Source organism: Setaria viridis, chromosome 7 (assembly GCF_005286985.2).
Source record: "Setaria viridis chromosome 7, Setaria_viridis_v4.0, whole genome shotgun sequence".
NCBI lineage: Eukaryota > Viridiplantae > Streptophyta > Magnoliopsida > Poales > Poaceae > Setaria > Setaria viridis.
In genome coordinates, this window is record NC_048269.2 from 19,408,517 (window position 1) to 19,477,578 (window position 69,062).

A 69,062-nucleotide genomic window follows, 5' to 3' on the forward strand; every position below is an offset into this window, starting at 1 on the left:
GCGAGATTCATAAGCTGTCAATTGATCAACCAGCTCAGAAAATCTCTATATATACTCTGCCACACTACTCAATTGCTTAATGTGAAATAGTTGTCTTATCAAAAGCTCATGATGTTCTTTGCCAAAATGATCTAAGATCATTTTGCAAAATTCAGACTAGGGCACACTCCTGACTCATTTCTCTATTGATTGCAACCAACGAGTAGCAACTTTGGTAAAGTACATGGATGAAATTTTAATCCAAGCATTAGGATCTACATGGCATAGCTCAAAATAATCCTCACTATCCGGGATTATCACCATCAAATTCAAGGAAGTTTAACTTAGAAATTCTATCAGGACCTGAACTACTAGCAAAACCATGACTAGTCTGGCAATCAAAATTCACATGCCTAATGTCAAATTGCGGTTGCGAACTAGATCTAGGTAACTGCTTTGGAAGTTCAGTAAACATACCCTTATCCGGGGAATGTGTGTGGGTTAAAACCATCCCAAACACATTCTCCCAGTTCCCCATCTCAGTGCGGTGCCCTCTAGGGCCGTCGGCTGGGTTGCCGACAGGAGAAGACGCCGCAGCCGACCCGGGTTTGGTGAAGATTCCCGCCGAAGATAAGGGCGATGAATCGAGAAGCACTCGATTCACAGCTTTGTGAAGCGCCCCCACTTCAATCCGTAGATCCTCCATGGATGCTCCAATCATCGAAGACCAACGCCGCATTCTCCATGACCTTGAAACGGTCACCGAGGCTTTTCTCCATCCTGTCGATGCGATCTGACACCGAGTCCTTAAGATCATCCACCGACAACTTCAAGCACTTGAGCTCATCGATGATCTGCTTTAGCTGAGGATCCATGGCACCCAATCCCTTGCGAAATCGAGTGAAGTGCTCGTGAGAAATTTGGTGCGGCTCCAAATCGATGTCTCTGATACCACTATGTTAGCAGCAGGTAGTTGGGAGGATAGAAGAATTGGGATTCGAGGTAGGAAGCACGGATATGGGATCGGAGAGAAAATGAATGCTTAGGTTCAGGATTCAGTTTACAAGATGATTCATGATCCCCATGTCCTCTCAACTCTCGTTACATATAGCTAGTGGCGGCGGCGCGGACTCACGCACATACCTATCCTCTTGGCTCTTTTCTTCTCACTTCTTGTTCTTAAACTAGCCTCGACTCTTTTTAATTTCTCCAAGGTGTCTATGTTGTCTTGATCGATAGGAACAAGCCCTCTCTCTTGCTCTCTTTCACCCTCGGTGGTTTCATGTGGTGTAGTCTTCTTCTTCTTTGGTTGTGGCATCGTGGGTTTTTTTGTGGCTGAGAATACGGTGGGCGCCCTGTTGGTCTCAAAGGAATTCGACACCGATAGATGTGTGAATGGAAAGAGATAGCACTTGTAAGTTCTCAAAAAACAATGAGTCTCTCTTTACAACGGGGTAGAGCTCCCCTTTTACAGCGACCCAAGAGCCACTTTACATTTTGAAAATGTCCTTTCTCAACCACTACATTCCTAGGATATGCCCTACATAAAGGTCATTGGGGTAACATGTACAAATTGAATTCTACCATGTAGTCACGTTTCTCACGCCTTCATGTAGTCACGCTTCTCACCTTCATGTTGTCATGCTTCTCATGTCTTTATGTTGTCACTCTTCTCACGCCTTCATCTTTTCGACCTCAGAACTTCACCTTCGCGCCAAAAAACCTCCAGCCTCGTGCCTTCACCCTTGGCTCAAGAAAAATGCCCAACCTCGTGGCATTCATGCTGCTCCAAGAGTTTGTAACCTCGTGACGTCTCCTTTCAGGTTCCGTTCTTGAGTAAAGAGTAAAATAGGTGAAAGCTCGGTGCTCCTGGTTCTGAGCACTCGAGGGTAAGCTCGATTAGAGTTCGGTCATCAGTTTAACAGTGCTAGCTTTGAGTCCCTAGGGCAACAGGGAGGAAGCGAGGATAAGGGTTTTATCGTTAGAACAACTTCCATAAGAAGTTGCGAGGTTAACTAAGTTTTTTTCCCTAGTCCGAATCTTACGAGGTTAGAGAGTTTTTAACTACGAACGGTCCTCGAGGTTGTTTAGTTTTTGGACGATCCCCAACATAATCTCTGCTCTAGTGTTAGCAATCCCAGATTTTTCCCAGCCCTTTACAGTTGAGACTGATGCATCTGACAAAGACATAGGAGATGTGTTACAACAGGCTGGACACCCTATAGCCTACATTAGCAGAGCACTGGGACTAAAGAATCAAGGTCTCTCTACTTATGAGAAGGAAAGCTTGGCCATTCTTATGGCAGTGGACCATTGGAGGTCATACCTGCAACCCTCTGAATTTATCATTTTGACTGATCAAAGAAGCCTAGTGCATCTGGATGATCAGAGGTTGAACACCTACTAGCAACAAAAGGCTTTGACTAAACTGATGGGATTGCAATGCAAGATTAAATACAAGAAGGGATCTACAACTAATGCAGCTGATGCCCTGTCTAGAGCTCCTCATACTGAAGCTGAAGCTTTTGCATTCTCAGTTGCTCAACCTGTCTGGTTAAGATAACTCCAGAACAGTTATGACCAAGACAGTGAGGCCAAGCAGTTAATGAGGAAACTAGCAGTTCATCCTGAACAGGGCAAGTACAAACTGTCACAAGGAATCATCAAATATAAGGACAAAATTTGGCTGGGTCATTGTGAATCTTTACAGCAACAAGTCATGCATGCACTTCATGCCAGTCCAATTGGAGGCCACTCTGGTTTTCTGGTAACTTATACAAGAATCAAGAAGTTATTCAGTTGGCCTCAAATGAAGAAACATGTGCAAGATTTTGTGGCATTGTTCTGTTTGTCAACAAGCAAAAACAGAGAGGGTACCGTATCCAAGGCTTCTACGACCACTTGCTGTCCCAGATCATGCCTGGCAGGTTCTACTCTTGACTTCATTGAAGGGTTGCCTGTCTCTTCTTCTTATAATTGCATCTTAGTGGTTGTGGACAAGTTCTCTAAGTATGCACAATTTATCAAGTTGAGACATCCCTTTACGGCTCTAAAAGTAGCAAAAGAGTATATGGAGAATGTCTACAAATTACATGGAATGCCTCATGCCATGGTGTCAGACCGAGATAGAGTTTCACCAGTCAACTATGGCAGGAGTTGTTCAAATTGTCTGGAACTGAACTCAGAATGAGTTCTGCTTATCACCCTCAAAGCGATGGACAAACAGAGCATATCAACCAGAGTGTGGAAGCATTCTTGCGCTACTTTATTCATTCTTATCCTATCTAATGGTCTCAGTGGCTCTCTCTGACTGAATTTTGGTACAACACCAACTTTCACACAGCTATGAACAAATCTCCTTTTGAAGTCCTTTATACTCATGAACCTAGGCATTTTGGGATAGTTGGAGTTGAGTCTTGTGCTATACCTGATTTGGAACTTTGGCTCAAGGAAAAGGGAAACTGTCACTGGACTGTTGCAACAACAATTATTCAGGGTACAGCAAAGAATGAAAGTACAGGCGGATAAGAAGAGACCTGAAAGATCATTTGTGTGGGTGACCAGGTGTGGTTGAAATTACAACCATATGTGCAAACTTCTGTGGCATCAAGAGCAAACCATAAATTATCCTTCAGATACTTTGGTCCTTATGAAGTGGTGAGCAGAGTTGGTTCAGTGGCTTATAAACTGAAACTGCCACCTATTAGCATAGTGCATCCTGTGTTTCACGTCTCCTTGCTCAAGAAGGTTAGAGGTACCGTGCCCCCTTTGGTTTCTTCTCTTCCACCAGCTACATCGTCTATGCAGGAACCCGAGATGGTGTTGGATCAACGCCTGAAGAACAGAAACAACAGGGCTGTCTCTGAGCTGTTGGTGAAATGGAAAGACTGGCCTGCAGAATTAGCTACCTGGGAAGATGAAGATCAGGTACGTCGCATGCTACCTTCTGGCACGGCTTGCGGACAAGCCATGACTCGAGGACGGGAGAATGTCAAGAACCAGCAGCAAGCTGGGCCACCAGGAGAAGAGGCCGAAGATCTGAAAGGGAAACGCATCAGAAGGCCCAACGTTCGTCTACATGGACCTGAGTGGGTGAGGCCTTAGAATCAGCCCATGTAACGGGCAGCAGCAGCGTTTGCTTGTAAGGATACTTAAAGCATTGCTTGTGGGGGAGGAAAACTCGTCTTGGATGCTGGGTTGTTCGCCCGCGATGGATGCTGGGTGATTTCATTCATGCGCTGGTTTGGTTTGTCTTGTCGGATGCTGCTTCAGCTCTCAGCTGCTTCCTCTGGCTGAGCTTGTTGTGGGAGGTACGGGCCTCAGGCTGTTGTTAGTTCCTGCCTGTGCTTTGGAATAAAAAACGCAGCCTGGTATTCTGCCTGCGCGCGTGTTGCGCTCATGCGGTCAGAGAACGGCCGGTGTGTGTGGCTTGCAATCGGATCTGAAACTATGTGCTTCCAGTCGCAGCTGGGTTTGTGTTTGCCTGCCCTCCTGCTGCATGTGTGTGTGTGATTGGGTGTGTTTGATTTGTTTGGCTTCATGATGAGTGCCTGCTGCGCCGTTTGATGATTTGTTTGCGTAGCTAATAATAAGCAGCAGCTGCGGCGCCTGCCGTGGCTGCCCTGAGTTTGTTTGCTATGTGGTGTTTGATGAACACAAGAGACAGCTGATTCGTGTGCCTGATGCCGGCTGCTGTGATTCGTGAACCATTTATTAAAGCTTCAATGTATGGTGTTTGTGGTGTGCGAATTGTTCTTGCGAGGATCAGCTGGGAGACGTTTGTATCCATGCATCTGCTTTCACTTGGGAAGAAGAAATTTGATGAGGTTCGTCTACATTAAGCAGCACATGTTTTCGGCATAGCCATCAACAAAAGAATTAGCTTCCGATGCGACATTGAAATGCCACCAATCTGACGACTTCTTAATTTTGCTCCAGTACGGGGACATTTTCTGTTCTCATGTCTGTAAACCGTGCAGAATCCGCCTGCATGCTCTGTTTCCTCTGAATCCACAATTCTTCTGAGCTGCAAGCCTGCAAAGTTTACTTGTTTTGATTCCGTTAATCTGCCTCTGCTTCCAAGGAAAAAAGGTTACAGAAACTCTTTCACATTTTCGTTCCATACTTGAACAAAGAACCTGATGTTCATCACTCCTGTTATGATCCTTCCAAAGCAGAAATACCAACATAACAACAGAGCGCTCGAGTCCAGACTCACAAGACTCCAGTAAAAAAAACAGATGCCCATCGCGCCTTTAATTATCACTAGTGAGCTTAATCTGTAGACCAGAGCATAACCCAAAACAAAAACAAAAATTACCAAAATAAAAAGGTCCCACCGGGATTCGAACCCAGGTCGCCAGATTCAAAGTCTGGAGTGCTAACCACTACACTATGGAACCGATTGATGTTTATTTTCTTTTTTATTTTTATTTATACAATTTATCATATTATAGCACTATAGAAACCTACTTGAATTTCTGGGACTATAACATGTTTCTACCTAAAAAAAAAACAGAGACATCGCATTCGAGGTGAAAAAACTTAATAACTTGACACCTAGAATCAGCAGATAGCATGTTAGTGCTCAGATCACAATATATTCCATCTCATAGCCCATCATCGCACCAACCAAATCTTCCAAGGTAATAAAAAGGTTAAGGAAATATGTGAGCCGATAGTAAAAGAATAGCCTCTGAGAATCACAAAATTGGTGACTGACTAATTGTCGCATTGTAAGTACATACTTATTACCTAGCCCAAAACATATGCAAAGATCAAAGAGTATGCACACGCACACAAACTTCCGGAGAACAGGAACAACACAGTATCTATTTTACAGTTTCTTGTTTCGGAGGGATTTCTGCTACTTTTTCACTCACTTGAGCATCCTTAGACTCTAGGCTGGCGGCCTCAGCTCTTTTCATTGCGATTTCTCTTTGCATTTTTATTTGCTCTTGCATAACTTTTGCCATCTCCTTCATTTGCTTTTCTTCTTTCTCCATCTGCATATCTGTTATGATCTTAGCATTCTTGTCGATTGGTTTGAAATATTCATCTATGGCAGTTTCCTGAAATTACAATGGAAAACAAGTTAGCAAGTCATTACAAATGGACATGCATAATACAGGAAGCATTCGTCTTATTGCCATGTGCGCAATCCCATGAAATGATGAAACTGCATCAGAAACCTGAACTTCGACTTTTAATATATATTCAAAATATTTCACATCAACCAAACATGTACGATTGCATTCTTTTCGCATGACGACAGCATGATGGTCAATCTTTGTCCAATTGTCTCTCACTTCTCTCGGCACAGGAATTCATTCAGGTTTTACATTTGTTCAGAAACTAAGTTGTTGCAAAATGCAGTATACATTTCCCAGGCAAGCATTAATTAAATTTTTAGATGGAAACTTACAGCTTCTTCAAGATGCTGATTGAGAGCTTGCATCTGCTGAACCACTTGACGAACCTCCGATAAGATAACTTTTTCTGGCTGTTTCTGCAGCTCTTCCTTCCTAGCTTGGGCCTGAATGAATAATAGTAAATCAAAGGGATCAAACTGACTAACTGTTTTGCGACGACTGATATTTGTAATTTTAAGACGGATATGTACTTGATGGGAAAGCTAGCTTTTTATGTATCTTCAACTCTCTTACCTCTCTCACATAACAGCTCTACCTGCTACCCCCTACCCATATCTAATTAGCATGCTCTATGCCACTTTCATTTCTTGAAAGTAAATAGTTTTGGGGCAGAACACTGGTTTGCATTACATGAAGGTGTTCCTATAGCTAACATTCTAAGCATAGTACCATATATACCAATATTTATCTGCAATGGTAAAACATCATTCATGTGAATACTGAATAGACTAAGAAACTCACAGCTTTTCCCACTCAATATTTATGCTGCTAATATGCCAACATAACTAACAGTAACAACATGAAAAATCCAAGAACTGTGATGCATTATGACTCACTACACAACAATCCAAGCGGACAGATGGTAAAAAAGACACATTCTGACAGCCGTTAAATGACTAAGTAATTCAAATATTTTCCATATCCAGGAGATACTAATAACTTTTTAAAAAATGTTCAAGGGTTGATGCAAAATGCAAAAAAAAAATTGCAATAATACTCATTGTTCAATGATCATCGTTGCACAAAATAAAAGGAAAACATAAGTCGAAACCACACTTTATAATAAGGAGCATTTTCAACTTCAGATCAGTGCAAATCTCAAGATACCCCAGTGCAACACCATGACCAAAGAGAAAACCTTCCTATAAAATCCATACAACAACAAATTGTTGGAAGTTACAGGGCAGGGTTGTACCACATCATTAAACCACATTAAAGATTATTTTGCATAACTCTGCATAAGTGTAACTAACTCGGTCTACTAACTAAAGATCAATACTCATGTAGGGAAGACATGGAAATGACAACATTTCGAAATGGGTATGATATAACAATCAGTTGCCGTCAACATTAAGAACTGCATAAAAGTTGAAATACATAGGGTACCTCTTCGGATCAATCATTTTGACCAAAAATACAGATTTTCTGTACCTACTAGTTTCACACGCGTGACCAACCCACACTGCCACGTAAAAGTAGGTTTCGCACTAAATGTTAAGCGCTAGACACAGTGCAAATCAGCTAAACATCGCAACTTAAATTGAACAGGGAATGGCAGTTCCACCACGGAAACTCTATTGGTTAACCTTATCCTATTTTCAGCAAGAGAGGACAAGAAGAAGATTTGGTACCATGCAGGATTAAAAGGCATAATTGGCTATACTTTTACCAGCAAATGTTGGTTCCACCACACAATTAAACAGGGCAGTAGGCACTGCTAGAATATCGAATGAAATCTCGTGGCGGAGGTACTTGCCATCTCGAGGCGCTTCTGCAGCTGCAGCCTGTAGGACCGGATCCTCCTCTCCTCGTAGCCGGACATCACCCGCACGATGAACCACGCCTTCCTCCCGAACTGCACCAGCTTGTCCATCCTTCAGTAAGCGGTAAGGTAGCACGCGCCCGCCGACGCCCAGCACCTTGGGGGAGATCGGCCTTGCGCGCTAGGAAGAAGAGCCTAGTGGATCCACGGCTCGATTAGACAAGCAGGTAACCACGCCGCAACTGAATCGGCGACTAACAGAACGGATAGAAAATGAAAAGAGTCGAATTTTGAAGAACAAACTCCTGGAACAATCCACCCAGGCTGGCGTGGGTCACTTACGAGGAAATGGGGGAGCCGATCCAAGTCCGAACGGATCCCCACCCCACGCCGGCGCGGTCCAAGAAAGAGGGGCGGGAGGAAGAGGAGGGCGGAATTGCCTTGACGAGGAAAAAGGGTTCAGCGGAATGACGACGCGCCGACGGTGAGGTCGCCGATGGTGGCGCGCGTGGCGGCGGTAGAACAGGAAGGGAGGAGGGAGAAGGGAGAACCCAGCCAACTAGCCAAGCCCGTTCTGCAGGTTTTCTTTTTACGGTTTTACCCCTAAACCCAGCGCAGAATTACGATGAAACGGAGGGCCTTTGATGTCCCTAAACAAAAGCGTCGGTCATACTACCAATTTTTTCATCAGATGGCCATGCCCCGGTTCAGCTGGTTTTTGCTCAAGTCGAGTGCAACGACAGGCTCCTGCCTCCTGCCTCCGTTCCTTAATGAAAGCAAATCGAGCGACCTTTTTTTTAATGTTCTACGGAGGAGGAGAGAATCCTCACCTGATTTATTGAAATGACCCATAACAGTCCGCATGATAGTATTTACATAAGGATTATATCGTAAGGTTTACATTGCCGTAGTAAACAGAGTACACCACGCATCACATATGCTAGTTTCTGATTGCTTCATCCTGCAACGCCACAGCACCGCGTCCGCCTTGCAGGCCATTAGTGTTTGCCGAAGTATCATGTGCTCGTCACGGAAGACAACTCCATTCCTTCTTTTTCAGAGCTGCCAACAACACAGCAGAACCATGGTCTCAAAGTGCATGCTAGGTATGTGAGCTAGGCACGGTAGCTCATCAAGCGTTGTGTTCGTGACGCCCTCGGGCAGTTCATACTACCAATTTTTTCATAAGATGGCCATGGCCCGGTTCAGCTGTTTTTTGCCCAAGTCGAGTGCAACGATAGGCTCCTGCCTCCTGCCTCCGTTCCTGAATGAAAGCAAATCGAGCGACCTTTTTTTTTAATATTCTACGGAGGGGGAGAGAATCCTCACCTGATTTATTGAAATGACCCATAACAGTCCGCATGATAGTATTTACATAAGGATTATATCGTAAGGTTTACATTACCGTAGTAAACAGAGTACACCACGCATCACATATGCTAGTTTCTGATTGCTTCATCCTGCAACACCACACCGCCGCGTTCGCCTTGCAGGCCATTTGTGTTTGCTGAAGTATCATGTGCTCGTCACGGAAGACAACTCCATTCCTTCTTTTTCAGAGCTGCCAACAACACAGCAGAACCATGGTCTCAAAGTGCATGCTAGGTATGTGAGCTGGGCACGGTAGCTCATCAAGCGTTGTGGTCGTGACGCCCTCGGGCAGTTCAAACTGAAGTGACCGCTAGAAAGCTTGGGCAAAGGAGCACCGGAAGATGATATGTGTGGCTGTCTCCTCCATGGCACCACACACCTTGTAGGTAGCTTCTATTACCACATTCTTCTTCAGGAGGTTGGCTCGGCACTGTACTCGGTTTTGGACAAGAAACCAGGCAAAAAATTGCACTCAAGACGGTGCTCTATTCTTTCGGACGAATTTGGATATGGAGGAGTCAGTGCCTTGGGCTGCCCGTAGTAGTTTGTACATGGCCCCGTGTGCAGCTTCCCTCCCTGTGCTACAAATGGGTAGAGCTGTGTGTCTTCATCGACTGAGAGGCTAACAGCTACCTGATCCGGCACACAACATCAAGCTCTTGACGGGCTATGGGTGTCATGCATGGCACCAGGTCTGGTTCCAAACCAAGGTCAAGGACTTCCCGGACTGTGTAAGTGGATCGCTTGCAGTGACTCAAGAGAGCAGGGAACTTGTCAGCCAGGTACTCTTCGCCGTGCCAGACATCAAACTAGAAGGATGTTGAGCGGCCATTCCCAATTTCCACCATGGTGATGGCTCGGTAGAGTGGCAGAAGCTCCCAAAGTGCATCCCAGTGTTGGACCACGAGTTCCCCTTCCAGACTGGCAATACCGACGCACCCATGTTGCCCACGATGAGCCTTGCGGATGATGCAGCCCATGTAAAAGCTTTGAGAGAAGATAGGAGTTCTGTACACTTAGGTTGGTGATGCCAACCCCACCCTGATCACGAGTCTCCTGAACCTTTTCCCAGGCCACGAGGCAGGAAGCTTTGTTTGCTCGTTGCTCCCCAGCCCATAGGAAGCCTCGCCGTCTCTGATAATTTTTGGAGATGAACCCAGGAGGCAGCGGGATGGCACACATAAGGTATATGAGCTGGCTATCCAGAACGGAGTTGACCAGGACCTTGTGACCCATCGGGTTCAAGAGGAAGGATTGCCATCCTGCCAAGTATCTGTCGGCTCGCTCAATGTAAGGGTCAAAAGTATTGATCCGTAGCTTCGTACAAGAGAGCGGCAAGCCTAGGTACGTTTGAGGCAAACCTTCCTGTCGGCAGCCAAGAGCCTGAACGTACTGGGAGACAGTCTGGTTGTTGGCGTTTTCATGTTTAATTGGGCAGTTTTAAACGCCCACATTCCGAAACTCTAGGTATGTTTGATTCTTTTGCTGAACTCAGGGAGGATCCACAAATGAATCAAAAGGGTGGCTAATTTCCAAGTGACTTAACTTAAGCCTAAGAATTGAGCAAAAGGGTGGGCGTGTTACGGTGAGGCTCATGCTGAGCCATGTTGGAGATGGGCTGAAATTGCATAGGGATTCAGGGTTGCTTGGACAGGACCCGGGCTGCAGCCCTCTGCACCCAGCCCATGTTCTAGATCCGCCCTTGGTTGAACTGGGATGTAACCCAAGTAGGCGAAATAGGACTATTACATGTCTGTCTTCAGCTCATTATAGGAAGGCTTATTAGCTAACGAGTTAGAACATGCTTATAACAATTAAAATTGCAAAGGCATGCTAAATATATTAGATCAACGCTGCGTCACCTCTTAGGCGACTTGGGAGGCGATCTAGTTGTGGTGCCAGGACACCTCCTCGAGTTCTTTTTGGTCTTGTTGTCACCGGTGCTCGACGTTGGAACCCGTTAGGATGTCGGAACCCGTTAGAGGGCTAGGAGGGCGGGGTTCATGTTAATGTGAGGAGCTGCCGCTCAAAACTGGAGACAGCGGATGGTGGCCGCGCGATGGGTAGCACTTGTAGGCGTGCGGAATTAGTGGTCTCACGATGAGGGCTGTTCCGACATGGACTGTTGTGGCGAACGCTCGCGTGAGTTCATCATCACCATCCTATGCAAGAGACCTTGTTGGCTGGATCGGTATAGCGGCATACGGGCTCAGGCCATGCTGGCAGCCAACTTGCACTGCTCATGGCGTTTGGCAGTGGTCCTCAACCATACAGTATGTGGCAGTGGTGCAAAATTTTTAGCTTCCATATGCAGCGAGACGACTACGAACTCGTGGGGTCTTCGGTACTGGTTCCTAAGCCCCTTTAGTACCAGTTGTGCAATCGGTATTGCTACTTTGATACTAAAGGGGGCCTTTAGTATCGGATCAAATAACCCGTACTAAAGGGGTATTAAAAATAAAAAATGAAATCCGGGCACCCTCCCGCCGCCGCCGCCCCTCCTTGCCCTTGGCCCCGTCGCTCCTCCTTGCCGCGCGCGGTGCAGAGAGAGAGAGGGGACAGAGAGGAAGATAGGGGAGAGAGATGGGAGCGACAGGTATGGCTCGGGGAGATGGATTATAAGATGGATGGGGCGATGGGGCGATGGGGAGCTCTTTAGTACCGGTTGGTAGCTCCAACCGGTACTAAAGATCTCCCATTAGTACCGGGTGGAGGCTCCACCCGGTAATAATGGATGATATTTAGTACCGAGTGAAGCTCCCAACTGGTACTAAAGGGGGTCAGGAGGGCTCTTTAGGAGCTATTCGTTAGATCTGGTACTAATGGTCAAAAATCAACAAGTACTGAAGGGTAGGACCAATACTCAGTTTTCCAGTAGTGGTTGCATCTTAGCGGCGGAGTGGTGGCAAGTAGATGCGTGGTGACAGCGACAGGTCATGTTGCGATGATGGCAGATGTGCGGCGACGGCTGCTTGTAGCCAGCCTAGGCCGGCCGGAATTTATCTGGTTCGACGGCTTGCATTATCGTGATCGACGTGCTAGGGGTGGATTTTGCGCGTCCCCTTGCCAGATCCAGGCCGTCCCGGGACGGCACCATCGTTTGGATCGCCATTAGGTATATGGAGGTTCCTTGGTGGGTTCCGACCAGTGCAATGCATGGTGTGCGACACTCACCATGTATTGACCGGCGTTACACAACATGTACATTTCTACGTGAAGGTAAGATCGATACACGCTGGGTGATGTTTGTTGGTGCCTGGGTGCAACGGTTTCCGAATTGCAGGGGCCTGGACGCATCCCTTGTCCTCCAGCGTGGCCACGATGAGGTACGGTCGTGAGGAGCACCTGGTGAAAGCCATGCATGCCCGTCCTCCAGCTGTGTATAGCACAGAGGGGAGCAACGGCAACGGCAATGGCGATCGATGCTGGACCGGACACATGCAATGATGCGGCGCAAAAGGCCGGCGCGCGGGGCCGGGGGTACATGCGAGTGCTCTCAGTGCTGCGCCATGCTAGCTTGGCCGGTCGGCCCGGTGCTTGGGGAATCTCCCCAGGAAAGTCAACACCGAGTAGGGTCAACTGGCTCGCCGACCCTACACGGTACACTTGGCAGGGCAGGGGGCCGGCCGCGAGCCATGGCAGATCGATGCGCCGGGGCAGGCAGCCTTAAACAACAAGAGACCGTCACCGACGCCGCGACCCGGGCCAGCTCGCCTCATCAGCACGCCTTCTGATCTTGCGCGTTCCCGTTTCGGTCAATAGACTCTAGGGAAGCGATCGCGCTGTGGCCTCTGTCCGGCGAGCAGCCATGGGGGATGGAGGGGGGAGCCCCATGCCGGGGCCGCGGGGCGCGGCGCCCATCCTATCTCCTGGCCGGCGCGGCGCGGTGCGGGTGCTCTGCCTACGCGATCCCGATCCGCGCGCGCGACCCGCGTGCTCTTTATTTTTCTCCCTGCTCGGAGGACGGCGGCGCTGCCGGTGCATGCACGCGCGGATGGACGGCGACGCAGACGCACGTGGATGCGTACGTCGACTTGTGGTCCACCGTCCACGGCCCGGCGAGAATCCACTGCTAGATCGTGTTAACGGATGGAGTCGGTAGTCATTCCTTCCAAATTGAGTGTCGCTTCAGTTTTTCAGATTCATAGATATTTGTATGCATTTAGACATATATTATATTTATATATATACAGACATATATGTATCTAGAAAAGTCAAAACAATAATTTAGAATAGATGGAATAGCACCTAACAGCAGCTAGGAGCTCTCTCAAACAAACCAAAATTATTATTCCTTGATTTCAGGCGTTACTTATAACTCATCATCATCATCATTTTTCACTGTACCTAGCATTTTTCTCTTCGTTACATCCAGAAGAACTAACCTTTTGAATCACTCGTATAGTTACTCCCTAAATAACCAACTGAATAATAAACATTACTTCTTCAATGAAAAATAATGTGGAACGTGGATATCCATATACGTGTGGTGGTACTAAATTTGTCCGCTTATATGACGTTAAAATTTTGAAATAAGATCACAAAGCCTGACAAGACCATGCGCTCATGCGACGCTACTACCACCACTAAGCCTCACGTGCCCATGTGATGGATGTGCCCCTCGTCGCGCGCATCCCTGGCCCTCTGCCGCCACCGCCAGTCTCGCAGATCCCCTTCGCCCCCCTGGGCTCGACGCTCCGCGGTCAACTGGTGGAAGCAATTCTTCCCCCCATCCCGTGTCACGCTCACGGGCTCTCTGGTTACGGGGTTACCGGTTTACTGAAGACATGTAGCAGTAGCAGTGACACTGTGGCAGCTGGTCCAGACTCCATACAGTTTTCAGGAGGTGATTGGAAACACCGTGCTAAACTTTAGCACCTGTAACATCGGATGTTTGCATACTAATTAGAAGTATTAAATATAATCTAATTATAAAACTAATTGCACAGATGGAGTCTAATTCGCGAGACGAATCTATTAAGCTAATTAGTCCATGATTTGACAATGTGGTGCTACAATAACCATTTGCTAATGATGGATTAATTAGCTTTAATAGATTCGTCTCGCGAATTAGACTCCATCTGTGCAATTAGTTTTGTAATTAGCTCTTGTTTACTCCTTCTAATTAGCATCCGAATATCCGATGTGACCCTGCTAAAGTTTAGCACCTCGTATCCAAACACCCCCTCAGACTACGACTATGCCTAATGAGGTGGCTAGGTGAGCTTCGAATTCAACACAGGGACGAGTACGACGACATGCAAGCTTCGAATTCAACACAGGGACGAGTACGACGACATGCAGCCTGAAGGGGGAAAAAGTATGAGCTCTGTGGATCTCAAGCGTATTCTGGATCAGTCAGATATGATCTTTTCCCTTCATAAATTTGGCCTCGGTACGAATAGCTGCATCTGCTTCTATTGACCGACCACTAAGGCCCTGTCTGGAACACGGGAAAAACGTAGGGAAAATGGAGGAATCGAGTTCCTATAGGTTTATTCACTGTAGCCGCGTCTGGATCAAAGGAATCAGCTAGCTCAAACCGTTCCAGAGGAAAGGCAAGCAAACCTGTACTTTTGGAGGAAAGGAACACTTGCGAGGCTGCTCACGCACTAATCAAGCTTGCATGGCATTCTTCTTCTACGCAGTGCTACTCTTCTCTTTCTTTTGAAACGAGCAGTGCTACTCTCCAGTCTCCAGAAATTGTAAGTTCATTAAATCAAAATAGATTTGGAAGAAACAAAGAGCAATCCATGGAAACCTGCTGTGTTTAGTGCCTACTTCCATATTTTTTTTATATTCTTCTAGTTCCTACTTCCAAACGCCAATTCCTACACAATTCCTGTGTTTTTCCATGAAAAAATTGTGCACTCTTGTAGTCCCAACAAATTAGATTAGTGCATACTTCCAATTTTTTATATTCTTCTAGTTCCTGCGTTCCAAACACCCGTTCCTACACAATTCCTGTGTTTTTCCTTTCCTCTATTTTCTCCCATGCATATTCCTATGTTTCTTCCCAAACAGGCCCTAAAAAAATTGGCAATTCACGCAAGGACCGTAGCACAAACTGCAAGAAACCAGAGGTTCAAAACGCAATCAAGAAGCTCCCAAAAAAATTTCGCAAGCAGTTAGGCACGCCAAATCATGGCGAAGGTTAAACTAATCACCTAATATAAAACGAGCTCAACCTCCCTCGGCTATGTTACCGAACTCATACTCATCCCAGCAACAAGCTTCAAATCCCTCCCCTCCGCTTTCCCTCTCTCCCTCTTCTTCCTCAACTCCTCATCCCAGCGAAACTTCAAACCCTCCCGAGAGATTCTTCTGCGCGCCAGTCCGATCGATCGGAGAGCCCTCGCGCGCAGTCCTCCCGCCCCGAGCTCGGAGCCATGGAGAGGTACGAGCTGCTCAAGGACATCGGCGCCGGCAACTTCGGCGTGGCGCGGCTGATGCGGAACAAGGAGACCAAGGAGCTCGTCGCCATGAAGTACATCCCCCGGGGACAGAAGGTGCGGCGCTCTGCGTTCCTGCGAGTTCTTGGGGGATTCGTAGTGTTTTCCTGACGGGTGCTCTGCTCTGTATGCGCGTCCCTTGCGGTTATTTGCAGATTGACGAGAATGTGGCGAGGGAGATCATCAACCACCGCTCGCTGCGGCACCCCAACATCATCCGGTTCAAGGAGGTGCTTGGAATGGACCCGACTGGAAAATGCGATGTTGTTCTTCCGTGTTACGAATTTGTGCGCGAATTCCTCTACTTTTATTGCAGGTGGTGCTCACGCCGACGCATCTGGCGATCGTGATGGAGTACGCCGCCGGCGGCGAGCTCTTCGACCGGATCTGCAACGCCGGCAGGTTCAGCGAAGACGAGGTCAGGATCATCAGCTACTCGCTCGAGTCAAGGCGCCCGCCTAGCTGTAAAATCATGTCAGTTTCTTCTCCGTTGGGGGTCCGGATTTCTTGCGCTGAATGGTGCCTGTGGTGTTCTTGCAGGCGAGGTACTTCTTCCAGCAATTAATTTGTGGCGTGAGCTACTGCCACTTCATGGTAGGAACCAAAAGAGTGCCATTTTTTTCAGCAAAAACATACACCATGCATTTATTTTGTGCTGACAAAACAAGTATCTGGTGCGAAAATTTCTCGTGGATTCCCAGCAAATTTGCCACCGAGACCTGAAGCTGGAGAACACGCTGCTGGATGGCAGCCCGGCGCCTCGCCTCAAGATCTGCGACTTCGGTTACTCCAAGGTGCTGGTGCTTTCCCTCCTGATTGGTTTCCTTCCAAAAACGGACGAGCTTTCCGTCAAAAGGCGCCCCTTTTTTTCACCTTTTGCTTCGTTGCTTGCTCACCTGAAAATGTTTATCCACCTAAAATTTCTTCGTTTTCTCTCGTGTGAAACACCGAAACTGCTTGAACAAGCAACAAGGAAATCATTGGCTCTCGCACTGACGCCTTTCTTCTCCGGTGTGATCCTTTATTTGGTTGCAGTCGTCGCTGCTGCACTCGAAGCCCAAGTCGACGGTGGGCACGCCGGCGTACATCGCCCCGGAGGTGCTCTCCCGCCGGGAGTACGACGGCAAGGTCAGTCAGTCTCCATCTTCGTCGTCAGATCCTCCCCTCCTCTCTCTCGCTCTCCCTGTGACGTAGCATCTGTGGGCCCCACTCGCAGTGACGATACTGTCTCGCTTGTCGCGAGCCCGCGCGCACGTGCCGCCCCCTTGAAGTCTACGTAACAACGGGGGCCTCGATGCCAACCCCCACAGTCCACCTGCACCCAGTCCATAGACGAGTCCAACCGTGTCAGCAACTGGACCCGCCTTGTCATCATTAAGGGTCTATGGACTAGGTCCACCGTCCACACATCGTGCCACCGCTGTAGGTCTAGTAGATCTCTGGAGTCTGGCTGATGATGGATTTGGGATTTGTCCGAGATAGAGATTTGCTTGCCCGTGGCCGGGCAGACAGCGTGCCCTGCCGCCATCGGTGGGCCCCATCGAGGCCCATTCGTGTCTGCCTCTGCCCCCTCCAGTGCATCGTGATTCGCGACCTAGCAGTGCGCGCGCCGTGTGATTCGGCTTCAGGGTACGCAGCACACACAGCAGGGCGTGCTGCTCTGGGGCTCTGGGCTCTGGCTGCCGAGCTTGGGCCACCGAACAGGCTGTGCGATGGGCCCGGAGACCATGCTGACTCACACACACAGTGTTTAGTGTCCACTGTCACTTGCTACTGCTTCTGCTCCTGTTGTTGATGCTTTACAGATTCCCAGCTAATGCGATCTGGTAGGAATTAGTAGTGAGCACTAGTACCCCAGTGGCTTGAGTTGAAAATGGAAAAATCATTATCATTCTGAAAAGCATAAAGAGATCACGCGAGGATATGAATGTTCCTTCCGGTGTGACCTCGATTTGGACATTCACATTCTCATTTTTCTCCGGCGATCACATACCATGCTTGATCTGCTCGCTCCACCAGTCAACCTGCTTTTCCCCTGCACGCCATGCTCAGCCGAAGGTGGGGATCGAGAGGTTAAGGTCCATTGGATTCAGACCGGTGTTTGAGGGTCAAGAATTTGTAGTCTGTACGCTCCTGTCACTCCCCCGCTTGCTTTATTAAATTGTGGCCTGAAAGAAAAGTTAGACCAGCTGGAGAAAGCGTGAGATTCTGTAGATACAGATATTGTGCTACTTCATTTCGGTGAGGTTGAAGGTGGCGAATGGCGAGGTTGAAGTGTGACCTTTTTGTATAGGCGCATGCAACATTCAAAAGGTCTTTTGTTTGTCCATCGTTAGGAATTTGAAAGGATCGGAGCAGGCTAAGGAAATTAGGTGAATCCATGCTAGTGACTAGATTGTTAGGATAACACACACCACTGAGGTGCTTCAAGTTGGGCAACTCGCGGTTTTTGCTTGACAAGTCCTCTTTTTAGGTTCAATTCAGACTTTATGTCCTTTTCCGAGCCATTTTGCCATCATGGTTTTAGTGCTACTGACCATCTGATTGATTTTATCATAAGAGGCCCTCAAGCCCAATCGTTTTCAAGCAGTCATGTTAGACTGAAGCTCTCTTTTGGCCTCTTGTGGTCCTTTGTCCTACTCTCCTTTTTATTTTTCTCATTGTCAGCTGTCGCAAACAGTGATTGCATTTTGTTCATTGCTATCCAAGAAACCATCAGTCTACTTGCACTTCTCCTTTCCAGCACTGCAAAATTGTTTGCATTTGCTTGTCAGAGATAAATAGCTCATGGATAGAATATCAAGCATTTTATTTAATTGTTGATTTCTAGAACCCCTTCAAGACTATGCTGACCAAAGTGGCATCGATCTGCCCAACCGTATGGCGCCCACTTCTATGTCATAAAGTTCTGTGCTTTTTGGCTGCTTGTGCATTAAAATATTGTAGTGACCGTCTTTAGTTTTCTCCACGTCTAACTGATTTTTGTTTTCGTGGATTTTACTTCCCTGCCTGCAGCAGTTCTTGGAACAGATGTTTGAGAATACATTTTGTTGGGAGTTCAGAATGATTCACAGTCGTTAGCTATTTCTTTCTGAAAAGAAACACAGCATAGATCCTAAAAGAGTTATGGTTTTAATAATTTGATGCAAAACGAGCATGTATACTCCTTAACTACCATATGACTCGTGTTTTCTTTTGCAAAACCCTGAACTACCCTGCAGCATGAAAATCTGTGGAAAGGCCGTGTGGTTACAAACTTACAATGCCTACTGATTCTCTGATGCCATCTTTCATCTACCCTCAGAATATAACCATCAGCCTAATAACAAAACCTCATCTGAACATTTTACATAGATGCTTCACAGCATTGCTTGTTTTTATCTTAGCTGAGTTGATATAGGTCAACTACGAGATCACATATATTCTAAAGTCTACTGCAAATGTAACATAGCTGAAGTTTTGATAGCTTTGAAGAGCTCTTGAATCTTCTACGCAATATCTAGAATTCCAAAATAGCACCAAATGGTGCTAAAGAACCATCATTTGAGTGTTCTTTTCATTAGAGGGCCTGTGCCATAATAGAATAGCTTCTGAAGATTATATTGACGACCATAACTGCATCTTAATATCCTACTGGCAAGAATTGTTTTTTAGTAAAAACTTTCTTGCTTTGTCAGTGCCTTTATATTTATTTACTTATTTTGTCTTGACATATTTGCAACATTTCATTGATGTTTCAGTCAGCCGACGTGTGGTCCTGTGGAGTGACCCTTTATGTGATGCTGGTCGGTGCTTATCCTTTTGAGGACCCTGACGACCCCAAGAATTTCAGAAAGACAATTGGGGTAACAACTTCAAGACTTCTCCTTTTGCTAATCTGAAACCCCAAGTTCTTGACTGTTAATGTTATTCTTGCTGCATTCTTTCTTTTCTTTCACAGAGGATCATGTCAACCCAATACAAAATTCCGGAGTACGTCCATGTATCCCAAGACTGCAAGGAACTGCTCTCAAGAATCTTCGTCGCAAACTCTGCAAAGGTAACCCATATATTTCAAACTCAGATCAGCCTAAGCAAGCGGTTCGTTGGCTTCATTCCATCTCCAAACTTCGTGCAGAGAATAACAATTAGGGAGATCAGGAACCACCCCTGGTTCCTGAAGAACCTGCCTAGGGAGCTCACAGAAGCTGCACAGGCAATGTACTACAAGAAGGACAACAGCGCCCCAACCTACTCCGTGCAGTCCGTGGAGGACATCATGAAGATCGTCGAGAAGGCGCGAACGCCTCCTCCATCCTCCACCCCTGTGGCTGGCTTCGGTTGGGCACAGGAGGACGAGGAGGAGGACAGCAAGAAACCAGAGGAGAATGCTGAGGAAGAAGAGGACGGTGAGGATGAGTATGAAAAGCAGGTGAAGCAAGTCCATGCCAGCGGTGAGTTCCACATCAGCTGAGAGTTTCGCTGTGAGAGAGACCGCAAATAGGAGAAACTGTGGTAGTAGCTGATGATGAACCTTATACCAGGGTCCTGAGTTTGTGGTCTTAGGTTTCAAGTTCTTTCATTTTTCTCTTGATGCTGCAACAGTGTAAATTATTGAAGTAGTTCCAACACTGTATTTCTAAGGACTCATTAAGTTAGCAGGCACAACATAATTATGGAATAAAATATCTCGTTGAGCATGTACTCGCTACTCGGCAGCCTTTGCGCAGGGTTATGGATCTGATCACTTTTGCTGGGACAATGACCATACAGAAATGAGAATAAGTGGAATCATGAATAACCAATGTACCTGTCTCTTTAAACCCTTACGTGTATATGCTGCCTTCGATTTCTACCTCCATGAATTTTCCGGCGGAAACCTCCTGGTGACGCGATTGAAGCAAACTGGCCTTCTCTTCAGAGGGACGAACGTCAATTTATGAATCATGTACTCATGTATCGTAGAGAACCTTCCATCAATGGGAGAGCACCATAGAATTCAGTGTGTTTGTAAATTTTGTTCATCCGAACATTTCAAACAGCATAGAAGAATTCGTGGAGGACAAGGCAAACGCAGAAGAACTATCTCAAATCAAGGTAAAGCCAAAAGTGGATTATGCAGTATGCATATACTGCAGTCCATAGAACACTGTTTTCCACTTCCAACACATGGAAGTGTTTAGATGACAACTAAGTTGCACCCTATCAACCTATGTTAATTGTTATGTGCCCCTTGGCTTGGCGAAAACTGGCAGGGGGCTTTACAAATTCCATTATTGCTTCAAAAAGGGTGCTAGTATTGTCAATTAGAGGTACACATCCGAATTTAGCCGGCTTTTGATAAGTGGGACACCATCTTCCCTCCATACAATGCGGTCCTCGCACAAAGCAGCAACTGCTTCAACATAGACTTGATGCTCCTGGATGCAAGATTTCGAAAAGAAAACTATCAATACTTTGGGTTGCAGATTAACTTCAATGGTGTGTCGACAGAATAGAAACTGTGTCAGGCTGGAAGGTTGAACTCTTACCTCATGAAGGACTCTTGCAGCCAATAACTCTGGTGTGTCATCTGCAAACACAGGCACAACTCTTTGTGCTAATGTTTTCCCTGTATCATAGTGCTCATCAACAAAATGTACGGTCGGACCTGAGTATCTGTATAAAACATTGTTGTTAAACACCAAAAACCATATTTGACACACAAAATCAAAGAACATTTCCTGATCAGCCATCCATCACATGCACCAATTTGTAAAATAATATGCTCAATTTTAGAAGTGTATTACAAGAAAATGTTGAGTTATGTTCCTTGAAATTACACAGGTTTATACACACAGGTAATGTTCTGTATACGCACAATGTTTATACCATTGTAAGAGACATGAAGGGCCTGATTGGTTGGCTCCCAAAAGCTGCCCTGCCAAAACTAGGGCAAGCCCATAAACTTTGGCACTCATTTGGTTGGCATCCAATCAAGTCATATTCTAGAATTTTTGCCCAAGTTTTGGTATGGCATGCCCATGTTTTGGCCTGCCCAAATTTTGGCATGGCAAATTTTGGTCATCAACCAATCAGCCTTGAAATTACTTGGATATGCTATAGAATTCTGAGTTACCTTGCCCCAGAGGCAATAACGGCTTTGTGCACCTTTGAACCATAAAAGCCTTTGCCTCCAAATGCCGGAAGGAGAGAAGGATGGATATTTAATATGGACCTTGGATATTCCTGGATCAATTCAGCTGGTATAAGCTTCAAGTAACCAGCAAGAAGAACAAAGTCTACACCGTATCCCCTGTTTCAAAGTTAAGCATGAGAGGCCCATTTCACCAGTCAGAAATGATAACTTACTATACATGAGACGACTCTAAATATTAGTGCAATACAATGGCACAGAGTATAATGTAAACACAGTGTGTCTACAGTCAAATCTCAAGAGTTAAGGCAATCTAATAATGTGGCATTTGATATGGAGGACCTATCCCATAGTATTCTTCTAAATATTATATCAAAGCTTAAGGTGCAAATATGAGCTGAAAGATGACTAGAGGATTCAAAGCGCTGACAGCTTCTCTAACTTTGTAGAAACTTGTAAGGAAACCATTACAGCATGTTCAAGAAAAATAATCATCACTTGGTACAACCTAGAATCCTAGATAGAAGTGGAGGTATTAAAACGAGTGTGCCTTTGTGTATATTTTGCTGGTATAAGGAAGCAAAGTAAGTGGGAATTAGTAACAGCTACGCATTTCACCCCTGTTATCTCTTTCTAAAGTGGTTAACATTCAGAATCACAAAAGAAATACACAAGAGACAGTTATAAGCAGGAAACAACCTCAGCGTATCCAGCAGTTCAGCGACCGAAATCCCCTCGGGCGCAGACTTGGACTTGGGGAACACAACGACAGGAATGCCATTGCTCCTGGCGTGCTCTGCACCTCCGCAGCCTGCAACGCAGTGTCACTCTAAGATCAAAACCGCTGCTCACAACCCGAACAGTTCGCGGGATGCAACTTTCTTCACCTGGCTTGTCGGTGACAAGCGCGACGACATCCCCGTGCACCGTCCCGCCCAGCGCAGCCTCGTTGATCGCCCGGAAGTTGGAGCCCCCGCCGGACACGAACACCGCCAGCCGCTTCCTCCTCCCAGCCCCAGCAGCATCACCAGCATCCTGTTGCGCGGCCGCGGCCGCGCGGATGAGGACGCGCGGCTCCGGGCGCCGGGACAGCTCGCACCTGACGGCGTTGGCCTGGGGATTCGCCGCCAGTCCCCACGGCCTAGGTGTCTGGCCTGGTCGCGTGGCGGGATTTGGGTTGGTGCGGAGCGAGCGGCCCGGGCGCAGAGCAGGTGGAGCAACGGCTGCTTCCATGGCCAAGGGGAAGGAGGGGGTAGAGGCTGCGCCCCGGCGGGCGGTTGCGGCGGCAGCGGTGGCGGCGGCACGGTGGGAGCTGGGAGGGAGCCGACCAGTATCCAATAATCGGGGGGAAAGGGAGAGCAGGCAGCCCAACGCGCAGGTGATACGGCCCACGGGCCGGATCATGTCCCATTGGGCTGCGTTGGGAGGTTGTTGTGAAGTGCTTGCTGCTGTTAAGGAAATTTTCAAATAGAAATTCCGTTTATTGCATCGGGAGATTTCTATCTGTCGCCCGGCCTAATTTTGTGATTTTTGAAACAGATATTTATTATGTTATTTTATTTAAAATGGAAGAACGTATTTGGACCAGAGGTCCTGGGTCACTGAGCTACTAGTTTGTGTTGTGCCCGTCTCGGACCCACCGCTACGTAAGGCCTGGCTGTTTGTTCCGGAAGCCTCAAGCCAGAGCGGCGAATCCACAGTGATTTTGGGCACGTTTGTTTCCTTTGCTAGACCAAGCTAGCTAGCCTAGCTGAGCAAGTTAGGTTAGAAAAGAAAAAAAATGTTTGGTTGTTTTGCTCACAAATCAACCTAGCTGTTTGGTTGTTTTGCTGTGAAAAAGCTTGCTCCAATGCTACAACATTCCTTGATAATGGGAGTTGAGATGTTTCTTTCTACCCACGTGTGCCAAGGCAGCCCAATCAGATAAATTAATACCACGTCAGCTTGTAAGGTCCATGCATACAACTAGCTAGCATTTACACAAGTACCTCCTCTGCTTGCTGCGAGAAACTTTCTTTGGCATTGGTAATAGTTTCGAAGCAGGGACGGATCCAGACCAAAAGGTTAGGGGGAGCCTGAGCAACCTACGCTAAAACAAGCTAAACCACGGGCCATATGGCCATATATATAGTTGGCTAATTCAAACCAATGTATATACAATCATATAGGAAACAACAAATTACAAAGCATAAATCTGAGTCGTGCTATGCTATACGAGGGCCACACCAATGAGGTGTGCTGCTCAGCTGCTCTACAGCGAAGGTTAGCTGCCAGAAACCTGCTGCCACGTGATGGCGCCGCTGCCTATGCTGTTTGTGCAAAGATTGCTGTGGGATTAGAGACTGAACAAAGAGATGTGGGTCTGGGATAGATATATGACCAAAATGATATTTTGTTTCTCCATCTTGAAGCCCAAGAACACCCAAACTTGAGCTTGGTTACCTCTCTACTCCGCACAACTCCTTCAACCTCTCGTGAGCTCTCCTCATGACCTCGTCTGTTCATCCATGGGCACAAAAAATTGGAGGGGGCTGAGGGGGAATCCATGGGCTGGCAGCCGGTGGGGGGGGGGGGGGGGGGGGGGGGGGGCTCGAGCCCCCTAGCCCCCTTAGATCCGCCACTATTTCTAAGTTTTCTGAGGGAATCCGAACGGCCCTTCAATAATGTTCTCCCTTTGATATATCTCCGATTAAGGCAACGCTGGCATTGTTGATGGCGATGGCTACGCTAAGACCTTCCTCGGAATTTATATTGCGAGGTATGTCATCCACCTATTCGTGCATGCGGGTTGATGTTCCTAGATGTCCCTTTGTGGGTTCGTTGTTCATCGATTGGAATCGGCCATCGAAGCGACAAGCAACATATCTAAGTCCTCTCGACGAGGTGATGACAAATTACGATTCGCCAGCGCGTTCAGCGGTGCAAGAGCACATCGGTTTTGATGTGCCATTGATGGTCTATCTAAAAAGTGAAGCTTCTTCGTCGAAACGGAATCAGAATCGGCCTCGAGCTTTTTCCTCAACTTGCTTCTACGCTGTTGGTGGAAGAGAAGCATGTGGTGGCAGATTTGATCGGCGACAATGGAGACCACCGAGAGCACCTCAAAAGGATTTTGTTGTAATTTTATTTTCTTTCAGGGTCCTTCTCAAGGGTCTGGATGTAAATTTTCCTCTCTAATCATTTTTGTTTGTAAAGCGCACACATATCAAGATTCAAATTTTACAATCTTTGATCACTAATTTAACTATCATTTTTATTTTTATAATATAAATTTTATATGGTTGAATTTGTAATCAAATATACTCTAAAATGATCATAACTTTATAACCATAAATAATATAATATAGGATAAATGAATGGTCAAAGTGTAATTTGGAAAACCGTGCCAAATCATATCATACCTTATAAATAAAAATGGAGGGAGTATGTAATAAAATCCAATGCATCTCCTCTCTAAAAAAAACTTAAGGTCTAGGTTGTGTTGTGCATTGTGAAAGAGTTACTTAAAATAAAAGAGAGTAAATTGCACCCACCATACAACAATTTGTATGGTTGTATCACTTTAGTACTCCAACAAGTAGCAAAATATGCGAATAAATACACGAACTTGTCAATTATGTACATATATGGTCATATATACGCCATATAGGTGCATCACGTTATATAAGATAAATGAATAGTCAAAGTGTAATTTGGAAGAACATACTAAGTCATATCATACCTTGTAAATGGAATGAAGGGAGTACTTGCTACTCCTTCCGTTACAAATTGTAGATCGTTTTGGCTTTTCTAGGTTCATAGATATTATTATGCATCTAGATAAGTGTATATCTAGATGTATAATGATATCTATAAATGTAAAAAAACCAAAAGGACACGCAATTTGGAACGGAGAGAGTTCTAATCAATGGTTTTTTAGAGTGGGAACTTAGCTTGTTGCACGACTTCAGAACTACGACTAGCTTTGCACCTTGTCGCCGGCACTCCGACCTAGTGTGATTTACCCCCATATATATAACTCAACCAGGTAGGCAGCATTGTTCTTCGACCAGTGCGATGGATGGATGAATATCTCCACATAATTTACCAAGATGCTCGCACACAAGGCTTGACTCTGCCACACTGACCTAGATACACACCGTCCACGACACACTTGTAACTCGTGGCTCGACCAAAGCTGTCACACAAAAGCATGTACTCCCTTCCAAATTAACCCGCTCGCAAGAAATGAGATCGTGACACAAAAAAAGCGTATCCAGAGAAAAAACGATGGCAACGAGAGCGACGCGCGCAGATGCCCTGGAATTTCTCGAAGCACATGTGCTACTCGCTTGCACTCACAATCTCGCGCCCGAATCATCAACCTGCCCCTGGAACCTGAGATCTGAATATTTTGTGAGCAGGGCAGCGGCCAGCGGGGTGTGTCGCTGTCGCGTGCCTCCGCACTGGGATATTCCGGGGAAGCCGACGGCCTCCCTCGCGGATCCTCCCGCAAACGACAGGGCCCCCGGAGCCTCCAAACGCGCGCGGGCGCGGTCGACGAGGACAACCCTGATTTGGAGAGGATCTCCCGTGAGCGAAGCCAAATCAAAGCGACCGCGGCCGGCCGGGGACGCGATAACAATGGAATTCCATTGCGATGGCTCTCCCCTGGCGTGGCGGCGGCTCGGCGCCATTCCACCTGCCAAGACGGAATCTTCACCGGCTGGGGCCCGGGCCGGCGGGCCAGCGCCGTGAGCGTGATGTGACCCGGGTTCTGTCTGCTAGCTCTTGGAACGATCCGGCTCCGGCAGTCCGTTCCGTTGTTGACCTCTGGAGCACTGCAGGAAGCCAGGAAAGTTGGTGCGGCGCGATGGAAATGGAGACAGACGGAGGAAGAACGTACAGCTTTGCTGTTTGGTCACGACCAGGGTTTAGGGAATTCGGATCGTGCTGGTGCTATGACTTCTGGAGGAGGAATTCAACATTCCATCCGTTGTTCTTCGTTGTGGAAAAGGTCCGATATGCCGATCAGCTCGGGGCTAAAGTATTCCGGCAAAGATCTGGAGCATCTTCGGAAGACGTGTCAAAAGGCGCATAACCGTATCGGCAATGGCGCATTGGACATTGCTGGTCGCTTGACGCGAGATGGTTTTCACATCTCCTTTCTTGAATAATGGAGTGGTGCGTTCTTGATCTGAGAGCGAACCTTATCGGCGGCTGAGCTGGAGCCTAGTCGTCCGTCCATGGCTTCTCTAGTTTTCCTTGACAACAATGTTTGTTCCCATGAATTTGTATTTGTACGTTTCAAAGGTTTTATCAGTCTTGTAATATAAATTCTCCAGCATGTTCGAGCGAAAAAAAGTCAGTTTTATAATTAATACAAACATCGTAGTCTTCAAAATTGCGGGATGGTTTGTATTTTCACGCAAGCAAGCACGACTGCACGAATGCTAGCTAGGCCGAATTGTGGTGTCGATCCGGGGACCGATTCCCATTTCCTTTTTTCCGGTACAGAAACTCTTTTCTTGAAAGGTTCTTCAGTACGGATTTTGGGACGATGATTTCAGGCAATTAGTATGTCTCCCGTTTGACACGCATGAAACAAACATGGTCAGTGGCGTAAAGTCAGAGCACCTAGCTGGGCCATGCCCATGCATGCATTGTGGTAGATGATGATGTATAGGGTGGTCACGCTATCTCTGATGCATGATCTCTATCTTCACACTGTAGACTCAATTAGGGACTGTCAGACGATTAATAAACTCGTGCGTAGTGAGGTCCGAACGGCACAAATGGCAACGTTTCAACGATGCTGTCGTCTCTGCGGATCTTTATTAGGTGCAGACCAACGGTTTGGTGAACCACTCTCTGGCAAGGTCAGATCGTCCTGTTTGTTTATCCTTTCCGACTTAGACTCCTTTTCACTCAGCTGCTGCATCGAAGTTTACTGCCTTGCAAGTTTTCCTTCTTTCTTTGAGAGAGATGATTTACCATGCAAGCTTAAGTAGCTTCCATGCAACTGCTAGTGAAGCACAAAGTCATCTATTCAAAGTATAGGATTGATGCCTGTCTTTTCTATGACTGCAACTTTGTTATACTATACTAACTATAGAAGTCAAAGTGCAAAGATTACTAACTTGTGTCTGTTATTACTATATGAACTTAAAATCCCATGGAAGCAAAAATGTCAACTTGACAATCAGCCCAACTTGACTCACGCATTGGTTTTAACATTGTTTTGGATAGATCAGTTGTGAGCTAGTGCATTAGTCAGCTCATCATGCGTATTAATTAAACAGTTTATATATCATTGAAATTCCCGTTACTCTGACCGGTGGATGCTTCGACTCGAGTCCATTTTGATGCGGTTCAGTTCATCTATTTGGAGCTTCGAATCTAATGATGCTTTGTCTATTTCTGTACGTATCAATCGTATAACAACTCTTCTGGCATCTAGTTTACATGTGATGTATCAACAAAGAAAAGCACAAGAGAAACTAAGAAGAACCGAACCTTCTCTCTCGATAATGAACCAATTGAACAAAGTAAGAAGATGCATGAAGTATAATTTAATTTCTCCGATGGACTGAGATAGATCTTGGGCTTCCAAGTTCCAATAACTGCATGTGCTAACTGGATGTTTTGTCGATCGATCGCCGCCGCCGCCGCCATGCCGTCGTTGTGATCAGCGCGCTGTCTCGCCACCCCAGCGACATCGCCCTGCCGCCGTCGCCCTCGATGACCCGGAACCCGCCGCCGCTGCCGGCACACCCGCTCTTCATCTTCAGCAGCAGCTTGGCCTGGCTCACCGTTCTCGAGCTCAGCGCCACGCCCTGGAACCCCGCGCTCTCCATCATATCCTTCCAGCAAGCGCTGCTGCTAGGCTCCGCCGTGTGATCACCGCCGCCGCCATGGCTACGATCTAAAGAAGACACGGCGTTGCTGATCTCCACGCCGAGGTAGTTCCTCTCGATGGCGAGCCTCTCGGCGCTGTCCGCCGGCAAGCACTCGTGCAGCGAGTCGAACACCGCGGCGAAGTACCGGAGGCTCGCCGTGAACGGCGGAAGCAAGCTCGAGCGTCCTCTCGGCGTGCCATTGCTGCTGCTTCCGCCTCTCTCTACCAAGAACACCAGGGAAGGGTTCAGGGAGCGGACGCGAGCCAAATCACCGCACGCTTCTCTTGTGCTCGTCGGCGAGGTCCGCGCCGCCGGGAACGCCAGGTTGACGACCACCGTCGCGTCGTCGCCGTCGTTCTTGATGATGCGTTCATGGAGGCCGCTGCTTGGTCCGTTCACGACGCCCTCGAACTCGAACCGAACGTTGGGGCAGCCGCTCGCGAAGCGCGTCAGACGCGCCTCGGTTTGCCGCAGCTCGTCGGCGCTCGTCCCGAGGCCGGTGATCCGCAGGGACACCGGTTCCTTGCTGTCGCCGTCGCCGTCGCCATCGTGGGAGCCGCCGCTGGTGCTCGTGACCGCGGCGTCCGAGAGAGACTGGATGAGGGAGGGCCACTGGAACCCGTACGACACGTCGAAGTCGACGACGTGGAGCCGCCGCCGGCCGCCGCGCTCGAACGCCTCCACGATCGCCTGGTTCGCCGTGAAGTGCGCGAACTGGTAGAGCGGGGACGCCTGGTAGAACATGGTGTACGCCAGGAACTGCTCCCCGCGCGTCGGCGGCGAGGCCGCCACGGGCGATCGGAGCAGCCTCGACGCCAGCGCGTCCGCGAAGTAGGCGGCGACACGCGGGGCGGGATCGCCGCCGCCGAACGACGCGCGGCGGTAGACCTCGTGGAGGGCCGCGGTGGCTGCGTGCACGTCGCCGGCTTCCCCCGCCGCCACCGACGTGAGGAGCAAATGCATCAGCCGCAGGCCACCGCTTCCACCGCCGTCATCGTGAGCCACCCTAGGATCATCGACCTCCAGCCTCGCCATCATCCGTTCCCTGGCTTGTAGAATCCTCAGGACCCTGCTGCGGTCTCCACCATCGCCCACGTCGTCGATGACCACGCTGTCCCGCACCTTGCGCTTCTTGCCCGTGCCGGTGCTGGTGCCACCATTGATGGCTAGACTCAAGGTCAGGTTCATGTACGCCTTCCAGCTTCCACGACACCGGCCTACACGATCCTCAGCTTCTCACGGACCAAACTGACCTCTCCAAGAATTCTAAAGAATCGAACGCACAACACACGACGCCGGCGGCGATGGCGACAACGGAAGGGGGGCGGAGGTGGGGGAGGAGGAAGGAATGATCTCGGCCACGGTGAAGGTTATATATAAGCCACTAAGAGAATCAAGGAGATCTTGTCAAAAGGAGAAAGAGAGGGAATAGCGTGTAGCTTTGGATGCAAGAAATGCTCCGATATGCTGCCCGGTTCGTTTTGGCTTGTTCCCCGGCGGCGTGGCCTTTGGCTCCAAGGATAGGATATGCCGGTGGAGGCGTTCGTTGGCTGCCTCTTTGTTTTATGCTCGGAGGATCTTCCTCTTCTGTCAACCCGGGCACCAGGCCACCACTCCCCTGGCCTTACTTGGAAAACATTGTTCAAAGATAGTGTTAACAATGTGGGATTAGTGCAGAATAGAGACCAGTTTATACGATGTGGATGTCTTACATGTCGTATATGTGCTTTCGATGGCATCTTTTTCGTGCTGGAAGGTGTGCTTTTACACTGTATAGCATGGTGTATACGACCAAGTGGGGTGTATAATAGACATGACAAACCTCGACGGGTACAAAGTTTATACGGTTTAATTCAGTTCTCAGACGCTAGATTTCTCTACTAAGTTAGTAGCAGCTTAGCACAGGATATTGACTCAGGAGGCATCATCGTATACGTCAAGGCCCATCGAGCATACGTTCTGTGGACTTGACTTTGTGCTTTTTTTTTAATAAAGGAATAGTTCAGTATCCCGGCCTCTGCAACACGGTATAACATATCCAGCCTTTATTACCGAAGGAACCACAAATGAATGAAAGAGCGAAGATCAAGGTAACGAGCTTATAGGCAAAGCCTATTACTAAACCCCCACCCGTTCTTTGTGAAAATCTCCATTGCCGTGGTCTTCAAAGCTCGACAAGCTCCTGGTATAGTGTCCCGATCCTCCACCTTCTGCAATAAGATTCTGATCCAGTGAGTAGCTCTGAAAAGAACCTACATGCAAGTTTGTTTATCTACTTTATCAAAAGTAATGTCATTTCTACTGAGCCATATGGCCCAACAAATAGCACTTACTCCTGTTAGAATTAGATTCTTTTCTTTCCACCTTACCCCTTGTAGCCATGACCCAAACATATGAATAACATTATTTGGTTTTTCTAAGCCAAAGGTGGTATGAATTATTCTACAAATCATCCTAGCCATGTGACACTCAAAGAAGAGATGTTGTATAGTCTCGTTATTACTACAGTAACAACATTTATCATTTCCATGCCAATTCCGTCTAGCCAAGTTATCTTTAGTAAGAATAACCCGTCAGTGAAAGAGCCATAGGAAAACTTTAACCTTAAGGGGAAGTTTTAATTTCCATAAGAATTTGTTAATGGGAAGAATCCTTCCATCCAGTATCGCTCTGTACATTGATTGAACAGAGAATAATCCACTTCTATTTAATGACCAAATGAACATGTGGTCCACAACCTGGACGCTTGCAATCCGCGTCACCAACTCATGCCAATTCATAAGATTATTCCCTCTTAGAGCTCTCCTGAAGGAAACGTCAAGAGGGACTGAAGCCATGACCTTTTTTACGGTGTCATGCTTCCTAGTTACCAGATTGTAAAGTGCTGGGTATTGCTCGCTAAAGATTGTATTTCCTAGCCACTTATCTTCCCAAAATCTTATTTGTTCCCCATTTTGCAATTTAAAGGTCACGTAATTAAGGAAGTCTTCTTTGACGTTCATTAACCTTGACCAAAAATATAAGTCGCCTGGCTTTTTCTCTGTCTCTACCTGAGAGATTGTTTTGGAGTCTAAATATTTATTTTTTAGGATTTGTTGCCAGATTCCGTCCCCATTAAGGAGCTTGAAAAGCCATTTACTTAGGAGACATTTGTTTTAGGATTTCCAAATCCAAAATTCCTAGACCTCCTTGCTCTTTTGGTCTACACAAGATATTCCACTTTGTTAATCTATATTTTCTTTTTTTGCCCGTCTTCTTGCTAGAAGAATTTGGACCTAAAATAATCCAATTTCTTAAGGATTTCTTTTGGAATTTCAAAGAAGGAAATCATGTACACAGAGAGATTGCTTAGGACTGAGTTAATCAAGGTTAGCCTGCTGCCATAGGAGAGCATCTTGCTTTTCCATGTGCTCAGTTTCCTTTCAAATCTCTCCTCTATAATTTTTCAATCTTTATTCCGGATTTGGGTGTGGTGCATTGGAATGCCAAGATATGTAAAAGGGGCCTCCCCAATAGGACATTCGAAGATGTCCATATACTCTTGTTCGGCCTCTTTCGCATGTCCATAGCAAAAAAGTTCACTCTTATGGAAGTTTATCTTGTGACTAGAAAGGTGTTCAAAGACTGTTAGCACAAGCTTCATATTTTTTGCCTCTTCCAAGTTATGATCCATAAAAAGAACTGTATCATCTGCGTATTGTAATATGGATAGACCATCATCAACTAAATGTGGAATTAAGCGTGAAATTTGTCCATCCTCCTTCGCCCTTGCTATCAATGTTGCTAACATATCCACAACTAGATTGAAGAGTAGCGGGGAGAGTGGATCGCCTTGTGTCAGGCCCTTTTTTGTTTGAAAAAATCTTCCAACATCATCATTGACTTTAATACCTACACTACCCTTTGAGACAAACGACTCTATCCATTTGCACCATTTTTCTAAGAAACCTTTCATTCTTAAGGTTTTGTTGAAGGAAAGGCCAATTAACCTTGTCATAAGCATGTTCAAAGTCCAGTTTCAGAATAACCCCATTTAATTTCTTTTTGTGTAATTCATGTAAGGTCTCATGCAAAATGACCACACCTTCAAGAATATATCTTCCAGGCATTGAGTAGGGCGGATAATCTTGTCCACAATTCCTGTCAATCTATTTGCTGCTACCTTTGTGAAGATTTTAAAACTAACATTAAGAAGGCATATTGGTCTAAACTGTTGTATTTGAGTTGCCTCAGTTTTCTTTGGTAGAAGTGTTATAACGCTGAAGTTGAGGCTGTGCAGAGGTAAGATGCCTTTATGGAAATCAACAAACAACACCATTAGATCGTCCTTGACAACTTCCCAAAAAGCTTGATAGAATTCAGCTGGAAAGCCATCTGGTCCGGGCGCTGTTATGTTCCATTTGAAAAATAGCATCCCTGACCTCTCTGTAAGAGAACTCAGCAATCAATGTTTCATTTTCATCTGTTGATACCTGTGGAATGTTGTCCCTTCGACTTTCGTCTAGAGTTAAAAGACTAGTCTCTGAAGGTCCAAATAAACCATGGTAATAATCGGTGATATATTTCTTTAACACCTAATCTCCTTTAATTATTTTGTCTCCATCTTCCAACTGGAAAATTCTTGTTTTTTCTATGTTTCCCATTGGCTATAAGTTGAAAACATTTTGTATTACTATCTCCTTCAAGGAGATTTATGGTTTTGGATCACTGGTACCATTTTATTTCTTCCTCCCTAAGAAGTTGGATCAGCCTTACTTTGAGAGTCTGTTTAAGATCAATCTCCCAAAACTGTAACACTTCATTTTCTGCCTTTTTGTCCACCATGTCTAACTTTGTAATAAATTCTTTTTTCTCTTTTTTTTGTAATGACCACTTTTATTTTTCGCCCAACCCCTTAGAAATTGGCGTAATCTTCTAATTTTATTTTGACATCTTTCCATTGATGTTTTCCCTTTATTTTCTTCCTTCCAAACCTTAGCCACCACCTGGTAGAAATCATCCCTAGTCAACCAACCCAATTCAAATTTGAACATTAGTTGTGTAGTGCTTAGAGGATGATCACCAAAGGATAAAAGAAGTGGTGTATGGTCTGATGCTAATTCTCTTGGTAGAGCATGTACTATGGCACGGGGAAATTTTAATTCCTATTTCGTTGAGACCAATACCCTATCCAACCTCTCAAAAGTAGGTTCTAGTAGTGAATTGGCCCACATGAATTGCCATTCTGTTAGCTCTATTTCTTTTAAATCCAAACTGTTTATAACAACATTAAAGAGAAAAGGCCATTTATCATTATAGCGATCATTGTTTTTTTCTGAGGGGCTTCTAATAATGTTAAAATCTCCAAGTAGGAGGGGCAAGGATTCATTTTGGCAACAGTGGACCAACTCAGTTAAGAAGCTTTGTTTTTGCTCATGTTGAGCAGCTCCATAAACTGCAATCAAATTTTATTGGAAGCCATCAATCTTATTCCTTACATGAAATTTGATATAATAGTCCCCCTAGGAAATGAAGCCTATGTCAAAAACAGCTGGATTGATTCCTAAAAAGATTCCACCCGAATGTCCCTGGGTCCCGTACAACTCCATAGGAATTGTTTCCCACCACAAATACTATTAAGCTCTGCATTTGCGTAATCAGCTCTACAAGTTTCCAGAAGAGCGATAAAGTCAAGTTGTTGTTCTTTTGTAGTGTGTGATAAAAACCAAAATTTAGTCAAGTCACGAAGACCTCTGCTGTTCCAGAAAATACGTTTCATTTGACACTATTTATTTTTATATTTTTCTTTTGAGCCTTCCTTTCGTTTGCTAACCCAAAAGACGTTGAAATTGTTTTTGTATTTTTCTTTTGTCTTACTTTTGTCTTTGCTAACATTGTATGTTTTGAAATTTTGGATTTTGATTTTTGCTTAGGCTCAAGTTGATAAATATCACCTTGGGACTTTGTGCTTGGAGTTAGAGGACATGGAACCGGTAAAAATGGTGGAAAGGGGTGGTTGGGAGGGAGGTGAAAAAGGTGCCGGCAAGAAGATGCGACGAAGGGAAGGCGAGTGGACCAAAGGGTGGGAGGATATGACCGGCAAAAGGAGAAAAAAGGGCATCTGAGAGACGGTGACACTCGAGTCTATCAGACAGACCATCAACCATCGATGAGGTCCACCGGTCACTGTCCTCCGTTCAAGAAACACTGGTCCGTCCTAGAAATATGCGACAGTTGCCTTGGATCATTCTGTTCTTCTCTAACCACTGAAAGCTCTAGATTTTTCAGAAAATGAAATCGCGTAGTGCTGGTAACATTCCTTTAGATTTTTGGAGTTTCCTTACGTTTACCTACTTCGCTGGTAAGTGTTTTCCAGACGCTGATACCTGGTGTCCAGTAGGAGGTACAGATTGCATGCTAAGGCATGACGACAAAGGGTAGGCAAGGTAAAGGGAAAGGTCAACCAAAAGGAATGGTTGGTTCGTGCCACCAGTACAATTTTGAAAATGTCAAGAGCCCGTGCTGGGTACTTCAAAACAATACTCCCGTTCCAAATTGAGGTCATTTTAGCATTTCTAGGCATATACTTGCTCTCGAAGGTAATCAAGAGAACACGAAAATTTAGACAAGTTCGGGCCTCCAGAGAGTAATACCCTACGTCCTGAGTTTTGTGGTTGTATTGCTTTGCGCGGGTGCGAAGAATAGATCGGACGGGATGCCCTCGGGAGGCGCCCTTGGCCGTCTTATATATGTTGACAACCTAGGGTTACAAGTCGGTTTGAATCTAATCCTAGTCGGTTGTTACATGGAAAGCAATATGAATCGGATTACAACAAGTATCCCGCAATATCTGGGCTGATTTGAATCGTCCGGCCTTCTTGACTTGCGCTCCAAGTATCTCCACGTTCTTGGTCCGCACATTTTGGTTGAGCGGGCCTACTTGCCAGGGTCGGCCAGTATCCTGGTCGGTGGGGACCCATGGGGTACCCATATTCCTCAAGCCCCCGAGCAATGTGTAGGCGAACATGAACCTGAGGACAACGCAGCGAAGCTTGGAATGTGGTCGGCTGAAGCTGCGATGGCATCATAGTGACAGAGAGGCTGCATAGTGCTCAAAAAGAAGAAAATCCGAGCGAACACAGAGCCATACCCGCAGAGCGAAGTCGAGTGCTGAGTTGATAGATGATGGGCATCCAGTAAGTCAAAGCGAAGGACATGGAGGGCGTCGCAAGACGCACTCCATATGGAGTAGCCCCCGAGCATTGAAGCGATTAGTATAATCGGTCCAATGGTCAAAAAGGAAGAAAAAATTGATCCCAGAAGCAGGTCCTAGTGCCCGAGCACAAGGATAGGAGAAGCCATGGAGGCACGCCGACCCGAAATAGGCGTCCAGCCCCTGAGCGTGAGTGCGAGGACTGGCGGAGCCACGGAGGCATGCCGACCTGAAATAGGCGCCCAGCCCCCAAGCGTAAGTGCGAGGACTAGCGGAGCCACGGAGGCAGGCCGACGTGAAATTGGCGCCCAGCCCCCGAGTACAAGGACTAGCGGGGCCACAGAGGCACGCTGACTTGAAACAGGCGCCTAGCCCCCGAGTACGAGGGCTGGTGGAGCCACGAAGGGACGCTGACCTGAAACAGGCGCCCAGCTCTCGAGCGTGAGTGCGAGGACTGGCAGAGCCACGGAGGCATGCCGACTTGAAATAGGCGTCTAGCCCCCGAGTACGAGGACTGGCGGCGCCGTGGAGGCACACCGACCTGAAATAGGCGCCCAGCCCCCGAGCGTGAGTGCGAGGACTGGCGGAGCCACGGAGGCACACCATGAAAAGCATAACGGAAAACCCGCGGACTCTGTCCGGCGCGTGTGCCTCAATAACAGAAAACCCGCAGATTCCGTCGCTAGGGTTACGTCGTTACATCCTTCAAAAGGCCAAGGGGCGCGGTTCCGTTTTCATTTCCATTCACTACACTCGCGTCACCGCCACCGCAGTCCACGGAGCACACCGCCGTCACAACCGTGAACCCTAGGCCGCGCCGCCGTACTTTCCAATCTGCTCGCGCGCATTCCTCCGTCGCCACCCAAGTCAACCGTCGTATGTGAATCAAGAGCCTCGCGATTATTAGATCTAAGTGCCAGGGAGTAGAAACTGAAGAGATGGCAGCGGGGAATGCACCGGATCCATCCACATACTGGATGAAATCGGTGACGATGGAGGAGCGCATCCAAGCGCTCGTTGACCGGGGTCTCCTTGGGCCCAAGTCGCTGCTCGAATGGAAGGCGACCGTCGGGCAGGAATTCCCTAGTGAGGACAAGATGGAAACGGTGGTCTTCGCATCCTTCTTTGAGCGCGGATTCGGAATCCCTTACAGGAACTTCTTCCGCGGATTGCTGAACTACTACAAAATCGAGCTGGTACACTTGAACCCCAACTCCATTTTGATATCCCCAACTCCGTTTTGCATCCCCCCTACTTCGATCTGTGGAAATATATATATCAATTGAAAACTGTGTCGACCAAGGGGAAGCCATGAGTGATTGGGGGATGTGGATTTTCGCTCCGACCCAAAAGGGTGCAGGAGTACTTCAACCTCGAGTTGAAGGAATCCAACAAGGACTGGCACAAAGAGTGGTTTACGGTCACCAATCAGAAGCCCGAGCTCCTGCCACTTACTGAATACGCCCCAGTTACTATGCCCGAGTGGTCGAACCAGCCAACCTCTGAAGAGATGGTCCAGGTCAACCAGCTGCTGAAGGAGATCGCTGACCTGAAGGCGCGTGGACTCACAGCCAGGGCTGTAAGTATCAATTTTTGCTGGAGATTAACGCAGCCGATCGAGAACAGGGTCCATCCGGCATATGAATACATAGGACCATTGGATCCGACCCGAGAGATGCAGCGAAAGGTGACCAAAGAAGAAGTTGCCAATCGGGTATGCGAGTTCTTTGGTGGTGTCATCAAGAACAAGTGCTGCCCCAAGGCGTATTCCCTCAAGAGGCCAGCCGACCCGGTACGATCTTCACTACATGAATTTGGTGTTCCCGTTTTGCTTTTGTGTTTTCTCTTACTAATCTTGTTGATTGACCAGAGTCGCGAGTTTGAATTCTTTTGCCCGGCGCCACTTCCTGGAGGGGCCGAGCAACAACGACCCAAGGTCCGCCCGACCACCGAGTCTGACCAGCCGCCTGTCGCCCTTGATTGGGAGTTGGACTCCTCCATTGGGTCGGATGAGGGTGTGCCAGATGAGGTTGGTCGAGGACTCCGCGCCAGTTGGACGTTGAACACGATAGGCCGTGAAGAAGCTTCCCGCCTCCAAATCTCAGAAGCCGAGCGGCAAGAGGAAGAAAGCAACTGGTAAGAAAGAGAAGGCTGGCTCGAGCACAGCCTCCGCAGGAAGGTCGGCCAGCGAAGCGGATGAGGAGTCAGACGCGCTGAGCCCGGTCGCCAAGAAGAAGGTCGAGCTCGTTGAGACGACCGCGGCCAACGCGGAGCGGATCAAGGAGATGCTGAAGGCAAAAATCCGCGGGGGGCCGAGCGAAGATGTGTTGTCGCCACCGCCGCCCTTGCGTCCCAAGTTCCGGGTGAAGCAGAGCACCATGTAAGTGCAATCCGGTTATATTATCTGTCTTGTGGTTCTTTTGCTACCTATCTTGCTTAAATTGCCTCTCGCACCGACGATACAGGAAGGCTGTGCTAGATGATGAAACTGGCTCATCCCATGCTGAAGGGGCGAGCGGTCGTGTCCTTAAAACAGTCCTCGCCTCCGGAGGCCGGAGGAGATCAAGATGGTATTGCTAGAGGAGAAGTTGTACCAAGCCCGGTGACGCAGCAAGGCATGGTCGGGGATATTGTGGCTCCGAGTGCGGTTGCTGCGGACGTTGCTGTGGTCGGCTCCAGGGTCGAGCAGGTGTCTAGTGAAAGAGCCGGAGCCGAGTGTCACCTAGAAGAGTTGCCCAGAGATGATCCGCTACCGGAGAACTCCACCGGGGACGCTGGCATGGACATGCGAGGACGAGGTGATCTCAATACCCTGGACTTTGCCGGGACTAACCTTGCTGGGGATATGGCGGTTGACAAGAAAGATCTTGCCGAGCTGCGGCAATCATCCTCCAGGATTTCCACATTGCTATTTGTAAGTATGCTGACCAACCTGGAGAACCTACATCTTAAATTCCGTTTCTTTGCAGTGCTCTGACTTTTGGGGTGTAAATAGAATCTAGCCGCGCTTGCTCATAAGAGGGAAGACGTGATTCAGCAAGCCGAGGAATATCACCTCAAGGCACAACAACTTGAGGCCGACCTCAAAAAGGCCAAAGAGGATGCTGCGGAGCAACTTAAGCAGAAAGACCTCGATCATGCCGAGCAGAAACAGATCCTCGCTGCACAATTGAAAAATACATTGTGCCGACCTCTCGACTCGGTTCTGTCCTTGAAGTCTTGATGCTGATGTGTGCTGGTTCGAATGAGTAGATGCCGAAGCGAGGGAGCAGAGGCTAAAGCGACACCTCAAAGAATGCGACACTGCAGATGCTCGTCAAAAAGCAATATCACAACGTAGCGGTTCACCGTGAGTACGCTGTGTCGCAGAAGCTAGCTTACGAGGCCGGCTTGCGCAAAGATACTGATCGCTGCTTAGAAGCTGCACTGCAAAGTCTTCAGCGTGACCAATTGGTGATTGCAGGGCTGGAGGTGGACCTGAAAGATCTGAGCAAGGCGGCCAGCTATGTGATGGACATGGTCCAACCGGAGACCGTGCCGACACCACTTCTCGATCGCCTTAGGAGTGCATCTGGTCGACTGAAAGGGCTGCTGAAGGACACCACGGTGGAGTGCATCAAGAATGTCTTGGTAGTGTTAAAGATGCACTTCCCGTGGATTCCTTTGGAGCATGCTGGTGTAGGGGTCGCGTTGCACTTCGACGTAGAGAAGCTTACGGAACGGGCTGAGGAGTTTAACGGTGTAGCGTAAAATGTAGTTAAGGAACTGGACCTGTAAAATAAAACTTGCAGTGCATCAAACGGTGTGATAAGACATGTGATCTAATTGATTTAACGTATGCGGAAAGAAAGAGCCCCATCCCTCCCTTGGTGTATACGACAGGACAGCGTGTAGCTGAGGCCTGTAGCCGCTAAGCGCCCAGCCTTGCCTGACCAATATTCTGTTGAGAATGGATCTCGAGCTTGTAGAAGGGGTGAACGCAAGATTGTCTGAGTTTCGCGAGATAGAACGCCGACCACACGAGTTAATCGTATTGCCATGAGAGGGGGAGAGGAGAACCAGAGACCCAGAGGTCGGCGCCTGAGGGAAGCCCCCGAGCTTGAAAGCGAGTGGTCTGTCGAACAGGTCGGACAGCCCCCGAGCGTTAGGAACAGCTCCGGCAAGGGAACAAGTAGGTAAGCAAAGAACCTCGGAGGTTTTATTCATTTAATAAAAAGGGAAAAAAGAATACATAGTTTTTAAGTCCTAAGGGTAGAAGCGTCGCAGGTGCTCGATGTTCCACGGATTGGGGACGCCTGAGGCGTCCACCCATTGCCCATTGGAGTCGATAGGTGCCTGGTTGGATGACTTCTTTGACGATGAAGGGGCCCTCCCAGGGAGCTGCCAACTTGTGCATGTCCTTGGTGGACTGGATCTGTCGAAGCTCCAAATCGCGACGTTGAAAGAGCGTTCTTTGACATTTCTATCATGGTAGCCCCGTATCTGCTGCTCGTGGCGTGCATGCTGGATGAGAGCCGCCAGTCGATGCTCCTCGAGGCTATCGATATCAATCCGCCGGCTTTTTTCCGCTTCACCTTCCTTGTAGTATTGGATGCGTGGGGCGCCAAAGGCTACGTCGGATGGCAAGACGACCTCTGAGCCGTACACCATGAAGAAAGGAGTGTAACCGGTAGCCCGGCTGTTCTGCGTCCGTAGGCCCCAAATGACATGGGGTAGCTCGCGTAGCCACTTGGTGGCGTACTTGGACGCGTCGTCGAAGATGCAAGACTTGAGGGACTGGAGGACCATCCCATTCGCACGTTCGACCTATCCGTTGCAGTCGGGTGCGCTACTAAGGAGTAGTACACGTCGATGAGGTTGTCCTGCCAAAAGTCCCAGAACTCGAAGCCTGTAAACTGCTTGCCAAGTTCGGTGATGATCCTATTTGGAACTCCAAAGCGGTGTATGATCTCCTCCATGAACTGGCAGCTTTAGCCGACTCGATGCTGGTGACAGCCTTGACCTCAATCCATTTGGTGAATTTGTCAACAGCCACAAAGATATGAGTATAGCCGCTCGGGGCGGTCTTGAAAGGTCCAACCATATCCAACCCCCAGCGTGCGAAGGGCCAGGATGGTAGGATGGTGCGTAGGGCTTAGGCTGGTAGGTGTCATTGCTTGGAGAAGAACTGACACCCTTTGCACCTATGGATGAGCTCCTTTGCGTTGGCTACCACTGTTGGCCAATAGAAGCCAGAGCGAAATGCCTAGCCGACCAAAGTGCCTGAAGCGGCGTGATTGCCGCATGTGCCCGAGTGGATCTTGTGAAGGAGGTCAATGCCCTCACTGCACAAAATGCGCTTCATCAATATGCCTGTGGATGCGGCCTTTCTATAGAGCTCCTTCTCGATGACGACATAGTTTGCACTGCACCATGCTAGTTTCTCGTGTTCTATCTTGTCCCCTAGCGCCAGCTGGTCAGTGATCAAGGCTATGAACGGAGCGTGCCAGTCTTCTTCTGCCTCAATCATCATGATGTCAGCGGGAACTGGGTTGGCTAGAGCCTCAGTATTGTCGTTGACCTGGTTCTGGTCCAAAATCTTGATGGAGGGTCTCCGAAGGTCCTGGACAAAGATGTCGACCGGGACTTCTGCACGCTTGGAGCCGAGCTTGGACAGGACGTCGGCGGCGACGTTGTGTTCCCTGGGGACATGGTGGAACTCGAGACCGTCAAAGTGGGCCTCAAGTTTGCGGATTTCCGTGCAGTAAGCATCCATGGTTTCCTTTGTGCAGTCCCAGTTCTTGTTGACCTGCTCGATGACGACCTTGGAGTCGCCGTACGCTAGGATGCGCTTGATCCCGAGGGAAACGGCAATGTGGAGGCCGTGGATGAGAGTCTCGTACTCGGCACCGTTGTTGGTGGCCTTGTAGTGGATTTGGAGAACGTACTTGAGTTGCTCACCTTTGGGGGATATGAAGAGGACCCCCGCACTAGCTCTTTCGAGGTTGAGGCCGCCGTCAAAGTAGATTGTCCAGTGTTCCGACCACTCCAGGGAGGGCGGCTTCTGGATCTCTATCCACTCGACCACAAAGTCGACTAGGATCTACGACTTGATCGCATGACATGGGTAGAAATTGAGGTCGAACTCGTCGAGCTCTATAGACCACTTGACAACTTGGTCGTTGACATCCCTGTTGTGGAGGATCTCGCTGATTGGGTACGAGGATACTACCCGGATCTTGAGCACCTGGAAATAATGGCGCAACTTTCTAGATGAGATCAGGATTGCGTAGAGCAATTTCCGAACTTGTGTGTAACGAACTTTGGAGTCGCTGAGGACCTCGCTAACGTAGTACACCGGTCATTGCAACATGTGTGCATGGTCGGGCTCTTCGCGTTCCCCAACTAGCACAGTGCTGACAACGTGCGTCGTTGCAGAGATGTAGAGTTGTAGCGTTTCTTGATCAGTCGGGGCCATCATGATGGGGGAGTGGTAAGGAAGGCTTTGAGTTCTTCAAGTGTCTTACTGGCTTCGTCATCCCACTCGAACTTGTCCACCTTTTTGGGAAGCTTGAAGAAGGGTAGTCCCTTTTCGTCAAGTTTGCTGATGAAGCGGCTAAGGGCTGCCATCATGCCGGTAAGCTTCATAACATCTTTCTTGCTAGCTAGCTTCACCATGTTTCTGATGGCGTCGACCTTGACAGGATTGGCTTCGATGCCGCGCTGGCTGACCATGAAGCCCAGGAGCTTTCTAGATAGGACACTGAAGACGCACTTGCCCGGATTGAGTTTTCAGCGATAGGCCTGGAGGCTGTCGAAGGTTTCTACGAGGTCGGCTATAAAGTTCTCCTCATCCTTGGTCTTGACGACCACATCATCGACGTAAGCCTCGACATTCTTGTGTAGCTGCTTCGTGAGGCAACCCTGGATTGCCTTCTGGTAGGTGGCACCGGCATTTTTTAACCCAAAGGTCATGGTATTGTAGCAGTAGATGCCAAAGGGTGTTATGAACGTCGTTTTGTCTTGGTCGGCAGAATTGAGGGCGATCTGATGATAGCTCAAGTAACAGTCAAGGAAGCATAGCAGGGTGCTTCTAGCCATAGAGTCTACGACCTAATCGATGTGCGGAAGAGGGAAGGGGTCCTTAAGGCAGTGCCTGTTGAGGTCGGTGTAGTCGATACACATTCTCCATTCATCGATTTTCTTTTTTACAAGGACTGGATTTGCTAACTAGTCGGGGTGCTTACATTCACGGATGAAACCGGCAACTAAGAGCTTATTGAGTTCTACCCTAATGGCCTCCTTGCGATTTTGGGCGAAACGGTGAAGCTTTTGTTTGACTGGCCTTGCTGTCTTGCTCAATTCCAAGGAGTGCTCAGCCAGCTCCCGCAGGACACCGGGCATATCGGATGGCTTCCACGCGAATATGTCCGAGTTGTCCCGGAGGAAACTGGTGAGCGCGAGTTCCTATTTGGGTGAGAGGTTGGATCCTATGAGGGCCGTCTTGGAGGAGTCTTCCAGGCCAAGGCAAATCTTCTTGACCTTCAGATCTGACTGCAACACTGTGGGTGTCGGCTCCGTCTGTGGGATCGTGAGCTGGTTCTGGTCTACCTTCTGGTCCTCGACGAGCATGGCGGTGGCTTTGGCCAAGTACTCCAGGGCTTCAGCGAGCTATACCGCCTCTGTGTCACACTTGTATGACGTCTCAACGTCACCGTAGATGCAGAGGACACCGTTTGAAGCCGGCATCTTAAGGACGAGGTAGGTGTGATGTGGAATCGCCATGAACCTCGCGAGCATCGGTCCACCTCGAAGGTGAGGTGCTCCGTACAGTAGTTGTTGGGCGTGCCAAAGGTAGCTGGCAAAACAACTCGGGCGATAGGATAGGATCCTTTGCCAGGCACGATGCCATAGAAAGGGTCTTCACAGGGCTGGAGCCGGTCAAAATTGAAGTCCATACGCTTCAGGGTTTCGGTGAAGATGATGTTGAGCCCGCTGCCACCGTCAATTAGCACTTTGGGGAGGAGAGCCCGGTCTATGGTCGAGCAGACCACCAACGGGTAGGACCCGGGATCTGAATGTGGACCTAGTGATCTTTCTTGGAGAAGGTTATGGGCATCTCCGACCAGCGTAGATACTGGACTGGCCGTACTCGCTGGTGCAGCTTGTGTTTACAGTTGCTGCAGAACGCCTTGGGGGCGCCCGTGATGACGTTGACTTGACGGTTCGGCGCCGACTCGGTGGGCGTCCAGGTTTGGCTGGTCACGGCGCTCATCTCTGTGCTGATCATTGCGGTTGTCGCATCGGTGGTTGTTGCGGTTATCGTGGCGGTGGTCACGATCGTCGCGATCATCACGGCGGTGGTCGCGGTGGCAATCATCGCGGCAACGGACACCGTGGTCATCACGATCATCGCGACGGCGGTTGTCGCAACGATTGTCGTCCCTACGGTAGTCATTACAACGAGGTCGCTTGTATTCCACTGGGGCACCGAGCTCTTTCTTGAGGACTATGTAGTCCCGGAGATTGTGACGTGCATCCTTAGGGAAGGGGCCCAGAGCGTTCAGGGTGTCGTCAAACTCTTCCCGGAGGAAGGTAGCTGGTATGATGGGATCAGCTTCGGTAGTGAGGACCTCGGGGGCCCTTTTTCGAAGTTGGGAAGACTCTGGTCGTGCTTGGTGTTCCTCATAGGTCGACAGTTCATGGTCGTCGTTTTGGCGATGCTTGCCGCCCTGGAACTGTACTTGCGCCGCCTCCTCTGTGTCAGCCTGAATGTTGACGAGTTGCATCATCTGCTCGACTGTCTCGGCGGCAGCCTCATACAGCTTGCAGAACATGTTGCGGTTCATCAGGCCGGAGCGGAAGTACCAGATGATGTCGCGGTCCTCGATGCCGACCAGCCTGCTACGGTTCTCGTACTCTCAGAGAGTTTCATTCTTCCGCTGACGAACTTGCCCAAGATTCTCCGTGTTTCCAGGTTGGCTGTAGGTAGCCTGGTAGTTCTAGGTGAAAGCCCTAGCGAGCTGACCCCAGGTGTTGATGCTGCTCGGCAGGAGGTTCTCTAGCCACAGGAGAGGAGCGGGACCCATCACCACCGGGAAATAGGTAGCCATCTGGTCATAGGTGCCATTGGCGGCTTTCACTGCGGTGCTGTATGTTTTGAGCCATATAGTGGGGTCGGAGTGGCCGTCGTACTTTTCGTTGATAGCCGGCTTGAACGAGGAAGGCCACTCAACGGCCTTGAGGCGGGAAGTGAAGACGGCGAAACCATCAATTGTCGTGTCGTCATCGTCCTCGAGGTTGTATTTGACGGGTGGTGCCCTGGGGCGTCCACCGTTGTTGCGCCTGGGCGGGACATAGGTGTCTTCAGGGGCGCCGTACATGTTGTCGTAGTCGGCACGGCGACGCATCTCGTCTTTTTGGCGTTGGCGGTCCTCCTATTCCATGTCGCGGTTTGGCTTGCCGTCGAGTCCAGGAGCGCCGTAGTCGCGGTCGTACTCAGCGCGGCAGCGGAGCTCGGCCTCTTCCCGCTCTTGATGGCAGTTGTTGAGGTCGGCGCAGAGGTCGCGGCGGTCGCGTAACTATTTCTGGAGGTAATGTTGCCGACCTTGTCTTCCACGGTTCTCGTCATCGCCTCTCCTGCCACCGTGGCGGTTGTCGTGGTTGTCGAGTTGATGGGCGTTGTTGGCGAGTGGGTTGGTGAGTTGCTCCACCTCCTCTTCACATATGGGCTCCAGCCGACCTCTCGCGTGGTTACCATGGTCGCCTAGGTGGTGACTGGATCTGCTATTAGCGGATCGACTTCGAGAGTGCCGGGTAGATGTGGACCAGGAGTGTGTTGACCGGCTCCGGGCTCGCTCTTCGATCTGGGCTTTGGTGACGCGGATACGTGCCCAGATCCGTCGAAGTGGCTTCGAGTATGGAAGGTTTTCCAAGTTGGCGAAGGCAGCCCCCCAGGTTAGCCTGGGGTGTGGTAAAGACGTTGTGGCCGGCCTCCTAAAGGTCGGCTTGTAGATTGCGGGCGCGCATAGGGTGCCTGCTTATGCCCTGGGCACCGTCCTGATCGGCGTTGTCACCATCGTTGGCGCGCGGTGGGTCGGTGTTGGTGGTCGGCGCTGGTCGCCTGCTGCCTCTGCTCCCATGTTAGCAGCAGGTTGTTGGCGTTGCTGGGCATCGGCTTTGCTCCTGTTGGCGCGGTACTGCACGGTCCTGATTCTTGGCGTTGTGACCTTCTTCCTGGGAAGAGGTTTCGCCATCCCTGGACGGATGGTCGGCGGAGACCATGAAGGCTTCGTGATCTGACGTGGTGGAGTTGCTCTCGACGTCGTCTCCATAAGGGTTCAGAATCAAGACGATACGGAGGATCTAGAACTCGCCACAGTCCGAAAACTAAGCGAGTCGGTGTGGGTCTTCAGATTGGATCTGAAGAGACTGCACGAGTTTCGCGAAAAACACGGTAGCCGAGTTCCTCAGACCAAAGGGGGTGCGGGAAGGACCCTGCGCTGACCTTGTTGGGCGTAGCGCTGTCTCAGAGAGGTTGATGCACTCAGCAATGGGGTTGCTAATGCGATCTAGCCCCGCGATCAGGTCGGAGGGCATAGGTGGACGGGTTGCAGCAAGGATGTTGGGAATCCTCTCGAAGAGGGAGAGGTCGCCGATCTGCTAGGCGGGCACGAAGGTCTCCGGGTGGAGGTCTTGTTCTACTGGCGCAGATCCAACGGACGCCGAGATGGCGATGGATGCCGAGTTGACGAGGGAAGCGGTGAAATCGGAATCCGCCGGCATGATCCCGAAGCGAAGCTGGATCAGGTTGATGAGGATGTCCTTCATGCTCTCGGGGAAGATGACGCCGGGACGAGATGCCATCAAGCTCGCTAGAGAGGATCTCACAATTGCCCCTGGCGCGCTAACTGTCAGATTTAGTAGCCCGGCAGTCCACCAGGGGGTTACCCAAGTGGTAGATTTGTAGGTAGGGAGGATTGCGAGACCAAGAACTCGAAGTTAATCACGAGAACACGAAGGTAGACAGATTCGGGTCTCCGAAGAGCAATACCCTACGTCTTGTGTTTTGCTTTGCGCGAGTGCGAAGAATAAATCGGATAGGATGCCCCCAGGAGGCGCCCTTAGCCGCTTTATGTAGGCTGACGACCTAGGGTTTCAAGTCGGTTTGAATTTAATCCTAATCAGTTGTTACATGGAAAGTAATCTAAGTTGGATTACAACACGTATCCCACAATATCCAAGTTAATTTGAATCGTCCGGCCTCCTTGACTTGCGCTTGAAGTATCTTCACGTCCTTAGCCTGCACGTGCCAGGGCTGACCAGTATCCTGGTCGGTGGGGACCCATGGGTACCCATATACCTCATGTAGCAAAAGTTTTTTTTTTGAGTAAATACGTAGCAAAAGTTATGAATGTAAAAATACCAAAATATATGTACTTTTATACAATTTGGAACGGAGGGAGTAGAACTCATTATACAATTTGGAACGGAGGGAGTAGAACTCAAAAGTGCATAAAATATCTGCACTTCTGTACAACTTACAGCAGTAAGTACCATGCCCGTCTCGAAACGTCACAAAGTGCCAAGTCCAAACGTAAGACTGTCCCGCACCTTACAAATCATCGGTAGGTAGTAAGTACGGCATTCATGTGTCCTGCCCACAGCCCTCTGCGTGATTCCACTCCATTAGTCAATAGTTCTAGAATGCAAGTATATTCATTCAAAACCTATGGAGCAGTACCGGATCGAGCGCCAATCACTATACCATAGCAGTCAACCTTTTGAGGTTATGGAAACTTGTAAAGAGTGCCGTAGGACAGCAAATTCGTACTAAATAACATTGCTAGAGTACTTTGTACATGATGTACGGCTGCATTCCCAAATTCAATTGCAGCTGTTCATCCAGAATGGATCACTGCATCGTGAATTGCAGAATTTGCGACGCTATATTTCTGAATGCTAATGCAATTATCATCACCAACACACTATGGTATCTGCTTATTGTCCCATATATGTATGGTTTTTCATTATTCTTCTCTGGTCGACATTTCAAATGCTAGATTGACAAGGATTCAGGCTTTTGGATTTCCGCTGCTCCGTATTTTGATGTATACTAAGTTCCCATTTGGGATAAGAGTACACTAGATTCAGGAAAACTTCTTGCACATAAAAATCAAGCATATACACGTCAATATATTGCAAACCTCTTTTCCACATCGGAAATCACCCACACTGCACAGTAAGAATGCTTGCAGATCAGCATGGAATGTGCACGGCAGCAAGAACCAATATTGATGCCTACACAGAACCCAAAATATCAAAATGACCAAACTGGCAAACTCTGAACATCTGTGGGTGCAAACAGATTCCACATCATTATGTCCTATGAAAAGGCCAGTATCTGGATATTAAAAGTCTAAATTAGAAACAAGATCAGTGGTTGCAAAATATATCTTCACACCGGCATACTAAAACACCATGTTTTCTACAATTGCATCTGAAACTCAGAACACTTTTTAAATTTCTCATATGTTTGTGAAGTGTGAGAAGAAATCCTAAGATCACATGATTGCATTGAGAAAATATTACCAACTGGATGATACCAAGAAACCACTGGATTCAACAGTTTTACTATTGAGATTGCAGCAGAATGATTGAAGCATACAGGTTTCAATATGCAAAAGCTATGCATCTGCCAACACAAGCACAAGAACTGTACCTGGTCGTGTGCAAGCTTAATCCGGACACCTTAATGTGCTCCCAAAGTCCTTTGGTTGATTCTGACACAGTTCCACTGTTATCTACATTATAATTCGATGACCTAATGTAGAATCACAGAAATTAGCCACGGAAACTAAAATTACTGGAATATGGGAAAAATAATGACATATGATCAATTAAAATATTAATCATGCTATATTTGATCAATCAAATGTTAATCATGAGAATTTCTATGCTACTTCCTATTGTTAAATGGATGTCATTAGATCTGACTGGTTCTATCTATAATCAAGCGGTCCATGCAACCATATAATCCTTCAAAACTTGAAGGAAACATTTTCCATGAAAATTCTAATGATTGGTGTTCAAATACATTATGACTATTCCATCTGCACGATCCTACTTTCAATATAGCTCCAAGAAAATTAAATACCAACAGGATTACCATGAATTCATGCTAGTTGGGCCTTGTCTTCTTCTAACAGTAAATGAATGATGGACCTGACCACTTCATTGTCAACAAAAGTTGCCATCTGAAATAAGACAATAAAATCAGCTAATTGTAGAAAGGAAGTTAGATAGCAGTGGAGCTGTCTATTATTAAAGCAAGTTATACATTCTTATAGATACAGTTAATAGATATTAAGCAACTGTATAAAGAGATGGACAAGAGATGCTACAGCTGTATGACATTTCCAGTACATCAGCTGGCTGTTTTTCCCGTTCGCATGTTCAACAACAGGAAGACACACCATACCTCTGGCTTTCTTGTCAGTTCTTTCAGAACAGCATCAAGTGTTATTCGAAGTTGCTTGAATAACACAGCAGTCTGTGCAGCAGCAGACAGCCTCAACCATCCATCTATAACAACCACCCCTGTCTGGAAACAGAGATTATCAGTTTCCCCTTTTGAGAATTCAGATATCATACACTATACGACCATGCATACGAGCATTCCTAGGACCTCTCCAAAATGGAAAAAGAAATATTCTATGTGATCCACATAGACCTGGGTCAAACTAAAATACCTAAAGTATACCCTCTTCTCAATGTGGTCCCCATTTTTCACACATATTTTTCAATTTTTGCATAGAAGATGGACATGACAAGTGCCAACATACAACACACTACCACCGGAAAACTCGCATGGACAAAATCTTTCCAAAAGAATCAGAAAAATAAGATCCTGTCAACTCAAGTGCCTCACATAGAGATAAAACGAGGATGATGGGATTCCAGTATGGTCTAGTGTTTGATGAGAGTCAAAGTACCTGATGTTGGATCACCATGGAACCGCCAAACAGAAGGAGTGAGTAGGGGGAAATGACACTAGTATCACGTAAAAACACCTTTGTTGTCTCAACCTGGAAATAAGGAACAGAGATAGAATCATAGAATGAATATGTCAACATCAGAAATTGGTAATTCGAATTCAACTTGGTTGGTGTGGTGACCATAAATCCATAACCCTTGATACTACGATATGCTCAAATTGGGCAGTATCAGCAAAATAAATTCGGACATGCAAATTTTCTCTGGATCAGGTATACAAGACTCAGTATTATGCATAATCTGGAAGCAAAGGTAGCATCTAGACCATTTGCCATTGATAATAGTTGACACAAAAGCCATATAAATAGAAGCATCCCAATTGCATAAAAAAAACTTTTCTATGCAACAAGACGGTAAGTAGCAGCAGATTAAACGTTAAAAATAAATATATTTAATCTCTGACATGCCTCCGACACTTTCCCGACTAGGCCCCGACACGGCTTGGCCCAAGAAAGCATCCCTGGCTGTGGGAATAGCAGTGCCATCCGAGCATCCACACCTGTTGATGCGGTTCTCCAGCGAAATGATGTCACTAGAGATGTGAGGAGGATGAGGGCTACTGATTTTGCTAATCACTGATGGGAGATGGTGGCCATGGGTGGGTGATCTGTGGCGGTGGCTTCATGGCTGAGAGAGAGAAGCAGCGAGCAGGAAGAAGACGTGCTGGCAGCTGCTTAGTAGTTTTGTGAATCCTGGACAGTGAAGGCAATTTGGATGGAATGGGGCAAGCCATTTACATGGATGGATGGACCGAATGGGCCAGTAAATGGCAGGCCAACAGCTTTTGCTTTCCTTTCTTCTTATTAGTATCTTTTATATAAATCAGAACTTTGGTTTGTATGCTGTAATGTGGTTGCTTGAATTTGAATTTAGACATATTTTATTATATATATGCCGTGTCGACGTGTCTGACAGATATCGTGTCTGAGTCGGTGTAATGTAGCAAAAAACAAGCATATACCTTTTCAAGAAACACCAAAAATGGATATTGAACAGCTTTCAAGCTGTGGTTCACAGATGATGGATGTATATGGACTTCTCGCCTTCCATCATACCATCTAGGACGGTCCTTGCTGAACAGAATATCAGATGGCTTTCTTCCACCTAGAGCTCCAGGATCAACACCCTCCAAAGACGCTGCAACATTAGGGTATAGACCTGCACATATGACCGACTGCACAACACAAATGCCATGTAAGCATTTTCATACACTGTATTGACATCATATCCATTTACCAAGTGAAGCAATTAGTAAAGTGATAGGCATGACAATAGCATGTTATACTTACAACAAGCAACAATACAAGATCATTCCATCAACATAGTTTAACAAACTTTTGGTACATGTCCAAAAGTTGCTGACAGATTAAAAGCATTCCAAGCTCATTCAATCCAAAAACAAGAACAAAACTCAGGCCATAAATTTATTCCTATCTAATGTAAGTGAGCTTTCAATTTACACTGCATTCATTTGAGTTTTGGTATTCTAGATCTGATCAATATGTGAATCATATACATGAAGATACATAATCACTCGATCAATGAAACTGCAATGCCACTACCAGAATCAGCATTCTCCAAATTAATCATGTGTCATTTTTCCTTGGAAAAGTAAACAAAGGGAAATGGCTAGTATTGGTATACAAGGGCTAGAAATCATGCTATTACCTTAATAACTGAGGTGCAGCGAGCATACGTGTTGAATGGAACAGACATATTAGAAAACCAGCTCTCAAGATTACTTTTTCTACTCCCCTCCTTAGGCCTCTGGAAATAGGAAAACCAAGTCATATTGGAAGATTGACTTTGATGTTTCCATTCAGATTAGAGAAAATGTACTTACAATAGTACATCATTGCTTATGAACTTGCCAGTTATTTTAGAAAGTTGAAGTCACTGAGGTCGAACTGAATTTAAAACATAAGTGGTTCATGACAACTTTGTAAGTTAAGTACACAGATTGCAGTCTACTAAAGTTTGTTTCTATTAAGTAAATTTTCAAAGTTTTCTGTCTGAGGAAGAGAGGAAGGGAGATAGGACAGACTTGTTCTCAACCCAAACATCCTATTAAAACCACAAACGACAACTCTATGAAATAGACATACCATGCTATCTTTAGGAAGATCAATAAGTCCAATGTCAGCTAACAATGTGCCAAACTGAAGACGCATGTCCCTGCAAAGAAAAATATACCTGATTAAATAGCTGGAGTGAATCAACATATCACATGAGAATCTTAGTTACTTCTAAGGAAAACTTGAAGACATTTTCATGATTCAATGATAACCAAAAGTAGCTGCTGAACCGACTTTGTTTTGCAATATGAGAGTTCTGCAAGTAAACAAAACAACATAATAAACAAAAACCTAACAGTTGCTTCTACATAAGAAGAGAAGGGGCTTTGGGCCCAAGTGCCGGGATATGATCAGTGGCTTGCTTGGCTCGTCATCAACTAGGGTGCTGCTCAATGGGGTCCCCGGGGAGGTTTTATATCACCGGCGTGGACTTCGGCAAGGCGACCCACTCTCTCCTATGCTTTTTATCCTTGTAATGGATGTCCTGAATAGCTTGATTGAAAAGGTGAGCACTGAAGGGCTGCTGCAGCCAATTTCCACTCGAAGTATCTATCATTGTGTCTCCCTGTATGCTGATGATGTGGTCCTGTTCCTTCACCCAGTCGCCACAGACCTGCAAATGGTGGATGCCCTGTTACAGTTATTTGGTGCGTCTTCAGGGCTCAGAACAAATATTCAGAAATGCAGTGTCTCACCTATTCAATGTTCACTGTGGTTCAGACTCACTTTCCCTGTGTAGTTCAGGAGTTTCCCTGAAATATCTTGGTCTCCCTCTTTCCATCAAGAAGCTGTCTAAGGCACAGTTACAACCTCTGATTGAGAAGGTTGCTGATCATTTGCCAGGATGGAAATTTGAGTTGATGAATCGAGCTGGTCGTGCTACATATGTGCAATTGGTTCTCACCTCAGTTCTGATCTATTTCGCCACTGCCTTGGAGCTTCCTCCATGGTGCCTAAAGGCGGTGGATAAGATTCGTCATAATTTCTTGTGGAGAGGCCAGAAGGAGGCGAAGGAAGGTCACTGTTTAATAGCATGGCCCAAGGTGAGCCGTCCAAAGGAGCTAGGTGGTTTGGGCATTTTAGACCTACAGAGATTTGGCTGGGCGCTCAGAGTCCATTGGTTGTGGTTGAGTAAAACTGAACCCGATAAGCCATGGGCAGCCTTCCCGGTCACAGTTCATGGGAATGCACAGTCCCTATTTGCTGCTGCTATAACTACGGAAGTCGGCAATGGGGCGAACACCAAGTTCTGGACTGATCGGTGGTTGCAAGGGTCCTCTATTCAGCTATTGGCTCCCAATTTGTTTGCAACTGTACCCAAGAGGCGGGTTAAGAAGCGTACTGTTCAGGAAGCATTGCTGGACAATCAGTGGATACAGGACATCCAGGGGCACTACTCGGTAGCGGTCCTGTCAGAATTTCTGGATATTTGGGACATGGTTCAGGAAACATTGCGCCTGCCAGAGGCTGAGGATGTTCATAAATGGAAATTTGAGAATTCAGGATAGTTCTCTACTACGTCAGCATACGAGGCTTTTTTCCTTGGAGAAGTCCAGTTTGAGCCGAGCACACTAATTTGGAGGAATTGGGGTCCCAGGAAGTGCAAATTCTTCCTTTGGTTAGTGGCACATAATCGGTGTTGGACAGCTGATAGACTCGCTAGAAGGGGTCTCCCTCATCCTGAGCATTGCCCCTTTTGCGACCACGAGGATGAAACCATTCAGCACCTCCTCCGTTCTTGTGTCTTCTCTCGGCAATTCTGGCTTCAACTACTTTGCAGTTTTGGACTCCCGGATATTGCACCTCAACCATCTTCCACTGGGCTGGTGGCAACAAGCTGGTAGCACACTTGACAAAGGAACCAAGAGAGGATTCAATTCACTGGTCATGCTAGGAGCTTGGATTCTATGGAAGGAAAGGAATGATATTGTGTTTAATGGTGCCTCGCCCAGGATGGAGCGGGTGCTTCTCCTTGCACAGGAAGAAGCTGTTCTCTGGAGGCTGGCAGGCGCCAAAGGCATTAGTGATCTGGTCACTGCTCAACCTGGGGGTTAGCAGAGTCCGTTGGTGAGGGGTGGTCGACCTTTAAATTTTAACGGGCGTGTATGTAACCTAGAACCTGTGAGGTGTGTGTAGTGTTGGTGTGTGTGGTGTTGTATGGCTATAAATCTCCTTTCTTAATGCAATGATACGCAGCTCTCTTGCGTATTCCAGAAAAAAAGTAGCAACTAGCAAGTCAAAATGTCACAATCCCATAATTAATACAAGGGAACTGCAACTTTTTCAACCAATAATTGGGTTTTTTATGTCCACCTATGAGCTTTGAAAACAAACAATTACAATGATCTCTCAGGAGCATACTTATGATTTATGAACCTATGCTTATCAACACCTGCTAAACTGCATCATAACAAAATTGCAACACGGCATACATAAAGTGCAACAATAATGGCAGGAAAAAGAACAGTCAGATGGATTTCAATAACATATGTAATTAAATATTCTCCAAAAACAAAATTGCAGTATCCATATTTAACAAGAACTGATATTTAAAAAAACTCCAGAGCATCTTCATATATCTACTACCTTCATTGGATTGGATTGGAATATTTGTTTTCCCCAATGGGTCGATTTAGAGGGAGAAATTTCTGTTTTAGAAAACACGCACTAACAGGCACTAGATGACTAGTTCATTTGAAATATAACAGCGCCCCAATCTCACATTTGAAGATTGAAAACAACCCACTTGTTTGATAAGCAAAAGTCCAAAAAGGCCTTAGGATATCTGCTCTTTTGCATCAGGTTCTGCATAAGCATGATTACTTTAGCATCTCATGATGAAACTAACCTGATCATGTGCATCACTGTACTATTCAAGTAAAATGAATGGCAAAACTGACGAGCAGATTTGGTTCCATGCTGCAATTCAGAAACCAGCTTATTAGATATCCTCCAAGCAGTAGTTTCAATATATAGTCTATGTAAAACATAATATGTACACAGTAAAATATATGAAAAAGTAACATGATCCTAGAAACACATTAAAAGCTGCCAAACAATAGAAAAAGTGTATTCTAGAACAGAAGGAAGTTGTTTACTACCTGTAGCAGTATCCGAGACCATTTGTCGTATGCAATTACCATTAACAGGTGGTCTGATTGTTTATTATCTGTTGCAGAAGTAGACCCATCAAGGTTCTCATTCAACAGTGTAGCTTTTGCTTTCTCTACATTTTGCTTCTGCAATAAAAAGAGTCATAAAATTGAGGCCAAATCTACGCCACGTAAATTGTTCGTCATAAATTGTTTGTCATTGTAGTCACAAGTACCTCATCTTTTGGAGAGATAAATGGGGATTTATAACTCAGAAAAGCAGCAACAGAAAGAATTGGTGATAAACAACCAAAGATAGCACCATAAAGCATCATCTGCAGCCGCATATGAAAAATGAATCAGAACATCATCATGCGAAAAGAAAAGATCCATACAGAACTATAAATTCACAACAAGATGTATGAAGCAGAAATACTAATTACTATAATCAACTACATCTTTTTTTTATTCTTGAACAGTAAAAGGACTGCACGCCATTATATTGAAAACTCTGAAGTTAACTACATCTATTGATTTTTAAGAACCGTGAAGTTACTGCAGATTACATATGGAAGTGCACAAGAGGACAGCTGATATGACAAATAATGCGTGATAATTTTCTATAATTATATAGATGTAAAAAAGGGCATGATAATTTTCTATAATTATATAGATGTAAAAAAGGGCATTGACTACACAAATCAAAATGAAATAGGACTCTCAGAAAAGATCAAGCTCAACAGGCAACTTTAGCATGGCTCTAATTGTAAACAAGCAGGCCATGAGCCTTCACGAAAGCAAAATGTTGAGCTTAAACGGTTTATGCTGTCATATGTATGGTGAAAGATGCATGCATTGTTCTATTAGTTGAGACAAGCTCGAACTCCGACATGGGCTTACTCGAGCTTGGCTTAAGCTCGGCTCTTTGACAGCCTAATGTAAATTCTTGTACAGAAAAGGATAGAAAAAATAAGGCAATATGCTCGGAGCATTCTTGAGATGTGTAACAAAAACTAAAGAATTTTAGTTTACTGAAATTTCAAACTGCTCATTGTTAGGCAATAGAATATGCCGCAGCCCCTTACCATATGCTGCGGCATTTGTAGCCATAATTAGTAGATGTCAATCAAGGATTAGTTCCTATAATTAGCAGATGTAAATCAGGGATTAGTTACTATACTGAGTAGATGTAAATCAAGGGAATTACCCTTGCCTTGTAAAGCAAGGCCAGCCGGCCCTATATAACAGAAGGCGCCCCCTCCTATTGAGGTGTGGCCAATTGCCTCCCAATTCTATCTTTCTACACTCATAGTAAAATATCCGGGGTAGAGCCAAGGAAGATTTTATGAATATAGCAATGTAGTAGGTTGTGTAATCAAGGGCTCGCAGGTGAAACACTTATTCAAATTTATATGGCAAAAATTTTGTATGTAAGGGTAAAACAGGAAGAGAACAGGGTTATGCCTCAGTTTCAATGCAAGATGGATGAAAGAGAATACAGTGTACTTTGTGTTGGCTCATGTGACAAAAGTCTGCTATTAAGCGCTACTGAAGTATTAGCGAGGAAACTCCACATTGTAAACAGTACAATCAATTTACTTTGCTGAAACTATCCATGTCAATTAGCCATACCTTTCCAATCAAAACATCAACAGGCAGTTTTGCTAGATGATACCCAAGAGGTGACAACTCTTCATGTCCTTCAAATGCTCCAACCTAGATAAAGGAATGGCAGCATAGTGTTTGGTTAAGAACTACAGAAAGAGATGCCAAGATTGCCACACGTATCGCAATGTATTCATGTGATGGGTTAATAAACAGAAATAATAGAACCTTGTATAACAAGTCAACTGCAGAGGAAATAGCTTCTTCGTTAGGGGGCTCTACTGCCTGGAATAGAACATGATAAATGTGAGCATATCACTATATCACACAGATAACAGAAGGACATGCATAACAGCAGAACTAACATATAGCTTACTACTAAGTACGTCACAAAATGTTCTACAAAAAAGTCCACAGGAACTCAACCTTTCAGGTAAAAGTTACATAAAACTTGCAGATATTGCATCGAATGAGTTGAAATCAAAAGAAAAGAGTGATGGTGGAAAACAGAGGGAAATGTACCTTTAGCAGGAAGGATTTGATGTCTCCCAGATGAAGTGATTTTATTTGCAGGCACAGCTCAGTCAAAGGCATCCGTAACATCTCAGGCACCTTCAAGCATACACTGAATATAAATTCCCAGAGACTACATGTGCTGTTTAGGAAACTTTTGATATCCTTTGGCAATGATATTATCAATAACATAAAACAAAACTCATTTGTGTCAAAGAAAACATCTTTTCCATATATTACAAATTAATAATATAGCCTCCTCGCTTCTGTGCAGCATGTGGTTTGCAATTGATTGATATAACTACCCTAGAATTGATTGATATATTTGAGATGGATTTAAAAGGTGAGGTAGCAAACAGGGAATAGGGAAAACTCTCAGAAAGAATGGTCACCGTATAGGGAATAACGAAAAGGTAAAAGGCACCAGGAAAGATATCTGGCTTGTATGAGAGACAGACTAGGAGAACACTAGAAAAATGTAACTAGGGCTAGTGATAACCTGAAATGGACGCATAGTATTTTCAAACCGATGCCTGGTATACAAACAGAAACATAAACCAGGCTTCACACGACCAGCCCTTCCGCGTCTCTGCTTTGCATTTGCACGAGAAATCCAATCTTCTACTATGCTTGACATTTTCTGCAAGCATACAAGATAAAGCAACCAATAAAAGAACTTTTAAATATTGACATTATACTATTTCATAAGAATTTCTTTGTGTCAACCGATGCATAACGAAGTAAAGAGAGCTCATGCACAAACACTAGAATTGCGAGCTAGCCAAACAGCCACATTGAGTACCATTTGCATTTTACTTTGGGACTCATTGCTTAATGATTTTGAAAGTCCAAGTATGCAACCAAACCATGAGCTGAACACAATCTGGCATGGTAGAAGACTATAAGTCTATAACAGTTAATTCCACTATTAGCGTCAAGGCATCAAGTACTAATGAAAGTGCATATGGCCCCCTAAGTGGTTTTTGGTATTGATGACATGCATAATTAAGGGACTACTGTTTTTATTGAGTAATTGACAGGTTTAAATCTTAAGAAGTGCAAAAGTGTAAGGAAGGACCCCAAATTTAATTGAAATCGGTGTTGGAGCTTAAGAGAAGATCTTTTAATAATTTCTATTTTTGAATTTGAGTATAGGAACACCGTACTATAAAGGGGGACTCAACTAGTTGGCTTGAAGATGTCAAAGTGCTCATTTGAGATGCTAACTACCCATGAGAGACACCTTAATCACACACTTGCACATGCAGTTCCTCATAGTTTTTGCACTTGTCGGAAGTTTCGATTGGGTGTCGGAAGTTCCGACAGGTGCCGGAAGTTTTCAGTAACTTCCGACCAAGGTCGCTCAGCAAATTTCTTTTTAAAGTGTCAGAAGTTCCGACCCTGTGTTGGAAGTTCCGACATGCACTTTAACAGCAATAACAGCTAGTTTTTGGGGTCGGGTATTTATACCCCCTCAACCCCCTCTTCATTTGCTACTGACCTAACCACGAAACAAAAACCTCCAAGAGCATTCAATCCTCCTCCCCACTCCCTCCTTGAGCTAAATCTTTGAGAGTTTTGAGCTAGGGCTTGGGAGAGAGGAAGATTTGAGGTGTGTGACTCTAGCTTTTGAGTGTGAGGTCAACCAAGTTCATCTCAAGAGCACTTGAAGTATCTTCGGACTTCGATTCGCGTTTGTTACTCTTGAAGCTTGCTTCTAGACGGTTCGGCGTCGCCCGTTTGAGCGCCCTCTTGTTGTGGTGCGCCCGTGAAGTTTGTATTGCCCATCCTCTTCGAGGATTCATAGTAAGAGCAACTTCAAAAGAATTTGTATCCTACCCCTAATACCTTGTTTAGGGAGAAAAAAGAAAAAAAGAATTCCAACAGCTCCCCAAAAACTTCCCCAAGCTATTTGCGACGCCAAAACAGAGCCCGTCGCCGAGCATATTTGCGCGATTTTCCTCCTCCCCTAATCGGTCTTCCCGCGCGAGTCTTCCAGCGGCGGGGCAAGGGGTGGCAGACCGCAGCCCCGCACGACGCCACTTGCGGCACGACGAGGCCCCCCTCGCCGAGGCCCGCACAAGGCCGGCCGCGGCAGGGCCGCCGCTCCTCTGTCCATGTTGCGCGAGCCCCACTGAGATGCCGTCCGTGAGAGGCCGGCTTGCCTCCCCGGGAAGCCCATCGAAGCAGTCGCCGGGATTAGCATCCCCTTCGCCTTGTGGACTTGGATTGAAGTTTGGTGCGTTGCAATGGGGAGAAGGGATTCGTTGTTTCCTGCTGGCTGCTTGGACGAGCTCCTACAAGGGAGAAATCGGGTGGGGAATTTTGCGTGTGTGCATCTGATTTGATAGAAGAGCAAGGCAAGATCTTGTGCTGTGAGTTTGTTGTGATGTTGCCGATTGTAGAGAAAGAGAGCGAATCCGTTTTACCTATCTCCAATTGGCGTTGGAGATCGCAGGGATGGGTCGGGCGGCAAAAGCCTCGGTGAGCCGATGGGAGGGGGCGATTGGAGTTTCTGGCAGCGGCGACGCTGTAGATCAAGAGAGAGGGAGGTGATTGTGAGGGGAGGAGGTGGGCAGCCCAAGTGAGATGGGCCCAATTATGATGATGTGGCTGTTTTGAAATATTGGGGGCTAGTTATTGGGGAACTGTTGTGGGTTCGTATGTTTTTGGGGGGGAAAAAATTTTGGAAGAGCCACCAATACATAGTTTTGGGGAAGAACCTTTTGGGAAACTCTTGGATTTGCTCTAAGTGACTCAATCCTCCTTTGTGGTTGATTGAGAGAGGTAAAGGGTTAGTGAGGACCCGGCTCTTTGTGAGCTCCTCAACGGAGACGTAGCTTCCTTTGTGGGAGTGAACTTCGGTAAACAAATCTTTTGTCTCGTGTGCTTGTTGTGTTCCTCAAGTTCTTGTTGACCTAGAACTTGTTTTATGCCGATCTACTTTCTCGTGAAGTTTCCCTTATAAAGATCACCTGCACTAGTCTCTAGACTTCATTGCTAAACTTTTGATTCAAATAGATTCTGCTAAAACGAGTTTGATTTTGAATTTCGTAGAGTATTTTTATCTCTGTCAGAAGTTCCACCCCTGTAACGGAAGTTCCGACCCCGTCGGAAGTTCCGGCACAGTGTCGGAAGTTCCGACCCATTTAACTCTGCTGCAAAGATTTTTCAGGTTTTACAGATCGAGCCTATTCAACCCCCCCCCCTCTCTAGGCATCACACGATCCTTTCAACTAACCCATGTGTTTCATTTATAACTTTTTTTTCTATAGTGGTCTTGTTTTTATGAAAGGTAGTGTAATACAAGAATTGAATTTATTGATACTGCTCCAGAAGAATAAGAAGAAAATCAAACTCTGGAAGTACAAGCAGTACAGAATAAAATGAATGATAAACCTTCCTTACTATGTTATAAGCCTCCTCAGGAACCACGGAATCTGAGGAGTTTCAGCAGTATTATGTTAGATTGAGTGCTTCTTTTTTTTACCTATGATAGACCAGCTAGTGTTTTTTTCCTTATAAACTACTGAAGGACCCTGATAGGCCCAAAAATATTTAGTACCAAACCCGTAAAGCACTGTTTCATCAACAAACCCGCAAACAATGTTATCATGGACAAATTTGCCAACTGCCCTTTCAGTAAATCCAAAGTGAACTATCCAGTTAACAAGTGATACATAAAAAACTGGAGAAATATAGAAATACTTGGCAAAAGATCATGAAAATGGTAAATCCTCGTCTTCTTTCCCCAAAATTACAGGTGAAAATAAGAGAAATCTGACCTTCCGTGGGTTATAACGGTTCTGCTTGTGCTTTCCAGCATCAACGACATATATTACATCATCAATTGTAATACTGGTCTCTGCTATGTCTGTGGCAACAATAACCTGCAACAGCATGTAGTAAGCACACAGTAGATCTGTGAGGACAGGAGTGAGCGTAATCACCTTGCGAAAGTTATCTGGAGGAGACTGGAACACTTTTCTTTGATCAGTGGGTCCAAGTAGTGAATGTAAAGGAAGGATCCAATCAGATGATGCCCCTCCAAATCTAACTGAAGCAGATAATCTATCAATCAACATGTCAATCTCTGCAACTCCCTGTAGCAGCATCAATAGCAGGAAAGGATGTGCCCTTTAATGTAAGATACATATTAGCAAACAAAGCACTAAGCTGATGTAAAACCCTAAACTTACAGGAAGAAAAACTAGAAGAGCACCAGGAGGGAAATTCTCATCAATATAGCATATCAAGTCTTCCAATAGATCAAAATCAATCACATCTTCATTCAAGCATTTCTGTGTTATCAACAGAAAATTTCAGTCAGAACCAAAACATTGTTAAAAGAGAAGGGTGTAAAATATGGTTCAGATAAAGGAACTCACTAGATTTTGGTTGGTTCTCTCACTGTATGACTTATAGTAATCAGAAACATAATGAGGGTTAACATAGCCTTCAGAAAGAGTTGACTCATCACCCCATGAGGATAAGACAAGGTTCTTTTTTCCTCGTCGGTTATTCACTGAGCTGCTCGCATGCTTCCACTGGAAAAGTGTAAAAAAGAATAAATGTAAGTACAGCACTAATGATCAGAAACATACCAAGCATAATGGATTTCAATTGGTTAGCCCTGAGGATCTTAAGGGCAGTTACAGAGCATATAGTTGCAAAAACACATACTCTTACCCCTAAAGTAGTTATATAAGATTTAAACAGGGAATCCCCAGCTTTATTACAAGCAAGAAGCAACACATCAAATACATGGTTCATGTTAGGGTGGTAAACTGTGCTATAGATTATTTCAAAAGAAGTTGCATGACCAACAAGATTTTCCATACTTTTGTAACGGACACAGAAGACTAACAGAACAAGCCTATATCTACAAATACAATGAGCAACAGAAACACATACAAGATCTAGCCACCCAAAAGAAACAGTAATAGTCACAGGGCTCCAACAGATCAAGAATGTGTACACTATCTGGTGTAAGAATTGGGAATACGAAACCTTTTCCCCATGGTGTGCGAAGTACGCTCCTGATGCAGGAGAATCCAATGCAAGACAGTACTCCATTTTCTCATAAACATCCTCAAGAAAGTGAGTTGACACCGGATGTGTTCTTCCTTCAACATTAATCACAGGGCATTCTCCAAAATATCGTGCAAATAGGCTTGAATCGACCGTCGCGGACCTGATTGTAAAGAACATTGGAATAAACACAAGATTGGAATAAGACAACAAATGCAAACAGTAAGAAAAAGAATGCAAAAACTGAAAGAAATAAAGATATTAAACCAAAGGGGATGAGTTTTACATGAGAATCACTTTCAACTTCCTTCCTTGTTGATCGGAGCGTTTCTCAACGAGATTCTTAAGAACAATAAGCAAGAAGTCACTCTGGAGGGAGGAATAAAGATTATTTACCTCATTTAGCACAGGAACACACATGACATTTTGTAACATGAAAAAGTATAAAGCACATGAGTACGTACCAAAATAGTACGTTCATGTACTTCATCTACTACAACATGAGTAACATCACTTAAGTCTCTGTTTCCCTGAAATATATAGCACGGATAACAAAGTATATTTTAGCAACTATCAAGATATGGTACAAAATTAGGTTCCTCCTTTTATTAGCTGAATGGCAAGTTCAAGTTTTACCAGAAGAGACCAAATGAAAAAACCGAAATCGTCATTAATGTGATTATGAAAAATGCATGAAACAATAATTGTTATGCATATGAGGGCACTACTTACAGATAATTTCCTGAGAAGGATACCAGTAGTGCAGAACAAAAGTTTTGTCCTCTCATTCCTAAAACAATAAAAAAGCATCAGACATATTTTTGAAAGAAATGTGGTATAAAAATATTTGATACAAAACTAAACGGTACAAAGCCCAAGGGAAAGGAAAACAAACAGATGAAAAAGGAAGGAAGAAAAGGTACAAAGGGAAGAAAGAGAGAGGGATTAACACATAAGAAGGATTTTCTACCCAAGCGAAAATATCAGACATATTATATACAAACTATATGTTATACTTATAAACCTTCACGGATCATGTGCGAAATTGTAAGCACTGCATGCATGGATCACATGCATGAGAAAGAAACAAACCGTGCACTGTCAAGACGAACTTGATATCCGACCAGTGAATCATTCGATCCAGGTGAAGATTCACACCTTTCATCAGACACTCTCTCCGCAACAGAAATGGCCTATACATATGTAGACCAATCCAAGTTAAATTCGATTATATCTGTCTGATAAAATAAAAGTTATAGGTAATTTGTGATTATGTAAAGTTTGAAGCTTTGCAAATATGAAAAGAGCAATCACCACAACAAAAGATCTCCTGATAATGCAATACTCAAAACTTGTGTATGAGATCCAATCAATATGGCCTTGCAAGTGATTTCATGAATAAGGCATGCAACTTTTGCATAATACCACTGCTAATCTTATGATGCTGTCCTCGAAGAAAAGACAAAGATCCGCATCATGATCTTACCGCTATCCTCCGGGGTTGTGTGCAAATTATATTGCAATAACCTCCAAGTTCAGACTCAATCATGTCATCCAAAATAAACTGTGGCACCTGCAAAGATGAAAAAGAATCATGAGTACATAATTCTGGAAATTTATAATTAGCCTACACAAGTTCAAGTTGCATCATATTCAGGACAAAGTATTGAAAAGAGCATATCTACAAATATAAACATTGTATCAAGAGACACTGCTGTACATATGATGAAACAAAATAAAAATCATTCATTGAGATGTGGAGATTTTGTAATGAGATTAGTTGGTTAACAGTGTTAAGTGCTGCTTCCAAAAGACTATTAAGGGCCTAAGGCCGGTTACCAGCCTTGCCAATTCAGTTTTTGTTTATCCTAACTTTGACGCAGAAGATTCACTAGCCCAGCAAGTACAATGTGCGCTTGCAAAGAACAGGCTCAAGGTAGGGCTCACTCCAACCGCAGATTGCAAACTTTACCATTTTTAAGTGCGCGACTGCAATGTGACTACTGTAAATTTGAGGAAACATTTTATTGTTATGTGAGAATCGAACCCAGGACCAAAGGACGTTGCCCAGGACTGGCAAGAGCATTACTGCTACGCTAGCTGCTCTGTCATGCTGTTAGCTCAGAGTAAGAAACTTTTGAACTCAAATGAAACCAGTTTTTTCCAGTTTACACAGCTACCAGGGCCCAAAGGTAATGTTGGTAAATGCTGTAGTGGTACCCAGTGGCGTAGCTTGGACAGGATATGAGAGGGGGACAAATTAGTAAATTTTTAGCCACTTATGTGGTAGAAGAGGAGGGGGGGGGATAAATGGCAAATTGAAAGATTAAGGTGCTTCGAGCACATCCATATCATGACTTCACAAGTATAACACTTTGTGCTGGATGTGTAAAGCATCATATACCCATGCTTATTGCAGTCAAGGTTGTTCAAGACACCAGGTACAATTGCTTTTGAGGGGAAAACATCAATTTTGGCATATATGTGGGAACTTCAAGAGACAAATCTCTATTACCAAGATAATGCTAGTTGGAGGGAAAGGATGTCACTCTTAGACATAAACGAGGCCATGGCAAGAAATGAAACTGCAATCAACAGAAAAATTGGGACAGCAAGAATGCATGTGTCACAACTGTATACCCCTCCTTACAATCTCTACCTAATATTAAAGTGCGGTTGTTTCTTCCAACCGTCGTGGTTGTTTTGCAAAAAAGTCCCTCAACTTTTTTTAATCAACCCATAGTCCTTGAAATATGTCTTGATGATTTTGCAAAAAGATCCCCAAACTTTACTGCAATTTGACCTGAGGTTCAGCCTTTGCTCCCGTTCTTTTGTCTTGCCCACACAGCGTGCTTGCCGGCGGCGGCGCGGGACGCGCGCCACTACTCCGTCGCTCGCGTGGCCAACCCTCCCCACGCACTACTGCCGCTCGCCCTAGCAGGCAGCTACTCCCTCGGGCTGCACGCCCTACCCGCCACCTGGACCTAAGGGGTGAAAGAGAGAGGAGGAAGGGGAAAGGAAACAAGGAGCCGAGTGCCTCCTTGCAGTCAACCAAGTAGAGTCATGTGCCAGCGAGGGCATGGCGCCAGGGAGGGGGGGGTGCAGCGGCAGGCGGCAGGCAACGCAAACAGGGGCGTATGCCGGGACCTCACACCCCCCCCTCTCAATGACGTCCATCCCCTTCAGATCCGGAACTAAGGCCTCCACATCTAGCAATTGGGGGCTCGATTTTGCACTTGATTGGAACGATTTGGAGTGGATTATAGAAGGGAGGTGGATGGAAACGAGAAAAAGAGGAGAACGCACTCCTGCCCATGGCGGCCAGAGGCGCTATGGCCTAGCGCTTGAAGCGGGAATGAGGCTAGGCACGGGGAGGACGAGCGCTTGCCTGGGCGACGGCGAGGACGGCAAGATGCGTAGCGCCTGGGCGACGGCGAGGACGGCAAGATGCGTAGCGCCTGGGCGACGGCGAGGATGGGACAAGATGCGGGTGGTGCCGATGGATGAAGAGGCAGCGACTGGCTGGATGACGATGAGTACGGGGGAAATCGAATGAATGGATAGAGCGGAGGTTAAGCGGTGAATTTTTTTTATTTCCATGTGTGGGTCCCACGTAATAAACAGATGGCATCAAACCACCCACAAATGTCTTCTACTACTATACTTGCAAAGAGAGGACTACTAGGGACAACGCACCAACATATTGTGAAGCGAAGCCAACATATTAGGAACAAGCGAATAATAACGTGAGAGTAAGTAAGGACCCGTAGCACCGCATGGGCATTTCTGCTAGTTCAACAATAATTAAAAAGAATGGTTCCAAACATCACAATGAGTGTGTGTTCAATGGTGCAAGCTTGGTGGCTCAAGCAGTAGAGTAGGAAGGTGCCCTGTGGTGTGCAGCCAGGGCTAAGGACCTTTGAAACCTTTCTTAAGGTCTACTGCTGTATTTGTTTGGGTTGTTCCTGTTATTTAAGTGGCACGTATATTGTATCTATTAAGGCATGTGGGTGTGGGTGTGGGTGTGGGTGTGGGTGTGGGTGTGGGTGTGGGTGTGGGTGATGGGTGAGTGGCGTTGCACAGCTGGGTTCTCTTTCTTAATAAAATGACAGACAACTCTCCTACGTGTTTGAGACAGAAAAAGGCGACAAATGAGACTAACAAATTATTGACATAACAGACTCATCTACAAAGGGAGCAAATGGTTGTATGATATGATGCACAACAAATTGTTTTCCACTCGGAATAGTTATTTTTTAATAAAAAATGACACTCAAGAAGGAAACCCTTGAAACACAACATAACTGATAATTTGATATGAAAAAGAATTTGAATGAAAAGGAAGCACAAGTACCTGAGTTGTTTTCCCGCATCCAGTTTCTCCACTAACAACAATTACATCATTCTCTTTCAGTAATTGTAGGAAATGTTGCTTCTGTTTAGCTATTGGTAGAGAAGCTCTTGCTTCCAGCATTTTCTAAATGTGCAAGGTGAACACAATAATTCATCAGTAACAAGACAAAGAAACAGCATGCAATTCTGAAAATATACTTTTATTAGATTGCACATTCATTGCATACCAAGTAATTTGGTAGCTTCCTTTTGTCTTCCAACTGCTTTTTCAAAATTGCACTCTCTGCATGCTCTGGGGATTTCAATCCTATTGTGGAAGAACACCAAATCACACTTTAATTATTAGCAGATAGAAGAAATAGAACTACAACAATGATATTATAGCATTCGTTCATTTGACCATTTCAATCTTCAATTAGAAGGGTAGCAGATAGAAGAAATAGAACTACAACAATGACAGTATAGCTTTCACTCATTTGACCATTTCAATTAGAAGGGAAAATTATTAACTCCAGGAATATGATTGGAAATCAAAGCTTATGATGTGTATGTCAATAGACAATACAAGGTTCAATATGATTCATCCTGAAAAGTGGCAAGGGAACAAACTCCATATGATAGCAACCTTATGATGCACACTGCCCAGAAAGTACAAGGAAATGAAGAAGGTGAATGTAATGACTCAATATGCCACATGGAAGTAATATGTCTGTCATCACTCATCAGTGACAATCAAGCATGTCTTGGACGAGGGGAAATGATAATCATCCACAAGCAAGATTGTTTATGATATTATCCAGAAATATGTTCGAGAAAAAAGTAGATGAAATGATGATTTGTATTGGCAGCTTACCCATACAACTCATCATGGCAGCCTCTCTCTTCTCATGTACAGATTTGTTATCTTCAGTATCCCTAGAATCTACAAATATTCGACCAGCAGAAGAATCTTCGATTAGGGATGTATCTGCATCCATATTCAATAACATATCTACAAAGCCAGCTCTTCGACTGTCTTCAGTATCAAGCACCCTTGATGTTGACAACAATTCACCTGTTTTATGAAAACATGCAATATGTAACGCAAAGGCCCATTATATTTCGAAAGTCATTAAAGAAGGAAATATGAATCAATAGCTTCAACCTTCTTGCCATCTTAAAACAAGTGATGAGTATGGCTCAGTAAGCAGATGACGTAGCGGAAGATCAGCAAAGAATTGATATAGAGCAAAAGCTGCAACTCGACTTTGTGCTTCCTGTTCATAAATTCAGTTTAATAATGCAAATTCAGATAGAATAAATAAGATTATTCTATCATGAGCAGTTATGAATTGACATCTCACTATATCATGTAGGTATAATGATAGCTATTATCACGGAGACAAGCATGACAAGTTGAGAACCATAAGCGTATGTATCAGAATATTAGCTGATTTAAAAAATTTGCAAGAAGCATTATCATACAAAGTAACAGCAAAGTTGTAACCTCAACAGATCCATATTCTTCATCTATTTCAGGTAACTGAATTTTCGTCAAGCCTCCAGCCTTCCGACTCTTACCACGGCCAGTAGCACCCCGCAACACGTTAACAGCATACACAAATTTACCATTTTTCTCAGATATTTTACTATATTTTGGTGCTTCCCAACCAAGTCTCTGACAAAACTTTTGTAGAACTGCTTTTGGCATTTTACCAGAATCTCCCTGTAGTTGGGAAAAAATGAACAGTTAGAAATAAGTGCATAGCAGAAGCAAAGTCAAACATGAAACATGTTCTATCAATATGAAGAAAAAGGAAAAGCACTTGGACCTTCTTCCATATATCATCTATGTTCCCAAGAAGATTGCCATAACCATCATGTGATAATTTCTCTATTTTTTGCTGTTTCAATATTTCTGGAGCCACTGCGTCCCAAGCAGACGAGTCTTCAAAAAACATGCTACCAAGCTCAACCTCCTCTTCATCTATCTCCTTTGTGCAAGCTTCAACGACATCATTAGGGATTCCCTTTTTCAAATCAGGCCCTTCATCAATATTACCTAGACTGTCAGATTTATTTTCAGCTACCCCTAAATCATTCTGACCACCCTCAATGTTTGCAGTTTCAGAATTTGATGAGACAGGATGTGCAGAATGGGTTATATGTTCCTTCGAGCTTCCATGCTTGGAATTCTTTTTTGCAGCTGTAAAGTGAGGGGAAATCATAAGATAGATCTGTATGAACTATGTAAAAGTTCAAAAACTTATCAGGACCGTGTAATTAAGAACTAGTAGACGAGTTATAACATGAATATAAATAATATAATCATTAAGTTACCCTTGCTCTTCCGCCTACTTGGTTTTGCTTCAACAACTTCAAAACTTTCTAAGCAGTGATCTTCCCATGTGGAGGAATCATTCGAATTTGCATCATCCTCCTAACATCAATGGCAGCCAAACAAAAAAGTATAACATAA

The 69,062-nt window shown here is 45.9% G+C and overlaps 5 protein-coding genes and 1 non-coding gene across 8 annotated transcripts in view; 1 reads left to right on the plus strand and 5 right to left on the minus strand.

Moving 5' to 3' along the window:
- Positions 1–5,309: 5,309 nt before the first annotated feature.
- TRNAQ-UUG (transfer RNA glutamine (anticodon UUG)) lies at positions 5,310–5,381 on the minus strand. The gene has a single exon. It is a non-coding gene; the product is annotated as a tRNA-Gln (tRNA).
- Positions 5,382–5,660: 279 nt separating this feature from the next.
- On the minus strand, positions 5,661–8,485 carry LOC117866004 (uncharacterized). The gene is made up of 4 exons (XM_034750288.2): positions 8,236–8,485; positions 7,888–8,088; positions 6,404–6,514; positions 5,661–6,050 (listed from the first exon to the last, which is right to left on the minus strand). The coding sequence occupies exons 2-4, from the start codon at positions 8,002–8,004 to the stop codon at positions 5,811–5,813; spliced, it is 468 nt and encodes a 155-aa protein (XP_034606179.1). The 5' UTR covers positions 8,005–8,088; positions 8,236–8,485; the 3' UTR covers positions 5,661–5,810.
- Positions 8,486–15,487: 7,002 nt separating this feature from the next.
- LOC117864180 (serine/threonine-protein kinase SAPK7) lies at positions 15,488–20,399 on the plus strand. The gene is made up of 9 exons (XM_034748201.2): positions 15,488–15,773; positions 15,872–15,946; positions 16,033–16,134; positions 16,257–16,310; positions 16,418–16,510; positions 16,752–16,844; positions 19,457–19,561; positions 19,657–19,755; positions 19,834–20,399. Exons 1-9 carry the CDS (start codon positions 15,654–15,656, stop codon positions 20,167–20,169), a joined length of 1,077 nt encoding a protein of 358 aa, XP_034604092.1. The 5' UTR covers positions 15,488–15,653; the 3' UTR covers positions 20,170–20,399.
- Positions 20,400–20,778: 379 nt separating this feature from the next.
- LOC117864181 (phosphoribosylglycinamide formyltransferase, chloroplastic) lies at positions 20,779–23,160 on the minus strand. The gene is made up of 5 exons (XM_034748202.2): positions 22,719–23,160; positions 22,531–22,642; positions 21,814–21,990; positions 21,227–21,353; positions 20,779–21,115 (listed from the first exon to the last, which is right to left on the minus strand). Exons 1-5 carry the CDS (start codon positions 23,062–23,064, stop codon positions 21,002–21,004), a joined length of 876 nt encoding a protein of 291 aa, XP_034604093.1. The 5' UTR covers positions 23,065–23,160; the 3' UTR covers positions 20,779–21,001.
- A 4,963-nt stretch (positions 23,161–28,123) lies between these two features.
- LOC117864707 (scarecrow-like protein 23) lies at positions 28,124–30,243 on the minus strand. Its single transcript, XM_034748819.2, has one exon. The coding sequence runs from the start codon at positions 29,895–29,897 to the stop codon at positions 28,443–28,445; it is 1,455 nt and encodes a 484-aa protein (XP_034604710.1). The 5' UTR covers positions 29,898–30,243; the 3' UTR covers positions 28,124–28,442.
- Positions 30,244–47,278: 17,035 nt separating this feature from the next.
- LOC117862453 (DExH-box ATP-dependent RNA helicase DExH7, chloroplastic) overlaps positions 47,279–69,062 on the minus strand; it is a 23,741-nt gene continuing 1,957 nt past the window's right edge. Inside the window, exons 4-35 of one of the 3 annotated variants that reach the window (XM_034745931.2) lie at positions 68,924–69,023; positions 68,416–68,789; positions 68,091–68,309; positions 67,749–67,860; positions 67,458–67,658; positions 66,832–66,911; positions 66,606–66,728; positions 63,738–63,824; positions 63,344–63,444; positions 62,984–63,041; positions 62,716–62,781; positions 62,538–62,620; positions 62,231–62,414; positions 61,609–61,767; positions 61,420–61,521; positions 61,171–61,323; positions 61,006–61,110; positions 57,720–57,860; positions 57,230–57,319; positions 56,936–56,992; positions 56,735–56,818; positions 55,339–55,437; positions 55,112–55,249; positions 54,859–54,929; positions 52,041–52,110; positions 51,604–51,702; positions 50,897–51,109; positions 49,875–49,967; positions 49,361–49,483; positions 49,049–49,136; positions 48,602–48,703; positions 47,279–48,180 (exon numbers count right to left, since the gene is read on the minus strand). In XM_034745931.2, coding sequence (XP_034601822.1) covers positions 49,056–49,136; positions 49,361–49,483; positions 49,875–49,967; positions 50,897–51,109; positions 51,604–51,702; positions 52,041–52,110; positions 54,859–54,929; positions 55,112–55,249; positions 55,339–55,437; positions 56,735–56,818; positions 56,936–56,992; positions 57,230–57,319; positions 57,720–57,860; positions 61,006–61,110; positions 61,171–61,323; positions 61,420–61,521; positions 61,609–61,767; positions 62,231–62,414; positions 62,538–62,620; positions 62,716–62,781; positions 62,984–63,041; positions 63,344–63,444; positions 63,738–63,824; positions 66,606–66,728; positions 66,832–66,911; positions 67,458–67,658; positions 67,749–67,860; positions 68,091–68,309; positions 68,416–68,789; positions 68,924–69,023 — 3,666 coding nt within the window. In that variant the 3' untranslated portion in view covers positions 47,279–48,180; positions 48,602–48,703; positions 49,049–49,055. Of the gene's footprint in view, positions 48,284–48,601; positions 48,704–49,048; positions 49,137–49,360; positions 49,484–49,874; positions 49,968–50,896; positions 51,110–51,603; positions 51,703–52,040; positions 52,111–54,858; positions 54,930–55,111; positions 55,250–55,338; positions 55,438–56,734; positions 56,819–56,935; positions 56,993–57,229; positions 57,320–57,719; positions 57,861–61,005; positions 61,111–61,170; positions 61,324–61,419; positions 61,522–61,608; positions 61,768–62,230; positions 62,415–62,537; positions 62,621–62,715; positions 62,782–62,983; positions 63,042–63,343; positions 63,445–63,737; positions 63,825–66,605; positions 66,729–66,831; positions 66,912–67,457; positions 67,659–67,748; positions 67,861–68,090; positions 68,310–68,415; positions 68,790–68,923; positions 69,024–69,062 lie in introns of all 3 variants that reach the window. The other 2 variants (XM_034745932.2, XM_034745933.2) reach the window with 2 other exon arrangements.

What these genes read in the sequence shown, in the direction of transcription:
- LOC117866004 (XM_034750288.2), bottom strand. Translation starts at nt 8,004, where the DNA reads ATGGACAAGCTGGTGCAGTTCGGGAGGAAGGCGTGGTTCATCGTGCGG. An exon ending in TGCAGAAGCGCCTCGAGATG is followed by an intron (nt 6,515 to 7,887) that starts GCAAGTACCTCC and finishes TTATTCATTCAG; the next exon opens with GCCCAAGCTAGGAAGGAAGA. An exon ending in ATCAGCATCTTGAAGAAGCT is followed by an intron (nt 6,051 to 6,403) that starts GTAAGTTTCCAT and finishes TTGTAATTTCAG; the next exon opens with GAAACTGCCATAGATGAATA.
- LOC117864180 (XM_034748201.2), top strand. Translation starts at nt 15,654, where the DNA reads ATGGAGAGGTACGAGCTGCTCAAGGACATCGGCGCCGGCAACTTCGGC. An exon ending in TGAGCTACTGCCACTTCATG is followed by an intron (nt 16,311 to 16,417) that starts GTAGGAACCAAA and finishes GTGGATTCCCAG; the next exon opens with CAAATTTGCCACCGAGACCT. An exon ending in TCGTCGCAAACTCTGCAAAG is followed by an intron (nt 19,756 to 19,833) that starts GTAACCCATATA and finishes AACTTCGTGCAG; the next exon opens with AGAATAACAATTAGGGAGAT.
- LOC117864181 (XM_034748202.2), bottom strand. Translation starts at nt 23,064, where the DNA reads ATGGAAGCAGCCGTTGCTCCACCTGCTCTGCGCCCGGGCCGCTCGCTC. An exon ending in GCTTGTCACCGACAAGCCAG is followed by an intron (nt 22,643 to 22,718) that starts GTGAAGAAAGTT and finishes ACTGCGTTGCAG; the next exon opens with GCTGCGGAGGTGCAGAGCAC. An exon ending in GTTATTGCCTCTGGGGCAAG is followed by an intron (nt 21,354 to 21,813) that starts GTAACTCAGAAT and finishes TGTTTTATACAG; the next exon opens with ATACTCAGGTCCGACCGTAC.
- LOC117864707 (XM_034748819.2), bottom strand. Translation starts at nt 29,897, where the DNA reads ATGAACCTGACCTTGAGTCTAGCCATCAATGGTGGCACCAGCACCGGC.